General features: G+C 43.6%; 2 protein-coding genes across 3 annotated transcripts in view; both read left to right on the top strand.

Annotated features, from left to right (window-relative positions):
• The first annotated feature begins 24711 nt into the window (after nt 1-24711).
• Nucleotides 24712-57743, top strand: ENTPD1 (ectonucleoside triphosphate diphosphohydrolase 1). Of its 2 annotated transcripts, none has more exons than XM_075758189.1 (10): nt 24712-24866; nt 46730-46863; nt 47247-47364; nt 48609-48759; nt 49636-49795; nt 50427-50663; nt 51203-51463; nt 52491-52610; nt 52807-52944; nt 53099-57743. In XM_075758189.1, the coding sequence occupies exons 1-10, from the start codon at nt 24851-24853 to the stop codon at nt 53303-53305; spliced, it is 1542 nt and encodes a 513-aa protein (XP_075614304.1). In that variant the 5' UTR covers nt 24712-24850; the 3' UTR covers nt 53306-57743. The 2 variants fall into 2 exon arrangements, with proteins under 2 accessions (XP_075614304.1, XP_075614305.1); XM_075758190.1 differs by having other exon boundaries at nt 24734-24866; nt 50427-50657; nt 51197-51463.
• Nucleotides 57744-61246: 3503 nt separating this feature from the next.
• Nucleotides 61247-61260, top strand: part of CPN1 (carboxypeptidase N subunit 1) — an 11743-nt gene continuing 11729 nt past the window's right edge. The window contains exon 1 of the mRNA XM_075758186.1: nt 61247-61260. This exon is cut by the window's right edge and continues 759 nt beyond it. The gene's annotated coding sequence lies outside the window, so the exon portion shown is untranslated.

The following is a 61260-nucleotide window of genomic DNA, read 5'->3' as shown; positions in this document are numbered from 1 at the left end:
TTCAGAGCGCCTATGGTTCTCAGTTTATTTTCTGTTGGGTGCCTCTGTCCCCATGCACGGACCTGCCCTGTCCCCCTGAGAGCCAGCTCCTGCCAATTCCTTGCCCCCTTTGTGCTCCCTGCGGCAGTGGGACCGCTGAGGCACCAAACCCACCATCTACCCTTGAGCTAGTCCCAGAAAGGGATGGGCTCAATTATTAACCCAAAGCTTAAGTCTTTGAATAGAGCCATTCATTGACTGGGAAAATCAGCTGACTCTATCCTCAGGCTGGTAAAGGATAATGAAATTGTTTCAGAGAACAGCTTGCAGAAATGGCTCCTTGAACACAAAAAATCTGGATGCCCACGGTAAGAAATCATTTAACTCCTCTGTGCATTTAGCCCTCTGCATCGGTATTGGAGCCTATGTTGGGTAAGCTGGGGGGTTTAATAGACTTTCGTTACAGTTTGTAACCTCAGAGGTTTGTCGTAACATCCACAGCACTGATTAAACAGCATTGTAATCTGTAATGACTTTCAATAGCTGTAATGCCAAGAATAATAGAAGGCATAGTGAACTTCTGGTGTTCCAGGGATTCCTGGAGGTATGTCAAATTCTGATCAGCAGGCTGACTGAGATTTTAGGTGCTTGAACTGCTTGTCCGTTAACACATAACCCTTATAAATAAGCCAATAGTAGTATTAGCACTTAAATTGATACATAGTATACTTGGCAATGTGGTGTATCATAAACCAAAATGTCCCCATTTTTAATTTGATTATATTGACATTTAATGGACATTATTTTGGACATATTTATGTAAGTGCTTGGAATACTGACCAAACGTTCTGAATAAATGCAGTATTGCGTGCGGACCTGAAAATGAGACCAAATAATACAACTTTGTATCTAAGCTCAAAGCAAAAAGTGAGAAAATACCCACTCATCTATAGATATGATGTAAAATTTCCCATCTTAATGAGGTAACAGGTAATACCAATGTTGAGGACTTTTGAAATCTGGTAACTGGAGAGTATCAATTTGAAATTACTATAAACAATTCTATTTCATTATTCAGTATCCCAGTGAATGTAATGGAAAGGATGAAAATAACACCATAAAATGTGCTCCATTTTTAGAATTTTTTAGGGGAAAGAAACGTTTTGCATTACTGTAAATTATGTGGGAAGTAGAGGATGAGTCGATCAGTGCTCTAATACCTGGTAAGGTGTACTCTCAAATAGGAATGCTTGTCCATGAAAGTCTATGTTCTTATACGTACTACAAACAGCATGAATAGTTGCATTTTAAATTATTATAATAATTCTCAGTGACCTGAGGGCTACATACTCTGCAACCATTCCAGATTATGTGAGTGGAAAATAATGAAAATATAAAATGGTTCAAATTTAAGAGTTCCTATCTTCCCTTTTCATGTCTTGTTGCTCAGTCACACAACAAATTCTTTGACCATTACCTGTAGCAAGAGTCCCACTTACATGAAACACTATCATTTTTATGTAAGTATTTGTTGTCTTCATTTTGGTTTAGACCCATCTTGGGTTGCAATTTTTGTCTTCTTGATAAGCCTTTACTTGTCAAGTGAACATCTTATTTCACTGGCTGCTTTTTTCACTGAAGTTACTGAGGCTTGATGGGTTATTTTAATGTTCATCTGACCTCTTGTAGGCTTACTCATATGCTGAAATCAAAGCAGGTTCTTACTGAAATTTGGGCCTCCTACCCCACCTCTGTCTGGAGCGCTATGGCTGTCTTCCCTGGAGAGATGTTATAGGCAGCCAGGACGCATCTTGCACCGGAACATCTTCAGCTCAGATCATGATTTTCAGGCACTATGCTAACCTTTACTCTTCCCATGTAGTGACAAAGCACTCCAGGGTGAAACCTTCCCAGGAGCAAGGCACCATCATCTGAAACCACTGTTTCTTTAAAGGTTGTTTTGAGAAGCACATATTTTTGGTTGTATCACTTGTCAGTTGATTGATAACTGCAAGGCTGCGTTTGTCGTAGCTTTGTTAGCTCTTGCTATGCTATTGAATATGTCCAGGTGCTGGCTTTAATGAAGTACTTATGTTTCCATTATGCCTGGAATAAAGTCAATACTCAAGAATTAGATTAAATGAATGAGAAAGCTGAGGTGAAGGCGGTGGATTTGATTATCTTGGGTAATTGATTTTTTCATTCTATGATGCTGTCAATGTCTGACAGGCCAGGTGGATTAACTGATTCTGTCAAGAACAGGCAGGCTTGTGCTAGTCTTGCATTATATATAATTTTCCAGTTTATTGGTAGGACAGTGGAAATGTGTAAGCGTATGGCTGGGATGTCTCCTGCTATTTTGAAAGACTTAATTTCATAGGGGTTTTTTTACTGGCCTGAAATTCTTGCTCTTTCTCATGAGCATAATGTACCTGTTCAGCTATCAATAACAAAAAGCCTCCAACAAGTGCGCTACCAACACATCAAGAAGCACATTTCACAACCCCATTACCCCATGGAGCTGTACAGACCTTAACAATATGCATTGTGGGCTCTCTGGCCTGGCTGTTACCTGGGGTAAGATAAAAACACTGGAGCATAGTTAGCAAACCCCACTTGTGAGTGGGACCAGGAAAAGCCATGAGGCACCAGGCTCACTCTAACTGTCCAGCCAGACAAATTTGCTGACTTGCTGTTGTGCAGTCCTAGTGGTAAAACAGAATGGCTGGCAGCAGGTTGACTTGTCTTCCCCAAAGAGAAGCTGGAGTGGTTACCAGACCTTTCCTACACTTTCTCATTAAAGCGGTGGTGGTTAGAAAATTGCCACTTTCTACTGTCCATGCTCAGGCTACCTAAAGATGCCACCAAGGTCCATGAATGTAATCATCATCTTTTCATCTTCAACTCTGCATGAATTAACTGTAAGAATTAATATATCAAAGTTTCATTTCTTAAGCCCTACCTGCTATGTGATCTGAGCGAGACTAAAAGAATTGATGAGAGAATACTGAAACTCTACTTTGACAGAAAAGACTTTTTCCAGCCCATGTGGGATTGCACTGTGCTGTGAACACGTACCACATGGCTTCATCTGTTTATGGTTTAGTTTATTCCACTACACTCTATACCAATACATTACATGACATTAGAGAACCAAAGCTTAGGGAGACCTTGTGAAAAAAATATATAAAATTCTTTTGCTTGTAAAAGGAAATTACTTATTTTGCTTCTAACTTTGTTTTCAGCACTATATTTTTCACAAAAGTGTTCCTACTATTAATTTACTCTCAACACTTTTAAAAGCATACTGAGGAAACTAAAACAAATCTTCTTTCTATAGTTGGCTGTGTACTACCCCATAATCTGACTCCTACTTGTATTAAATGTAGACTTCAATGTAATATTTATTAAAGCTTAGTAGCTATGTATAAACACAAAAAGGATTCACCAATATTTCTTTTTAAAATTAGTTATGAACATGGAGAAAGTTTCTTGCAGGCACTTGTCAGGCTTTCACTTGCTGTAAAATTATGAAAGGAGAATAATAGCAAGGCATAATAACCTCTTAAATGTCACTTGAATGATGATATCTTAAATTAATCAAATTAAAATGTAATGTTCACTTAAGTCTCTTATGAATATACTGTGTATGAACCCCCATTATGTAGAAGTACTAACCCATAAGGAGTAGTCAGGCTGGTAGCTGGTGCAGTTAAACTTTGCACAAGCTCATTTTAAGTAGGTGATGGCAACATTATTTTTTGGTTGGGAATACCTCTTTGTAAGGCTGTCAGATTTAAAGCAAAATTTCCAGAAAAAAAAAATTTTTGTTTTGAGTAACTATGCACTCAAACTATCTGGCTTCTCCTAGGAGCTTCGCTAGGGGAAAATTGGAAATGTCTAGGAGAAGGTGGTCATGGGTGTTTTTCAGCAGCTGCCTCAGTAGTCCTTTGGAGGACAAGCAATCCATAGTTTGCAGTAAGCAGAGTGATACAGTCCAGGCAGAGTTAGAGGAACACAATGGTGGAAAAATCTCAGATGAGACTGGTCTTCAAGACAAAACATCATAAGACTTTTTTCATTTTTTACCACTGGTACATAATTTAAATCTCTGCATTGCTGGAGGTATTTAGAGTGATAGTTTCATATCCCTATAAAGAAATGGGCATCCTGACATTCTGGCCTTCCTCAGGCTGGCAGGTCATGTGCCTCAATGCCTGGGACTTTGAAATTGCAGATTATAGAGCTAGTTGGCAAGAGAATGGAACAAATACAGAATATTGGACTAGGTTTCCAGTCCTAAGACTGAATAGCCATGTTCTAAAAACTTCATGAGAGGCTGACAGATTGCTATCATAGCTTAACGTATCTGAACTTCAGGTCATGAAAGAGGATTTCCTCATGTTCCTATTTAAGTCAGGAATAAAACTTTCATCTGGGTAACAATGGACCTTATTTTCACAGAAAAATTGTTATCTACATTATTCTCAGGGCTAAAGAGTTTTAAATTGCAAAAAGACCATGTGAGAAGTGTGCAAATATGTCATTTTCCTCAAGAACACATCAGGCCTTGTTTTAATTCAAAAGATACAATATCTGTCTAATCTATTACACTAGAATAAAATAATTCCGAGGACAGAAAATGCCAAAGGCATTTTAAGAGTTCTAGATATACATGACATACAAAAATCTCCTAGTGAAAGTTAATGTAAGTCAACATCTACTGTGGTATTAAATGCCACATTGATTCAAAATCACACAGTAATTGATGAAATGGGAATGAATTCTCTTCAATGTCTCTTTTAATGAACTCAGCAAAGAATTCCGTTCAAGCCAACTGAACAGTCCTTGGGATGTGAAGTGCTGAGGCTCAGAGCCTCAAAATAACACTGTTTTTTAAGTTTGTGTGGCTTTAGTCTATTCCAAATGTTATTTTTTTAGCTTGGCTTTTGTTATTTTGTTTTTTGTTATTCTATAGCACTGTTTCTATCCTGCATTATTCTTCTCTTCTGCTCTTTAAGTGTATTATACTGAAGGCTTAGAATTTAGATTAGAAATCAACCTTTAATACTTCGTTACGCAATTATTCTTAATCTCCTTGTCTGATTTACATTACTCTATGATAAAGCTGAGTAATAATGTTGTATGCAGTCAATTTTACAATCTGATTCCCAGGCCATAGGAATACTATGGCTCTGCATTGAAGGGGGAGTTGGGCAAAGTGTTCTACCCTTGGGTCTGGGCTGACAGTAAACAGCTGAAAAAATAGGAATTGTCTGTAATATTTAACTTATGAGGAGCACGATTATGAAAACAGTTCCTGTATTTACAGCCATGAGCCAATCTCTGGTGTCTAAAAGGTGTCTCTGCAGATGCTTTTTCCTGTGACTGGGGTATCATCAGTTCTCCCTGGAGCTTGGGCTCTTTAAGGGCCAGATCAGGTTAAGTTCAGGAGTTTGCCTTTCTTCTGGGGAGAAGGTAGATGATCTGATCTACACGAAAAGATATCATCCGCTTTCCATGTTCATTTGCATGAAATTTTGGACAATTCAAATATATTTGAGATCTGACATAAATTAATAAATTATTTTAACAGTAATAAGTTGGAATCTTACAGGTTAATATGTCACCATATATATGTATATATACCATACATTTTATTTCCCTAAGCAACTAGATTGAAAAAACTCAAAGCTGCAGAATTAGTGATTTTTAACAGTGAAATAAAACAGTTCAGATTTTGTCCACTCTAATGACAGTATGATTACACAATGCCTAGTCTCTTGACAATGCAGAATGAAGTGTGATAATTTTAGTAGCTAATGTGCTGATGTTTTTGAAGAAATATCAGGTTTATTGCTGACATAAAAGAAAGCTTTTCAGGGATTTTGTTAAAAATGAAAAAAGTAGAAAATTATTTGTACAGCTAAAATTTGAGGCTAACTTTTTAACAGTTTTAGTTAATCAGTTCTGCAACAGATGTTCTTCTGTAGTTCAGTTACTTAACTATTAACTAAAAATATTTTGGGTAGCTGTGAACCTAGGAATTTTGCCTCGTGGAGGTGAAACAGAATATGCAATACTGTCTGCTTTCTGTAAATAAAAATTATAGTTCATCTACTGCCATCATGTAAAATAGCAAATTTTAAGGAAAACATCTTTTACATATAATATATGTGTATATATAACATACACTACATATATTTCAGGTTTACAGTATGGTACAAACATGAAATTGGAGGGGTTTGGCCTAACTTGCAATTGTAGTTTATTCTGTTCTGCCCATTTTCTTATGGGCTATTTTTCTGATTAATTTGTAAGAGAAATATGAAAAGAAAATGAAAATGTGAGTTTAGACAGATAATTGTAATATCATACTCTTAATCATAGATTATGCCTCTTGGATGCTGCTATGTATCTGCCTATGTCTTACTAAAAAGTCTCTAAAGTTCATTACAGAGCAAAGCAGACAAGCATGGAGAGGAAATCAAGTCTGTACAGGCACTGTTTTGTGTCCTGATGTTTAACAATTAATTAGAGGAGTATACAGACTGCAGGGAGGAAAAGGATCTGGGTGTGAAATAAGTGAAAGCTGTTACTTAACGTTCCTGAAATTGGAGATGTGGTACTTTACAAATATGGGCACCTACTTAAGGGGAGAAATCACAGCTGATTCCAACATGAATACTTTAATTAAAACATGTGCTCTGGTGTTCTGCTGAACTGATTCAAGAGTTATGTTAAAAGTAAAATTATATATAGTATTTAAAGCACAGAGGACAGTAATTTCTAAAGTGTACATTATGTCAGCAAATCTAGTGTAATATTTTAACATCAAATATATATTCTGCAACACTGGGTTTCCTGGATGTATGTGTTTCCCTATGTTTATACAATGGAAAAAGAAGAATCAGTCAGTTCTGACTTATTTTCAATCACTGTGTATCTATGAAAAAGACGTATCAAAGCTGTTTGTTAGTAATTAAGACAGACTACTTACCACTGTAGCTGTTCATCGGTTCATCAGATCTGCTGTTCCTGCTGAGGGTGGCAGTGTGGTACCATCCTCAAGCCCAGGGAAACCCTCCTCTGGTTCAGCAGCCTTTCTGATCTGGTAGGGCCGAGGTGTGCTTGTCCTGCAGTGCCCTAGCTGAGGAAGTGGGCTCGCACTGATTACGGACCAGTATAACAAGGCCTGATACAGGTGAGGTGCACACAGCACTCTCTGTAAATAACAATTTTTCAAAGTTAGTAATGAGAAAGATTGGCCAAGGCAAGTTGTGTGGGGATTATCATTACCAGGGATGGTAATTCCAACTCTAGGAAAAGGTCAAGTGTTTTAACTTCTAAGGAAAATGCCTTTCCTGAGGAGCTGGTGGATAAAAGGTTTTGTTGACTTGGTAGCCATGAAGAGTCTGAGGTCAGCATGCTGGCACATGTAAACAGCTCACATAATGTTTGTTTTATATAAACCACTGCCATGCCTTTGTTTAAAATGGTTGATATACTTGCAGGAGCAGGACAGATGGTGAGATACTGATGCAAAGCTGTTTAACTATGGGCTGTTGTTGAAAATATGTGGAGTAATGTAAAATTTGAATCTTTCTCTACAGTATTGACTACTGATGAGTTCAGTTTATAGCCAATGTTACATACAGGTGCAATGGCTTTTTTCAGCCAGTATTTCCTTGTAGCTGTGTTTACATATCCCTTGTCCAAACAGCCCTCTGTATTACATGAATAATTCTACTTGTTTGAACATTGATGGGTGTTCAGGTAGTTCAGAGTGGGATTTCTGTCTTTAAACACCATAGGAAACTGGCTTAGTTATGCAGTACAAGCAGTTAAAACGTTCTTTAGCTTAGAATGAAAAAAATTGAAATTAACGTTTCTGCCTGTATTAATGAAAAGACTCCCTAAACTATGGGGAAAATTAATTCCATCATTTAGATTTTAGTGAATATCACTTGAAATGAAACTACTAATTACAGAAGCTCCACCACAAAACTCATTTTAGAGAGTAATTTATTTCCAGGATAGCATCTCTATGATGTAATAAAATTGGAGTTTTTTTCTAATATATTCTTGTGAGAGTTCATATTGAATGAAACAGTGCATTTGCACTTTATTTTGAAGGGAATATGAGATAATGATTAATATTAGAAATTGGGAAATTAGTGTAACAAACTTGAGTAGGCAAAATACAAATATGAGTATTCAGGGCCTTGTATAAAGCATTTTTTTAGTGATTTAATGTAAGTGAAAATTCAAAGTAAGAGCTGCAGCCTGGAAATACACAAATAAATTCTACTTCTGCAAGGAAACATACTAATGAAAGCCAGGGGAGCTGTTTATTTGCTTAAATACTGCCAATTAAATGTTAATTAAATTTTAAGCAACTACTGTTAAACTTTACATATTTTCAAGTTACATAGATTTTTAAGATATTTGTCAAACTGGTCTAGATTTGTTACTCTGATAAAGATTTTTCTAAATATGAATTGAATTCAAACCCACAAGCAGTACATTAATTACTACTGTATGTGAAGGTAAACAGCATACTGGCATTAAAAACCCCTGGAAGTTGTATAGTAAAATGTTCAAAGGCCAAAGAGAACAGACCAGGAATAATGTTAAGGTTAAAAAAAAAGTAGTTGCATCTAATTAATATTTGTTTATATTGTTAGCTTTAAACCAGGTCTTTAGCAATATTTCTACATTTGTATGCAAGCAAAGTGTTGCAAGTGCCAATGCTGTTTATGCTGGCCAAGTTGTGGTTAAGCAGTGGAATTATTAATATACCACATGCAGTTAAGACACTGAAGATCTCAAAGCCTTCCCATTATGGTAGTGGTGTTGTGCCCAGTATCACCATACTGGGAGAGCTCTCTACTGGAGGCTGGAGGGTTGCTGGCACTTCAGGAACAAGATTAAAATTACTTGTTAGAGCAAATGTTTTGATAAAACTTTGTTATTTAAACTAACGTATTAGTGAAACAATTTAATTTTTAAGCCAAAAAAAATGGTTGAAAAATTAATTTATGTGGAGTAGTTATGATTATAACTGACATGCACAATGTCACCATGGCACTATACATCAGTGCATCAGTATTGATAGTCTTACATGAACATCTCTGGAGACTCTTACTTTAAATGAGCTATGTGTTATTGTATTCAATCTGTGATATTCGTATTCAGAATGTGAAAAAAGGACAACTAGGAACAGTTCTGTTCCTGCAGTATGATGTAAATGCACATAGTTCAGTTTTACTACTCTTTTATGGAGAACTAGTATCTTGGCATAGTGCACATCAAAGAAGTTTTGAATACATGAACTAAACAAATCTTGCAGCACACTGAGTGGTAAGTTAGTATTCAACTACCAACATGTTTTTAAATATCTCAAGATACCGTGTTTCACTCTATTTAGAAATGCTTTATTTAGAAAAGTGTTTGCTAGCCACCTCTCTCAAAGCCATAAGTCACCCCAGATATTTAAGTTTGGATAGGTCAGGAAGCAGTTTCACCTGCAACAGCTTTTTTTGTTTACTTTTACCACCATCTCCTTAAAGAAAACAGGATCATGTTTGCAGTAAAATTCTTGAGATATTTCTAATTTGTTTGCATCTGCAGCTGTATTTTCTTTATTTTCTGTTCATCTGCTCTGAGAAGGGGGGCGGGGGGAAGCATTTACTGCTTAGTTTCCTTACAAATCAGACAGGCTTTTAAGCTTAAAAGGTAACTATATTTTTGAGGTACTTGAGGATATTACAGTAAATAAGTAATTCCCAATGTGTGACAAAAGCAGTAAGCCTCTTAGGAACTGTCAAATGCAGATCTGAAATGTGATGATAATAGTGGGGAAATAAAAAGATTTTACAGGGTAAAGTAAATTTCATATAATCCATGCAGGTTGTTTTCCACAAGTAAATCAGAGAAGCTCAAGCAAGTTTGTGTTTTGGTTCCCTTTTTATTATACTGCTTAATTTCTACATTCAGAAAACAGAAGCCAAATATCACCCCTCCATTGGCCCATTTTAATATACATCAACTTGAAGCAATAAACTTCAGTGCAGGTTATTGGAGTGAACTAGACTGAAGCAGACCCAGAGCGTTTCCATAGCTCCCACGGGGTCAAATCTGACTTAAAATAAAAGAAATGCATGTAAAGGGACAAGAGTGCCATGTCATCCCTGATGCTGCTGTGTTGGTGCTTACTGTGGTGACCAGCACAGAATATATACTCTTGCTGCTTTGCCATGCAACTTACAGCAAGAGTATACCAGATTGTGCCATTGCATGCTCCCAAAGGAACTGTCCTATATAAATATTCTCTATATGTTTTAATGTGTAAGCACTAAGACAGACAAAATGTCTGGATATACCTCTCCCGTGTGTTTCTGACCATTTGCACTGCTCATGTGGACAGCCATAGGCAGCCCTCAGCCCTGGAGGGTTTTGCAGCATGGAGCTTCCCAAGGATGCGGACCGAATTGCTCCTGGGATGCTCCATGCTATGCCAAGTCTGGGACTATACCCACATCACACAAAAACAGTGAACAGCAACTGTCTATTAACCCATGGATGCTCATTGCCCAAAGATGCAGTCTGGCTGGAGTCACCCGTAGAGAGGGATATGGTGCTTGCAGTGGATGAGCTGTACAACACTTGCATGCCCTTACCACTATAGCCCATATGGGCATACTGCATAGCTGCACAACCGAGGGAGGTACAGGCAATCCTAGAAAGCACTCTGCTTTGCAGATGCTTCTCAACTACCACTCCACCTCCTCAGTTTGTAAAAGGCCTGATAGAGGCATGTGGCCATGTCGTGAGAAATCACAATATTCCACTGCACTGTCTGGGCAATGTTTTTTGTTGTATTTATCTTTTTCTACAGAGGAAATAAGAAAGGCAGGCCTATAGACATCCTGAATTAGGAGACTAAAGAAACAGGCAATCAAACAACAGGTTAATCCTGTTGGGGTTTGGGTTTTTTGTTTTTGTTAAGAATCTTGAGTATTACAGCAGGATTTTTTTTTAAATAAACTATCTCTTAATGAATTTCACAGCTTTTAAAAGTTTGTTTTAACAGTAATCTGGGTTCAGCCTCCTAGTGCCCAGTGGCCATGCAACAGCACAGTTAATGTGGTCAGTGTCCTATGTGGTGGCACTCAAGGAGGTGACTTGGCTGCCACTTGTTTTGAGTTTCCAACTCCAGCCTGAATGGCCAGTATTATATTACTCTTGTGCTGGACTTTGGCCAGAGTCCTGAATTGCTCTTGAACTCAGATTTTTTTGAATTGCAGTTGAGGGAGTAAGATCGGGACTCAGTGAGAAGTGCCTGGGGGACGGCGTTTGGCTGGCTGGCATTAGGGTTTTGTGGTGCAGGATTTCTTTTGTTGCCTGTCTTATCCTTGCTTCTTTTTATAGTCATGTTACAGTTCCTCAGAGGGTAAGGTAGGCTTACAGATTTCCTTATTGAAAGGGTAATTGAGGGAAGGACTCAAAGAAGATGTTTATTCAAGAGCTGCCTGGCTGATGGATTCATGAGGATGCTAAAGGTACAGAAGACCACCTGGAAAGGGATACTGAAATGAGATCAAGAAGATCAAAAAAGGGATTGTGAGCAGAACTGGGTGAGTCTGGAGAGGTGACATCCATTACCAGCGAGGGGACCTGTCCTCCCCTCCTATAAATTAATGGTAGGTAGGGTCAAGTTGCCTTTATTAAATCACACTTAAGGGATGGATCATAAATATCCAACTTCCACTAGAAAGAGGTGATGAAAATTACCTGGAAGAATTCCAGTAGAATTCTCATTTACTGAGAGACTTGTACAGATGTAGGCTTAAATAAATAATTTTAATATAAGAACTGCATTCCTGCATTTCGCCATTCCTGTGTCCCAGAGAGTCAGCTGGAAATAGGGTCAATCTGCAGAACTTTTGGATTCACACCTTGGGGCAAAAAAAGGATGAGGAAAAGATGAAAAACAGAAATCAACAGTTGTAATGGTCTCTTTCAAATAAAGAATTAATTACTAGTGAGGATAAGAATATTCTGTAGTTTAAATGAGTGCAGTTACTAGAACACTAACAATACTCTAAAAACTAAAGATAGTAAATGCTAGCTTTCTGCAGGTGGCCAATAAAATAACTTCATCAAAGTAGCTTTTAAATTATTTAATTACATATCTTGCTATATAAGAAATGCAGCCAAACAATACTTTCTGTAAATGAGTGCATTATGCAGTAGATCTTCAGCTTGCCATAGCTGTCCATTGCTGCTATCATTATTTTCAAAAGATAAGTATATTAAATGTGTGAAATGCTTGCAGTGATGATAGACTACTACATAATTATGCAATACTCTGGTATATACTGTAAATGCTGTCATATTTAACTTAGTCTTATAGACTACATCTGGAAACAATTTAAAGGAATGCTATTATTTTTTTCTAAAGTAAAACAAGTCTTCATGCTTTCAATGTAGTTTAAGAGCATTTCATTCAGAATTTTAGACATAAAAGCACACCAATTATAACAAATGCAAGATGCCCTAAATCCTCTCCAGAGAAAAGAAACAGATTAAAAACTCTAATGAAAAAGCTTGTTGTAAAAATATGAAAATATAAAGTATCTTCTAAGAGAAAATGTCTAAGAGGAAGCGAGAGAAGGGAGTAGTTAAAAGTGAAAGAGCAACCAATAGATGGGGGAAGGGTGCAAAGAAAAGTGGAACATTAAAAAAATTGAAGAAAAACCAATGCTGAGGCAGGAGCTGGAGGATGGCAGTGGGAACTATGTAAGAAAAGACTAACAGCTTGAGGTTGGCAGTGTTTGTGTTTGTACATGCTAATGTAGCCCCCTGTGAGTTATTCCAGGAGCTCTGTCAGTTTAAGTGAGAGGTTGCTTTGGGAAAATGCATTTTCCTATTTCATACTGCTAGGCAGGCCTGTGTCACAGTGGTAGGTAATGGTTTTCCCTGAATTCCAGGGAGTTCTTTGAAACAGAGTATAAAAAATAATAATAATGAAAAGCAGTCAGAAGCAGAATAGACTGGGACTAATCTGCCAGCACTCAGAGGAAAAAACCTTTTTCCCTGCCACAAAGAACCCTATTATTTCTATGTGAAGTATTTAACTTTGCTTTTAAACCAAGCTCTCTTAAAGTCTGTTTTCTTACGATAGTGAAGCATGTGCCACTTTCTGCGGTGGTGTACAGTGGCACAGCTCCAGGGAGGAGCTGACCTCTGCCTCTTCCAGGATTATTCAGTTTTTCTCAGCCTGCTTACATTGATTTCAGTGGAGCAGAGTACAACCTGCCCTTTGCAGTTGGGAAATCTCACCTTGTGAATTGATGTTACCGTAAGAAATGTGAGCATTTTGGGAAATGTTGGGTTTTAATGACTGATATCCGCATATGTACTTCTGGTAAATCTTATTAATGGATCTTCAGTGTATTTGTTTTCATGTAGGCTTTGTCACTAAGTGTTCAAACTCAAAATTTCGTTTGCTCTGAGTTAGGAAACTTGTGTGTGCATGGGTTTCTTGTCAGAGATAGCAGAAGTCAAGCAAGTATCACTATGCAGTGCATTTCTCTGGTAGGGCATCAAGTCAGGGACATCTACCCCAATGTTAGAAGAATTTCTCATTTCACTTAGCAGAAATTAAGCTGTTATTAATATATGAAAGCTGTTATTAACATATAACTACCTACACAGTACTTCCAATTATTTACTTTTTTTAGTCACACACTTGTTACACATTACCCAGTGAGGAGATGGAGAGAGCTGGCATGCTGCTCTATTTGCCCCAGCAGTTTGGCATATTCACAATAGAAGAAACCAAGAGAGGAGCATGAGGGGATTGTCAGTATACAAATATGTTTTAAGAGGACCGAATAATGTGGATTTTTCATGCCATAGCACTCTTGCCGAGACTACTTCTGCCTGTGACTACAGCCTGAGGACTTTAAGATATGAGGAGTGTACCAACAAACATGGGAACCTGGAGAAATTACTGTCTGCTTCAATTCGAGTTCAGGCTGTCGCTTGGAACTTCTGCTCTGAATATTGCAAATTAAATTTAAAACGGTAGATGGCTTCCTTGAAAGCGAGTGGGGAAAACTCCCGTTTTGTTGAGTCAAGCTCGGTTTGTAAAGATGGTATGCTTGAAGTTCCTGTACATCTTTGCATGTCTGTGTAATTTCTTTGGTCATATGGAGTATAAATCTGCAGGAAAAAAAAATGTTCCAGAATAATGCAGTTTAATAGTACTGTAGTTTAGCCCATAAGAGGATGAAACATCTGAAATCTCCGAAGTGTATTTTTACACAGTGATATTGATGCTTGGAGAATTTCCTAGATGCTAAAAATAAGAATTTCTACACTGTTTTCTATCTCCAAGGTTACTAAATCTTTTTAACCGAAGCATAATTAAGATTATACCTACAGGATATATTTTTAGCATGTTAGATTTTCTGCGAAGTAATGTTGTTCCAGTAGACACAGCTGAATTCAGAGGAAGTTTGCCAATGACACCAAGCTGTACAGTGCAGTTGACGTACTTGAGGGAAGGGATGTCATCCAGAGGGACCTTGACAGGCAAGAGACGTGGGCCCATGCAAACCTTATGAAGGTAGACAAGGCCAAGTTCAAGGTCCTGCACATGAGTTGGGGCAATCCCAAGCACAACTACAGGCTGGGCAGAGAATGGATTGAGAGCAGCCCTGAGGAGAAGGACTTGGGGGTGTTGGTGGACAAGAAGCTCAACATGACCTGGCAGTGTGCGCTTGCAGCCCAGAAAGCCAACCGTGTCCTGGGCTGCATCACAAGAAGTGTGATCAGCAGGTTGAGGGAGGTGATCCTGCCCCTCTACTCCACTCTTGTGAGACCCCACCTGGAGTACTGTGTCCAACTCTGGGGCCCCCAACATAAGAAGGACATGGAACTGTTGGAGTAAGTGCAGAGGAGGGCCACAAAGCTGATCAGAGGGCTGAAGCACCTCTCCTATGAAGACAGGCTGAGAGAGTTGGGGTTGTTCAGCCTGGAGAAGAGAAGGATCCAGGGAGACCTTCCAGTACCTGAAGGGGCCTGCAGGAAAGCTGGAGAGGGACTGTTTACAAGGGCATGGAGTGACAGGACAAGGGGTAATGGCCTTAAGCTGCAGGAGGGCAGATTTAGATTAGATATTAGAAAGAAATTCTTCCCTGTGAGGGTGGTGAGGCACTGGAACACATTGCCCAGAGAAGCTGTGGATGCCCCCTCCCTGGAAGTGTTCAAGGCCAGGTTGGATGAGGCTTTGGGCAACCTGGTCTAGTGGAGCGTGTCCCTGCCCATGGCAGGGGGCTGGAACTAGACGGTCTTTGAGGTCCCTTCCAACCCAAACCATTCTGTGATTCCATGAAGTCTGCTCCATATGAGAGTGAACAGTAGAAGTGAAATCAGAAACTTCTATAGCCAGTTGTTTCCTTTTGCAGCTTTTAGTAGTAGTCCCAAAATTTTGTGTAATGACCCACAGGTCTTTAAAAACCAGCTATCAATTTAGAGAAAGAAGCTCCATGTAAACCTTAGACATTTGAAATCTGAGTTAAAGTTGGAGATTTGATGTTCCCTAGCAAGTTTGAAATTAAATTTTTCCTTGAATTAAGTTTTTAGACTTTTTTCTTGCTTCAAAGGCTTTTTTAAGTAGTAGACTGAAAAGCATAAAATGAATGGAATTGATGTGTTTCTCAGTTCAGACAGTTTCACAGAAGGCTAAAAACATGATTTTTTTTCTGCGTGTTTTATTTTAATGTTTAACGATTTAATTTCATAAGGGCTAGGTCACGTGAAGGCCTGACGAAAGCCTCTGATCCAGGTAACAGAACTGCTATCCTAAAAGTATGACAGTAAGACTGTGGCATGTCAGATAATCATTCCGCAGAGATTTTAAATATCTGCTCACAGATGACTTTTGACTGCCAGCAGCTATCCATCCCTCGCAGGGCCTTGCTGGGTGCAGGGGCTTGGTCTGCAGCTGGCGAGGGCTGAGCCAGGAGGCGGCAGCTGATGTCCTGCCTCTCACTCCGCATCCCTCCCTGAGTGGGGCGGCTCTGGTCCTGCTCCAGCTGTGCCACCCTTCTCACCTGAGCATCACCCAGGACTTGTCTGCAAATGAGGACTGATTTCAGAGCCTGCTAATTTGTAACTAAGCTTGTTAAGGGACCTAATTTCTGAGTGCTGGAAAGCGGGTTGTGCAAGAGCATTTGAAATGTGATCATTTCCTTGGAAAAGAAACTCTTGTGCAGGAATTCGTGAAAAAGACAGTCAATTATATTTGCCTAGTCCTTCATGAATCTTTTCAGACCTAAATCTTTCCTTTTCCAACCTATCCACAGAATTTTCTACCCTTTAACTTCCTTTTTCCAAAGGATATTTGGGGGAAATACTGAAATAACTATTTCATATATACTGAAATAGCTGGAAAAACTGAAATAACTATTATAGAAAAGAGTTTATTAAACTCAATTAAATCAATTATCTGTTGGTGCTCTCATAGTCAAACAGGTTGAAGGTTTGAAGAGTTAATGATTTAATGACAGAATAAGAGATACTGAGATATTTCAGGGAAAAAAATACTTTTTCCATTTGAAAAGACTCAGCTATCTGATGTTGAGAGATGTAGAAAGGCTATTCCTAGAACCAAGACTGTTGGATAAGAATATACTTACACATTTAAGTAGGTGAAAACACTGTTGAGCCTATACAGGGAAAACACTGACAATACAAATGACAGTTTAACCTGGATGCCAAGTTGGAGACGTGTTCATGGAAAAAGTGGATGGAGGATGCTTTCTGAGTGCTGAATGATGAAACCATACTTGTTGGTATATAGAACAGCTCAAGGAGAAAAACGTAAATGTGATTTGAAATTATATAGGTGTATTTAGTAAGGGGGCAGATCTGTACCTTTATTACAGATACAGACTGGATAAGGAGCGCAATGTTGAAGTTAATCACTTGGAGTTGGTGGTGGAAAAGGGAAGTCCAGTGAGGGCAATATAAGGATTGGGAAACCATTTCTACGATGATGTTGATATACATGAATTTGTGGACCCCACACTGATTCTCCTTTGTTAATATATGCACAAATTCTGTATTTCATAAAATTACAAGTCAGTTTCCCAATTCAGGATTGAATGTGAAGCTTGATGCAGCTCAAAATAATCAAACTTAATCTTTTTCCCAAATTTATAAATCAATGCAAGTACAAAAAAAATACTGTTTTGCTTTAAACATGAATATTTACTTAATTATTTCTGCTAATTCAATGAGAATTTAAATAGGGTGAAGATGACTTATATAAAGCAAAAATACTAGAACCTGTGGAAGTAATAAAGGTCAATCACCAGTAAACTAAGATATGCTACTTCTTAAAATTCAGGATGACTTTGAAGTCTGTCCTTTTTTCTCCCCATTTTTGTCAGTCTATTGAAGTGCAAAACTAGAAAAGAGAACATGAAACCTCCCAGAGATTAAATAAAGATGACCACACCGAAATGCTTGCATCCAAAGTCATGCAAGGCATACATAAATTCACATGGAGAAAAATCTCATGGTGAGAATCTGAAAGCAAGTCTGAAAATATCCGAGAACTCACATCTCTATAGATAGTTCTCTGTGGTGCACATGGGCATGCATACACTCAGCGCAGGCATGTACTGAAATGAGGTGAGGTGTAGAGAGGGCAGCAGGCTTTTACAGTTGCAAAGATTTAGTGGTTTTGCTTTTGGTAAAGGGTAGTAAATAGTCCAACACAAAAGTGGTGCTTAATTATTTCCCAAAGCAAAGCCTACTTTCCGTAGCTCTGTTGGGAAGGGAGAGCATGTTATGCTTCTAGAACATAGCATAGCAAAGCAGGTGGGCTGAATTATCATGGGTATATTTATGGCTATGGTTAACAAACATATGCAAATTAGAGATGCTTGGGATTTTTAAGATATCTTCAGATAGTCCCTCTGGATGTATGCAGTCAGCTTCTCTTTTGCTAGTGACTGAGTGACATCTGATGGACAATGTGTCTATGTGCTGCCACCAGTTTTCCTCTGCGGATGCTCACTTATTAAAGAACAAATCGCTTAACAGAGGGTGAGTGGGTAGTGGGTAGTCAGGCTGAATTCAGACATTGAAAAAAGTATTTATATTAAAGTTATTCTTTTTCATTTTATGCATATTTTCCACATTCTGTCTACTTTTATCTTTTTGAAGAAATATTAAAATTGAATTACTTAATCTGATCTAAATACATACAGTTCTCTTTTGAAAGTAGCTGCTTTGGGGTGACTTCTATATTTATTTTTGTCTTAGCTACCAATGTGTTGCATGATAAATTAAGATTTAACAGGACAAAAATTAATTTTGGTCATAAAAAACATACAGAGGAGCTAGTAATAAAACTGTTTCCTTTCCTCAGTCTGCAGATACCAATTATTCAAGGCCTATATTCATGTTGCTAATTTATTTTTCCTATTTTTTTCTGTAACTTAGTAAGTTCAGGAGGTATTTTGAAGTTGTTCTTGTTAGACAGGGCAACTGGTACTATCTTCCCTTATCAATTAGTAGTATATACCTCTGACTTTTTTCTCATACTTTTCTTCTCTATTTTTTTCTTGTTATATCCTCTTAGAGTTTTGAGGTTATTTTTTCTGTGTCTGTCTTCATTATTTTTTTTCTTTCTTTTAGTGGAATTCCTTTTCATAAGCCTCACCTATTTCACTTTACAGCGCTCCTTTCTTTTCTGGTATTGGTGACCCCATAACATGAAAAGTGAGATTTAAGAGATAAAGGTGGCTGTTTGCTGCTGCTGAGGGCTCTGTCCTGTGTAGCCAGGGAGGGCTCCCTGCTCTGTGGGAGCACCAGAAAGTTGGGAGGTTTTGCTTTGGTAAGCCATTCTTAGGGATTGTCTACCACTACCATCAGGTAAAACAATAGGAAGATACTAAAAGATGCAAACCATAAGAATAAAAGATCAAAGGAATTGGAAATACTGCCAACACTAGTGTATTTGCTAAAACCCAATAATAATAGTTTTGCCTAGCTCTATTCCTAGTTGCTTGGAAGGAAAAACAAGAGCTCTGTTCCCAGCAGGGGAGTACCAATGTGCTGTATAAATATGATGACTAATGATCTGAGAAGTAGACATAGGGTAGGGCATTGCCTATTGTTTGGGTCTGTGATGGTTTTATTGAAATTACCAAGCAAATTGAAGAACCTCTCGAATTTGGTTTAAAATATTTACAGGTGACATGGGTGAAATATCAGCTGTGTGAAATAACCTGAGCAGAAAGAGCAACTGGTGTTTTGTTAACTAGGTACTTGGATAATGAACAATATGACATATTAATTTTTTAGGATATACTTTTTGTACACTAAATTGTAAAGCTTCTGAAGACTAGTTGTTTTTTCTTAGGATATTAACGGATCTTTGTGAAGTTAAATAAAGGTAGTGATAGAATCTTCAATGACATTTTGAGATAATAGCATTGAAAGTATGTTGAACCTATAGAATATGGTATCGCAAGCCTGTTATGGAGTTACACCTAACAGATAATTTGCTAATGAATACATAAACTAGGTTAGCATTTTAGGGTGTTAGAGAATGAGACTTTGGGTACTGCTCCTTTCAAATGGCATTTCAGTGCCTGTCATTCATGTTGCTTCTGTTATTCTGAGGCTGAGTGTGGGAATTTGCATGTTTTGCTGAAGTTTTGTGGATTTTTAACAATAAGGGTGTTAACTTGTTTCATTTATTTTGTAAAAATACAGTTTTTCTTCAATAACCATGACTGTTTAGAGGAACAGACCTAATAAATGAACTAGAAAACTGGTTCACCTCTACAAACAAAACCAGCAATTTTTTTTTGCCGATTTCAATGACCATCATTACTTCTGTGTTACTTTTGTAGCAATCACGCAAACCCAGTAAATAACTGATCAACAGTTTGGTTCAGATGTGTCATCTGAACACTATGGTCCCTATATCACAAAAATAAGAGATGGGCAAAGGCTATGAAACTTTAACATGGATGGAGAAGAAAAACCACCCACAGAAGGCGATGATGGAGTAGTGGTTGAGTAACAGACAAGCTAGCAGGTTATATCTGTTGCACTTCAAAACAAAATAGCATCAGAATCTCTGAGGAAATTACATTAAAGTGGAAGAGGAACCAGCAATACAGATATGGTCTGATGCAAGAAGCAACAAAGAAATGAAAGGGACTTATACTGTGGCTAACAATAGCAAAGATAGTAATGTTTACTGATGACTGAAAAAAAAAAAGGTGGAGAAGAAATGCAGTAAAAAGGTGTTATCTTAGAGATGATACACAGGTTTTGGGTGACAAGATCTGTGAATATTGCTATAGAGACAGCATAGTGGCATCCTCCGAGAAGACTGCTGCAAATATTTAAACCAAGACAAGGAACTAAGATGAAGCAAAGAAACTTAAGTCATTTTATAGATAATGCATTTCATAAGTTTAAGGAGCAATACTTGTTTGCAGCAAAATGAAGCTGAAGGTCATCTCATCTTTTTACCTAAACGCCAAAAGTAATTTTTCCTTTTTCAGAGAATTGCATCTTTAAAAATAATGCCCAGTACAGACAAATATTGTATAATTTTTTTCTTGTTTGTTTCTTCAAGAGTCATCCAAGAGGTTTTCTTTTTACAAAGGAAGTATTTTGGGGATCTAAATTAAGCCTTTAAACCTCAGCTATTGCAGAGGAACCTGGAGATGTTGGGAGGATTTGGTCTACTGTGTTGTGAAAACTGCCAAACCTGAGCTGATTGCAGTGTGGGATGAGAGGGCCAAGGAGCCAAAACCTGTAAAAAAAAAAAGTCTGGCATGATTAGTCCTTTTGGTTATTTGTCTTTTTCTAATGCCTGGCCCTTCTTCTCTACTTTCCTTTCCAAAATGAAGCTGTCCTAATTGCTTGGATCAACCTCCTTTTGTAGAGAATTCTGCTCCCTCTGGTCCCAGTAATTTAGCATGTTCACTGTCTTTCTGGAGACATTCACTGTCTATCATCTGTTGCAGAGATGCTGGGGGTGGAGGGCTGGGTACCTGCTGCCCCCCTTCCCAGGGCTGCTGGCTGGTAGGTGGTGACAGGAACCAGCACACTGGGACTAAATGTCTAGGGAAGCCTGAGGAATATTCAGCCTTTCTCTGCTAAGGCCAACGTTTACACACAAATTTTCTTGAAGCTGCCACTCCACTCTGTTGCTTAAACACATGGAGAGTGATATGTCGTCATCTAAATATACACCCCCAGGCCATGCCCCTAAGCAAACACAGACACAGATGACTTCGATGTTGTTCTTGAGATTGGTGATGGGATGGCCTGTTTCTGTTTAAAATATTTCAGATGTTTTCATACCAATTTTTTCTGTGGAAACAAGCTACTTATGTTTCTAATGCCTGTAGGTTCGTTCCCAGGCTGACTCTTTCCCTTCCCTTATCCTAAAGCCAAGAGGTTCTGGTCCTGGGTTCCAGTGTTATCACCTTGGTTCCTTCTGTCTCCCGTTTGCTGGAAATGGAGCTAGCGTGTCCCAGTGCTCACTTGCTCCTGCTCCTTTTTTGAGTTCCAAAGGCAGCATACTTTGTCTGCAAAACAGCAAATTCTAGATGTCTACAAAGTTTCATGTTTTTAGACACATGTAAACACATACACAACTTGTGTAAACTCAGAGGAGCAAGATGATTGAGACTAACATTTTACTATGGCTAGGAAGAAGATGGATATTTAAGATATAATTTGTTCCTTCAAAGTTGTACAGAATGCTTGTTGCTTTTGTCCGAGGACTAGTAAGAGTGGCACTACCCTGTTTTGCTATTCTTACCCCCTGCTCGATATGTGTGGAAACTACATCCTGAGCTCTTTGGTTTCCTCTTTCTTTATTTCTGTGTTTTCAAGCTTCCTCCTCACACTGTCTGGAGCCTTATCTGAGTACAAATGCCTGCCTCCAGGGCTGCTTTTTACCTTGTTTTGTTTTCTTATGGAAACGACTGTGACACAGAATCTGCTGTTGCCTTTTGCTGGTTTGTGGATTGCAGTCAGAGGTTTGCCCAAAGGCAGGAGGATCAGCAGGCAGAACCAACTGCTCTTCCAAATCTGTATCTAATCTTCTGTGGAAGAGGAAGTCTGCATCTTGTGTCACATGAGGCTGCAAAGTCCACCCTTTTCCTCCTTTGTCACAGCCAAAGGGGGAAAGTTTGTTTCATCTGCAAATAGCTGCAGAAGTGTGCAACATCATCCTCTGCTCCTGTAGCTGCAGGAGTATCATACATGTGTTTATCAGTCCATCACTTAAAGTAGATCATCCTCAACTCAGAAATCAGTTTGCTGCAGCTCTGTGAGGGACCTGGATGTTTTCAGGTGTAGAAAACTGTCTGTCACAGCTCACAGCAACCCTTCCCCACAGGGCCCTTACGCTCCAGGTAACAGCTTCCTCTTGTGTGTAAAGGCTGCTGTCTGGTCACTGACTAATGATGGCCCATGCTTCCCCATAAAGGCTTCATCTGTCTCAGTTTGAAGCTGAACTTCCCGAGGCAGAAAAAAACCTACCACTGGTAGACTTGTATAAAAGAGCTTATTGTAGTTTGCCAGGTACACACACAATTTTAAAGGATATTAAATAGGTCTGAGCATCCATAAGATATGTTAGACGTGGCTTGGAGTCATCTCTGTCTCTGAGCAGGGCCTGTAGATATCTTCCACTTGTTAAATTTGGAATCCTCAGCCCTTGGGTGAGCTCTTTGATAAGCTCAGCTGACTGAGCTGCTTGAGTTTCTGGCTGTTTAAGCACAGCCATCTGAAAATCAGTTCTGAATTCCAACTATATGTTTTTAAAAACTACCTTTCAGTGGGATTTAATTTAAGGTGTGACATTTTTGTATAACTGTGTTATTTCCTGTGACGACACTCTACCAGCAAGTATTCTTTGCAGAAGTCAGTGTGTGATTGGTACATAAGTGCTAGTACTTCTATCAGTCTTATTTGGTTTTTATTAAAAAAAAAGTCTAATAGTATTATTGATAAATCTGTGCAGTTGCTATTTATTACATTGAATACTCTCAAAGTTGTATTTATCAACTGAGCATTGTTATCAACTGCACTCTTATTTTCACAAGAATTGGTATCAAGGTGATCAACACAATTACTTCTGCCATGCTAAACCCTTTAAAAAATGTTGGTCTCTTATCACTGGAGGTAAGGTCAGCTCTCCCTTGCTTGGGCTGCCCAGGCCAATTGTCCTGAACAAGATGACAAACACTTACAGTCCACCTTCAGCTTTCTCTGCTGAAACACTACTCCCTGAGCCTTTGAACCAAAGCTGACAATAATTCACAAATAATTTAACTCACTAAAACTTTAATTACCTAGATTGTTTTATTTTGTAGATCCCTATTTTCCTGTTCCTAGAAAGATTATAAATAGGCATGTTGTCTTGTCAGATTGCAGTAATACAGGATAGGTCAATATCTGTTTGTGAAGGAGAAAGAGCTGGTCTTTGATGGGGTTGCAATGATGGAAAGGATTTGAAACCCTGTGTCCCGATGTGGTTCTCCAGGCCCTAGCATCAGGACCCTGCTCTTCCTGCCTCTCCTCAGGGCACGATCTCTGGATGTTGGTGGTGAGCACGGAGCTGGATAGTGTCCAGGGCAGCATGTCCACTTGTCTGGCTGCAAAGAGAAGCCCCAGGAACAAGAGGGTGAGCTGGTGAAAGTGATGCCTCTGAGAGCAGACTGGGCTTTGGCACAGACAGGGCATGGCAGCCGGCTGCAGGTGTGCTGGTGGTGGCCTGTGCTCCAGTGGCTTCACCCTCTGGGTGACCAGCGTGGAAGGCACGTGGTGAGGGGGAAGAGCCTCAGGGGCTGGGAAGCTGGTGGCCACCACTGAGAAAGAAGTGAACCAAACCAAAGCTGTTGGCAGCTTCCTTTGGAGTGGGAGGCTGATGGATCTGTAGGTGGGAGATGGGGGCGGGGGGGAGGCGCATGGTGCCTGGAAAGGGCCTGAATGTTGGAGGCTATACTGAAAAGTTGCTGAGACCCCTCCAACGTTGTCCTGTATTTCTTATTTGCATGGAGCCAGCCTGGGAGGTGCACAGGGGCTCAGCAGGGATGAAAGGTGGAAGGGAGGGTTCCCTTCAGGCCTTCTTGCCAAATAGTCAAAAATTGCCTCTTTCCTGAAGCTCCCCAGGAGATGCAGCTGGAGGTGCGAGCTCATTCTATGGGGCAGGTAAATGTACAAGATGACTTGTCAGCAGTTATTGCAAATTTATTTCCTTTCATGTTTTAGGGCTTTTTTTCTGTGGGTTGGACCTCATATGTGGAAAAACAATCATCTCTTCTCAGGACAGTTCTTATCTTTGTGTACCTCACTGGTGCAAAGGGTATCTGCTCAGTCTTACACAACTTAAAAATAATAACAAAATACTTTCTCTCCACAGCCAAGATGACATCTCCCCTCCGGAGTCTGCAATGCAATCCAGCTTCAGACCACGGCCCCAGCAGAGCCAGCGGTGGCTGCTCCCTCCGGTAGCCCCCCGGGTGCTCACCGCTGCCCCCGGCCGTGCGGGACCCTCCGACCCGGCGGAGGAGCCCAAGGCGCTAGTAACGCGGCAACTGAGGTAATCTGTGCTTTAAAGAATGCAGGAGTCTGCAAGTTCGATGGATTGAGTCATGGAGAGTTAACTAACCCCTCCCACAGCCATGGACCACTAAAGCGCCCATTTTCATGAGCACCTCTCACTAAGGCAGCTCAGAGCCGGCAGAGGCTGAGAGAGGAAGAGGGGGGGGAGAGAGGGAGGAAGGAGCGAGCACCGGCACTGATGGACGAGCCAAAGGGTAAGGACAGAAGCGAACCGCTGATCTCCAAAAGCAGCCCTGACCCCCCGGCGAGGGGGCACGGGGGAGGGGGAGGCAGGGATCGGCGGGGCACCCCCGGGGTGGCGGCATCCCGCGGCCGGCGCTCGGGGGAGGCTGTACATATTCATGAGGAGCTCCTTCAGATTTGCCAGTCAGGAGGGAGCTGCGGCTGCGGCATCCCCGGGCGGCGCGTCCCTCCCTCCGCGCCCGCGGAGCGCTGCCGGCGGTGGGCGAAGGCTCCGCGGCGGGGGCTCGCCTGGGTGGGTGCAGCCTTGCCGCAGTCCTCCCCCGGCTGACATCAGCTTCAAGCCTTTGGACTCCCGGCCGTTTCCGAAGGGACAATGTCAACTTGTGCCTGGGGTTCCCGGGAAGGGGGGATGCGGCTGCTCGGGGCGGGGGGGGAAGCTGGAGGCGGCCGCGGTCTGGCGGGTCCCCGGGCGGTGCAGCGGGGCGGGCGGGAGCGGAGGCTCCGCGCTGGCGTCTGGCAGAAGTTTGGCCGCGTCAGTGCGAGGGATTCCCCTCTTCGCCGCGCAGGGGGAAGAGCCGGCGGTGACTCTCCGGCTGCAGCCCGCAGGGCCGGTGCCGAGCTCCCACGGCGCCGGGAACAGCACTCACAAGGACAAATGCGGGAGGGGGGGGGACACGAGCAAAAACTCGTTGGGAGTATTGGCTATTAGGAAACCGCGGTGGGAAGCGATAGCTCTGAGTTTGGAAGAACCGCTGTGTGCTGCGTACGAGGGGCTCTCGGTGCGTGGGATCGGGGCCAGAAACCGGCTCGGGAGAGCGCAAGGGAGTGGGGGATTCCCTGCTTGGCACCCTGGCAAGGTCCTCTCGCCTTAACTGCGGTCCCGGGGATCGGGGGAGGCACTCGGCGTTCGCTGGAGATGCTTGTTGCACGATAATTTTTCTACGAGATATGTGCCTTGTACCGGGGTAGCCTTTTGTAATCAGCTGGCATGGTGCACGTAGCAGCACTAGTCACGCTAACGCTTGGCAGAAACATTTCCTAGTTTAGTATCAGCTTTTATCTGGGTGTCTTGCCCTCTGTTTACAGCAACTTCTGCAATACAGTCCATCTTTCTACACTGCTGACAGTTCTGGGCTCTGTGTGGGGCTTTTAAACACAAAGCAGGAACTCGGACAAATAGGCAAGAAGTGGTAAACTGGAAAAAGACCTGGGCAGAAACTTAGCCTTTAGATTGAGTAGGAAGCTTAGGGATAATAGTTTCCACTATTTTGATAGTTCTTGTTCAGTACCAGGTGGAAGTCTCTCATTTATCATTGTTATGACAAAAGGGAATCAAAATGTGATTTTTTTTTCCTTTAAATTAAATAAAATGGTAAACTAGAGCTCTCCAGGTTTTTAACTTCATGAAATGTGACAAATGGCATTTGATTGGAAGAAGCGTTTTCTCAGTCTGAGGTACATCAAAATTTAAAGCAAAGCCTGGCAGAAGGAGAAGGTTAGCTCATTAGTTTATGCAGTCATGTGTGAAGCTGGAAATTTAGAAATAATTTGCCTCTGCTGAGGAGGGAGATAAGAATAGCTTTCAAACCAGTCTTTAAAAAGTTACATACCAAAAATGAAATGTAATGCATGAACGGAGATGCCTTTTCTAGTGAGGTGGGGAATCACAGGGAAGAAACTTAGATGATGAAAACTGATTTAGCAAAGAGGACCAGAAGAGCTTTCTTTTAGAAAGTGGGATTTTAAAAGAGACAGAAGGAAACTGAAGAAAACTGACAGTGCTCGAGCTAATTGCAGAAGAGTTGGTGGTGTCAGAATAGGCCAACCTGCAGAAAACGCAAGTCGTCTTGCAAGGGCCTAATGCAAACTGGTGCAATGAATAGCAAGAAACCACATTTTGTGGGGGGGGAGAAGAAAACACAAGGCAGTGTTTTTGAAAATGTCTCTCGCAGTATCTCTTCCAGATGCATCAATCAATAGGTTCAACAGCGGGGAGTCCAGAACAGGCAGTAGCTATCAGCTAGTAGGAAAGTTTCCACCTTAAAATGAGGCACGAATGCACACAGAGGGCATGTCCTTTCATTGGAAAGGAATTATTAGGGAGTGTTTCAGTGAGAGATCTGTTTCCTGGGAGTCTTGTCCACAGGGACTGTAATAAACAGGTTACTCTTCAGTTTTAGGAAGTCTATATTTCAAATACTGATACTGTCAACTCTGCCTTGAAATTTGGATGAATATGCTCACATGGCAAAGGAAGAAATTCTGCTTGGGGTGCTACAGAGCAAGAGATTATATCAGTGATCAGTATGAATACCTTCTTGGGCAGAAGTCTGACACATTTTTCAGACTATATGTGGGGGGGCTTTGGTCTGGGGAAATCATGATACTGATCTCATGCAGACAGTAGTAAAAAGCAGCAAACCTTCTAAAATATACAGATGTTAACATAAAAGGTACTGAACTGACCGAGAGGTAGCAACTCTGGTTTGGAGCTCTCTATGAGTAGTTAATCACCACTGTTGGATGACTGCTCTCTATGGAACAGTGATTGCTCCAGCATGGAACAATCTGATGGAAAAAAGTAAGGGAATATGAATGAAGATTATGAATTTAAATAATATATACTGACCAGCACTCCAAAAACAAGAATGTGGATGACTTTTGCTAGTTCATTCAGGCAGTGAAGGCAGCAAAGAAGTTAAGTAAATTGAAAGGAAGTGGAAAAAGAAGAAATGAAGAACAACTGATAGAAAATACAGGCTGTGAATTGTGGAAGATTGCTTAGAGAAAGTGAAGATGTCGGGAGAAAATCTAGTTAGCAGGACGAAGCACAATTCAAAGGAGGCGTTCTGTGCGTCTTGGGAACAAAATAATGTATATGTAGCAATTGCATAATCGTTATGGAGGTGGAGAGGGTAAGCTTTTAATGATGATACAGAAAAAAAAACCCACAGAAATGTTGGTTAAATACTTCTCTAAATTTGGCGGGGAAAGTGAATTCTGACATGAAGGAATATTTCATGGAAGTATTATAACTAAGTAGCCCGTTTTGTAGATTAATGTATTTGGTGGTAATAACATTTTATAACATTTTGAAATTAAACATGTCAAATATTTACTGAGAAGATCTATGCTCAATGATGTTCATTTTCAACAAACTAGAGAGGAACACTAGGGATATCCCAGACAATGGGAAGGATGCTATTGTCAACCGAATATCCCAGCAGTATGATGGTCGGTAGCCTACAGAAGGATTGCCAATTTAGTTTGACATAAGTTCTGTCTAAATTACTGGAAAGATCTCCCCAGTAATCAAAATTTAATAGAAAGTTTGATCACTTTTTTTTTTGGTAGAGGGTAAGACTTATCAAAGTAGCTTTCAGAATAATGTTGTTGAAGAAATGGATAGCGCTGTCAAAATGGATAACAGGAATGAATGCACTGAAAAGGAAATTACTCATCCCAGATGGAAGCAAACCTGTGAGTTCATGTGGTCCCCGCAAGCGAGCATGTTAATCTGCATCCTAGAAGGGAGCTAGTCCACCTACAAGAGTCTGCAGCTAGAACTTTAAGGAATATTTTCCTTTTTTGTTTTGGAACTCAGCTAAAGAATGCATTTATAAGGGAGGGATGGGGGGGGTGTTTCAGGTACTGATAGACCTTTTTGTTTGTCCTTGCTTTCTTGAAGGCTTTTTTTATTTACAAAGTAAGTCAGCTGACTTAACAAAATAAATGTCAAACAAGCCTGGCATGATTCTCCTTTAGAAAAAAAAATGGCTGCATTTTGTCTCATACATGTTATCACTATTAACATCCTCTTCTTGATTTATTTCTTCAAATGAGGCTGGAGGCTCATTGAAGTTCTAGGGGGGAAAAAGTATTCTTAAAAATTGAGTGAATATTGATTAAATCTGGGCTGTAAGTTAAGGGACTTGTAAAGCCTGATTTTCCTGATGGTAAGGAACCACCTCACGAGAGGGGAACTGGAAGAACTAATCTCCCTGGTTGGTATTTGATAGCTACGGGGTGGATTATGAGTGTAGGACTGGGAAGGCAACTTGTTCTTTATCTGATCTGGTTTCCAACTAATTATTTGCACTTGTTTTATTTTTCAAAGATGGCAAATGTGATTGAAAACAGTAAATATGAATATCTCCTATGTTTAAACTTCTCCACAGCAATAAATGAATTTCTGATGTTCTGGTTACAAAAGTCTCCCTATGACTCTCCAGCAAAGAATGAACTACGGATTAAGACCTGGATAACAATAGACCTCAAAAATAGTTATCAAAGGAAATCATCATTAAACAGCTGTGTTTTCAGAGGTATTCTGCAAGAGGCCTGATGGCATTAGACATTTTTCAATAATGATCTAAAAAGTATAAAATCATTGCTGATTTACAGATGGAGTTTGTCAGTGCTAGGAGGACCAGTACAAATACCAATTAAGTCAGAGGAAAAAGTCTAAGGAAGCCAAGAGTGGTTGGAAACATAAAGAGCAAATAATAGGCTTCAAGCCAAGCTTGTAAAAGCACAGCTAATGTAACTTTGGGAGGAAAATTGGACATTCAAATCCTGAATAGACTAGAAAGATTTCCAGACAATGTTACCCGGAAAAAATATGCAGAGGTGTATGTATGTACGTGACAGCCATAACTCATAGTTTATTTGCTTTATAAAGCTTTTGTTGTTGTTTTGGGGAGAAAGTTGTCCTCTAGTCAACCTTATTGTGACCACTGCAACCTGTGTTTGCCTCGACTTGTGATTACCAGAAATATGTAAAAACCCTCGAGGAATTTCTTGAGGAGAAAGAATAAATTTAAGAGGGTGAACACCTGAAAAGGGAAGGGTTACAAAAGCTGTAATAATTGATAATCCTTTTGGCCTTTCCTAACTTGTATAACTGGCTTAGTATGATGCAAAAATATCAAGCTTGGTCACATTCCTTCTTTCCTAAGACACCTTTGCACCTTTAGCACCTGTGGGGTTGGGAGCAACTAGCAAACCCGACTTTGGGGTTGACAGCCCCTGGCTAGGTATTTTGTACCTGTTTACTAGCTCAGTGTTCAATGACAGTGTTTCACGGAGCTGGAGCTGGTTTGGAGTGGGTTGAGATAGGAGCTGAGTTCTCAGCTTGGAAATGATCTGTTCAAGGTGGCTAGGATGTGGTTGAGGACAGAAGTGTTTAGGCTGAACTTTGGGGTGAAGTGAATGATGCTGAGATGACTTTGGGGAGCCAACCCATAAGGGATTAGTATTGCTTGAGATTGATCAAACTTAAATCATAAAGTTTCAGATCATCTTCACAAAAGAAGCACCCCTGTTGGTTTTCTGAAAGATGAGTTAAATGGGACCATTTCTTAAAACCATAAGAAAATACAGTTTGTCAGCTAGATGTGAGAACTCTCAGCTCAGTGGAAACTTCCCTTCCCTGAGCAGAGCTGAAGTGTTTTATTGCGGGCGCTTCCATCAGCATTTCCTAGCTGCAGAGCTGTTGCCAGTATGCTTGCATGGGGAGCAGCAGAGCGTAAGGGTGCACTTCTACAGCCGGTGTAATTTGACATAAATCTGTGCTGCTGAAAGAGAGAGAAAAGGTGCCTGTCCTTGTCCCCAGTCTCGTTCTTTTTTTTCTGCAATAACTTTCAGCTTGTCTGGCTTGAAAGCCAACACCAGCCCAAGTGAGAGAACAGAAGGAGGTAAGGGTAAAAGTCACTTAAAGTTTTTTTGGGGGGGGCTTCACTGTAAGACAAGGAGAGACAAAAACAGCCCTGTGCTCTGAAACAGTACTGCATTAGCAGCACAAATTAAGAAATGAGTTAAGGGAAAAAGTGTGAGAGACCAGATGGAAGGGAACAGAGTCGGCTAAGTGCACACTGAACAAATTCATCTGCTCACGTCCTCTCATGCATTCACGCCCTGAAAAGTGGCTGGAAAGATCAGTTTCCCAGCCTGCTCTTTGGGCTCCTTGTCCCTCTGTCCCTTGTGCTGCACTGTCTGTTCTCATCTGAGGGCCATGCAGGCAGTGTAGCAGTCACTGCCGTCACTGCTCTGTCAGTGCTCAGCCACTACCAGCAATGCTACAACTCTGCCTGGTACAGTTCTTGTCTGAACCATTTTGGGCTCTTACTGGTCCCTTCCAGCTTGCAAAGAGCTTTCTGTGAGGATCTGCAGAGCTGCTTCACTGTCTGCCTTCACATTGCCTTTCAAATTCCCCTTGTAACATCAACATACTTTGCAGGCAGTGATTAAGCTTCTGGTATGAGGAGACACGTGCCCATCAGTTTGCTCCGCGCTGTCCCATGCTCCCTTGTGACCTTCATCCAGCTGTACGCTACAGCTTTTCTGACCAAAATGAAACTCCTACAGGGTGGCTGGATGGTTTACAGGCTGGGACTTGCACCTTTGAGCAAGCGTTTTTATTTTGCATAAGTAGAAGTTAAAGGCTCTCAGTTCAATTTCTATTCTCTCCTTTGTTTCTGATCCTCCTGAGAATCTTTGCCCTCATCATATGGGGTGGTGAATGCCAGATCGTTCCTGGGGAAAGAGAATGAAAACAAAATGGCCCTATTAGCAAAGGAATGAGAATTTGCTAGTTTTTTCATTAACTATCTTCAATTTCTCAGCCAAAGCTCAAACTATAACTGGCCTTTGAGCTCTGCGTGCTGCCTGGAAAAGCAGAGGACGTCAGCAGCTGAGGACGTAGAAACCACTTCAACCCCTCAACAGCGTTTTCACACTCTGCTCAGAGGGTTCCTGAGGCAGTGGTGTGGCGGGAACTGCTGGGGCAGTTGCTGTGGTTTTTACTGTTAACTAATAGTGACGCTGCAGCTGGGGCAGGGGAGGCAGCAGCCTCTGCACCTTCCTCCCTGGGCTCTAGCAAGAAGGGGGAAGAGTCCTCCAGAAGTGAGGGCTGGAGAGAATTTGGAGGACCTGCAGCACAGCTGATGAGGTGCAAACATTCATGGTGCATGGCAAAGCCCAGGGAGCAGGCACTCAGCGGGAGGGAAGATGGAGCTCCTACATGGAGTGAGGGTTGGGTGGTGGGGAGGACAGGTAACAGAATGGGATTTGTTCCTCTCCTGAAAACTGTCCTTACCTCCTACCTGCTCTTTGCCAGAATGGCAGGGGGCAGATCTTGCCAGGGAGAACATCTGGTCTTGGCCAAGATCAGCCCTTAGCTGCTGGCTCCAGCTGCTTTGTGGGAAACACAGTGGAAATTTGCAATTTTGCCTTGAATTGAATATGCCCAATAAGTTGATCTACAGCTTCTGTATATTTAGTCTTGCTTTCCTGAAATAGTACAGGAAGCTTACTGTTTTTCAGCTTTGAGATTGCAGTAAACATGAAACCAGCTGAAGCTGAAAAGAACTTTATTCTGGTAAAGCTAGTGGTCAGGTTCTTGTTTACAAGACTTAGAAATACTGTTGTGGCAAAAAGCATGAAAGTCATAAAGAAAGGAAGAAAAGAATGTTCCAGCAGTAGTGTTTAGGGTTTATTCTGTCATTAACCAGAGAGAATTAACACCTTATTTTGAAATTAATTGGTTGCAAGTTTAAAGATGAGTTTAAGCAAGTAGTTTTAACACATGAAGTGTGGTTAAGCTGTATCTACCCTGCCTGATGAAAAGGACAGTCATACCACCGCTCTTTTCCACACTGTGGTCGTGATTGTGTCAGCCTGACGAGAGAACTTAACCCATCTGAAGAGCAGGCTGGTAAAAATATATATATTTTTTTATAAATTAGAAAAAAGAATCTGCACTGGGAAACTAAGCCTTTGCACTTCATTTTAGAAATAGTGTTTTACAACAGAACCTGACCCCATGCTCTGAAGTCCTTGTTAAAGACAGTAATTTTACAGTTGCTTTTTTGGTTACAAAGCATGTCTCAGCTCCAGAGGCCAGTAATTTCTCTACCAATTTAAGGACCTTTCAATGTTGTTGCCACTTGGTGTCTGAGTGAATGCTAACTGGATCCCATAAACCTTGCTGGGAATAGATGCCCTTCTGTAAATAGGGATCTTGGAGAGCCTCTTCTGCCTGTTTACTTCTCAGGAGATTGCAACTTTAAACTTACATTGTAATCTACTGCAAACCACATCTCTGGATTTTTTTTGTTGTGGTGTAGTGGTTAGTCTTTAGATTTACTAGCATTACATAGAGATTATATATAACACAGCAGGACTGCAGTTAGGTAGTCCCTAATGCCTTTATAAAGTAGTAAGCTCCTCTTAATTCTACTGGTTTCTCCTACCTCTGCCACTGAAGTCAGACTGTAGGAAGGAAACACAGGGAATGCCTTCTTTCCTGCTACGGGGCTCTGCTGCCTGTGCTTCTCTTTCAACATGTTTCTCCTAACCTAAATGACAATTTTGATATATCCCCCCCCCCCCCCCATTTTTAAAGTTGTAGCAGAACTACATAGATCTTGTAGTATGAGTCATGTGTGTACTTTACTAGACCAATAATCTCCAAGTTGCTATTAGTCTGGCAGAACATGAGAGAATATATCAAAATGGCAGGAAGATAAATTTAAGAGTAGGTGTAGCTGAAATATGCTGCTCCTTCCCTGGGAACTCTGCCTCTCCAGCACATCCCATGTCCTGCCTCGTTCATGAGTTTCCCACACAAATGGATGCGATTGTCCAGGGGACAGAGCATCAGGCTGGGTTTTTGCTGCTCTCTTGTGCTTTTTCATCATCTGGGAAAATGGGGCTAATGGTGCTGACATCTGTAAACTGCTTGGCTGTATATGGGTGGAAAGCACTGTGACAAATTTAAGTGTTTAAATGTTACAATTTGTTATTAGGGAAAGACTGAGGTTCAACAAACTGAAAAGTATCATGGTTGGTTCTAGCATTACCTGTTTGGTATTAGCTCCCCACATGTTCTGGGCAGACAGCACTGCTGAGAGCTGGAGTCAGCTGTGAAAGCCACGGAGTCAAGGGGAGCCTGGGAATAGTGGGACAGATAGACACCAAGCAAGGCCAGGATGTCTCGGTGCTGAGAGAAGGCTGGACTCATAAGGCTGTGACAAAAGCATGAGAAAATGTGCACGCACAAAAGCCTCCTTGTGAGTCTTGTGGCTCTGCTATGGGATAATTGCAGTTATCCTGTCTCACCAGGGGCTTTATGGGGGAAACTGAGGTTATTGCCAGCTTCCTTGTGGGCTTGGGAATAGGAACACCATCAGGTCTGCACTACACTGGTGACAGTGGTCTTGCCTCATACTGTCACAGGGAGCTATTCTGCATGTGACAGGCTGAAAGTAGCTCTAACATTGCCATGAGATCTTGGGTGTAAACTGTTTAAAATCCTTTGTGGTGAGTCTGGTAGTGACACCCAGGGACAGGCTGTGTTGTTGCTCTCTTGGATTTCAGCATCCTCTAATTTCCAGCAGACTGCTGCTGGTGCTGTGTTTGTGCATGCTGCGCCACGAGCTCTGTGCAGGAAACCCGACCGCATCTGAGCATGCAGGAGCAGACCCCACATCAGTGCTAAAATCTGCTTTCTTTGCTGTTATTAGAGTTGCCCATAACCTAACCAAGCCAAGGGAGACCTTTTCACAGCCACGATGATGGTCTGTGAAACAAAGGTCCTGGCACATGGTGCATAAGACAGGCATGCAGCTGCAGAAGTAGAAATACTGCAACTGGCCTGAAGAAAACACAAATGGAAGTGTGTGTGTGTGTATGAGAGGACTAGAAGAAGCAATAGAGCAAGGGTTAAAAGAATGGCCTGTACTGATAACCAAGGATGTGACCGACTGCAGTAAAACTGGGTAAACACTGACAAATGTGGTGTTTGCGACAAGCCCAGCAGCCTACCCCCGATAAGCCTCAACACTGACGGCTCATCAGCAGAAGGCATGGGTGCTGATAAAGCCTCTGTGCAGATGAGTCCATAGGGGGAAAAACTGTGCTCCAATAATACAAGGATGACAGCAAAGTCATAGCACATCCCGTGTGCAAGTCATCCTCCTCTTCCCCCAGCAGGAAGGCAGACTGTGGGAGCTAAGGTACCCAAAATGGGGGGGAGAGGGGGAAAGGGACTAAGCAGCCACCTCTCCTAGGGCTCTCTGAGGATGAGGTAGGTAAGCAAGATTTTGAGGCAAAGGGATCACATAGAGGTAACTGCTAGCTCCTAAAGATGGCAAAAGACTTACTCAAAAAGTTGTAGCTTGCCACTGAGGAGGAACTCAAGAGATGCAGCGAGGTCTTGGCACTGGCACCCTTGGTCCCATCTCACACAGGATCCTGCCAGAGCGAGCTCGGTGCATGTGAGTATGGGTCAGTGAGCGTGGGTGAGAAAATGTGTGACTGAAACAATTTTTTGAAACACGTATTATTTTCCTGTTCCATAAGGTCTATCAGAGCTACATTAAAAACTATTCTTAAATGAGAAAGATGTGAAACCTTTGTTTATAACTGGTAAGCTCAGCAGAGTTTAAGAAGTTTTTATTTTGGTGTGATCAGTGCTACAAAAATGTAATCGGGTCCAAACTGAGACGAGAGGCTCTGAGGGCTGAAAATTACTGGGCAAAAATATCAGACAAAGCAGGAGGGCAAGGAAAGTTGTCAGATGCTGTCGGTGATGGAAAGAGTAAAACTGAAACTGTTCACTAGTCTTTTGCCTTCACTGTTCCCACCCAAAGTTGACTTTCTGTGTGTAAAGGGTGAGCGGGTCGTGGCCCAGGAGGAGACCCACTGAGTCATCTGAATGAGAGTGGTGTGGGAGCCCAGCCAGTTTATAAATGGATTTTAGAGCTAGGGCTCCCACATCTGCTCTGAGGAGACAGCCCCACAGTTTCTCTTTGCAGAGTTACCGTACACCTCCTATTTCTCTTTCAGCCTGCTAGCCCTCGCTTCCACGCTTCACATCTCTTTGTGAGGCCCCGTCTCTTTGGGATCAAGTCCTGCTTTCAATTAGAGTTATTGTTCTGATGAATATCTGAAGTTTGTGTTATTTTTCTTATGTTTGTTGTTTTCCAAGTTTTATTATTTCCTGTGTAGGATGGTGGTTTCCATAGATACTTTGGACATTATTTATTTGTCCTCCCTGGATGCGCAGTTCCTCCCAATGAATTACAGTGCAATTTGTCACTTCTGCTTGAGGCCTTTGCTCCTTCATCCGTATCAGTGCTATACTGACCATTTTAATGCTGTTGTTCTAACATGTCTCATCATCTTGATATGTTGCCTTGTGCTCTTACACAGCTTTCAATTCACATGATAGAACTCCTATCCCAGCCAATTTTAATTTTAAAAAATGGTACATTGCATGTCTATTTTAGGATTTTGCACTGATAATTGTTGGAAACTTTAGCTCAGCTTTTCTCTGCTATGGGTAACTGTTAAACAGAACAGTGTTTTGTTATTTTTGTTCTCCCTCCCCCCTTGAGAAATGTTATCAAAGGAAAAAGTCTGGCAAAGTATTCGGGATTTGTATGGTCCTGTCCGAGAGCTCAGCTGGCACTGACTGAGACAGCTCTCGCATGAGTTTTTTCTCTTTATCCTGTTTCTACCTGGTCCCAGAGGAAAACATATGTCCTGGATTGCAGAGGTAGATGCTAACGTGAGTCACTGTTTGGTATTTAGAAAGCTGACTGCTATCAGTCTTCCCAAATTCTAGCAGAAACCAAGAAAAATCTGGATGCCCCATAAGTTAGCACTTCTTCAGGGCTATTCTGCTCTTATCGTGCTATTCAGCGCACAAGTGGGGCTGTTCTGCTGATTCAGCATTGCAAGAAGTGATGCCAGGGCAGCTCCAGGCCACACTTAAGGAATTGCATTAGTCACAACTTTTCTCTTCAGTTGATTTACAAATTGATTTGTTTTCTTTCTTGCTCCTTTGTCCCAGAGGTGTTAATAAATAACCTTTTCAATGTCCCTGCTCCTGCAGGAGACATGAGGAAAGCAGCCTGTGCTCCTGTGAACTTGCTGGGAGTGCTGCAGCTGCGCATATGAAGACATACAAATTGAAGGCCAAACTACTGTTGATTATAAATGAGTTTTCTTTCCTGTGCCTAATTCCCCCTGGGATTCACTGCATGTACCAGTAATAAGTAACCCGAACTTTGGAGATTAACATCCCGTGCCAACCCATTCATCCAGCAAAACTCCTTTGCTGTTTTGTTCCACATTTGCACGAGGCTCCAGTCCTTCCAAGGTGCTCTTCTGACCATGAAAATTTAGATTCATATTTAACTTTTACTTTCCGTTACCTTTGCAGCCTCTAAAAAAGTATTTCTTCTTACACTTGGGCGCTTTGCTGAGGCTCGTGCCCTGCAACAGGCTTTGGTCCCATGTTCTTCCCATTGGTTGTCCTGAAAAATACCACAGGGTAATTTGTTTCCTGCTATTTGAAATGGAAATTGAAGCAGTGTGAGGAACAGAGCATGATATTCATGCCAAATATCATGAGCTGAATTCTCCTCATGGTTTGTGGGAATCCTAGTTATTAAAGCTGACCTCTGAGAAGTCAGTATATTTTTCCGAAAAGCCTAGACAGTGGATGCACTCCTCAGCAGGAGACAGAAACTAACCCAGCTGTTCCCTATCCTGTGCTCTGCAATGAGGAAGGAAGATACCAGTGCTGACAGCCGGAGGTAAGGGGGCAAATCTGGAAGTGTTTAACTAGAGCGATCTTTTTATGCATGCAGGCTTAACCTTGGCTTACTGAAAGGCAGCGGGGCTGCTGCCCTGCCTGGATAGCAAGGGGCCTTTCGCTTCATCTGCTAGAACTAGTTGCAATGGGAAGGTCCCTACAGTTTTCCCTGCTGCAAGTGAGTACTATGCATGTTAAGGGTATAAAAACTCACTAGGTATCTTGCAGGTCTGAGATATGCCAATCTAAAAGAACAAACACCTGTGCTGGAAATCACACTTGCAAGGGGTGGCAAAATCCAGGTGTAGGCAATATCCCATGTGCAGATGAGCACAGCAGCAATGGGGCTGCTGGGGAACTTGCACCGTCTGTCCCTTCGCATATGGGGCTTCATACAGGGGCTTTGCCAGTGGCTCTGCTGATGCTGCACCAGCCTGGAACAGTGTTGGTGCTTCTGCAGTTGGTCTCCAATGGTTTTCAGTCCTGAGTGGGAAGTGAAACTTCAGGAGAAAATCTGGTTGCTTTGCTGTGCAGAAATACTCGGGAAGCTCAGGTTCCCGATGGCTGCAGCAGCGCTGGCGGCCGCTTTATTTGCTCATATGTGGCACTTTGGGCAGTCGAGTTGTTTTTTTGGAAGCTGGGGAAGTGAGCCCCTGAAAGCGGTAGTGTTGCTCAATGCAATCACAGGAATCTGTGATTCAAAGAAAAATATCCTTGAGACGTGGCGAGGGGCTTGGTGGCCTCTTCGAGGAAAGAGCGGTTGTCAGTGGAGAGGAAAGGGCATATGGGGAAACTGGTGGCTTACTGGGAGGGCATATTTTGGCACCGCTGTAAGCACCCAGGCACAGAGCTGCGGTGTGGCGAGGGGTTTGGACGTGTTTTCTCTGTGGTCATTTTCCCTGCTAGAACCTCCTGTTGGGAGTAGCAGTATTTACAGTGCTCAGGATTTTGTATTTTCCAGGAAGTTTCTGATCTTGCTGTGACCCTATGTGGGCTTTGAAGCGGGGGAACGGTTGTTCTGGAGGCTGCTTCCTTTCTCACACATCACCAATCTTCCTATTAAAGCAGTGGCCCTGCTGTCTTTAACAGCAACAATAATAATTAAATAGCTGTACACAATAGCTGCCTGGGGCTGAACGGGGAACAAGCGATCAGAGCAGGTAAAGGTTAGTGCCTGTTGTCAGCCAGGATGCCGGAGGCAGAGAAAGGCATTGACTGTCCATGTAGAGATGAGGAAAGCTGATATGATGGTGAATTTTAGTGAATGACATGGTAATTCCTCAAAACCAAGGGTGACCATTTCGTAATCTGCAATGCATTACTTCCAGCACAGGAGAAATATATATTGGTCCCAATCTTGATAAAGAAACATTGCTATGAGAGTTATGGATTATTATACGAGTAATGTAAAGTCAACAAATAACGCCTAGTAGCTCTTAAAATAAGTTATTTCCCATATTTAAAAATACTTGAACTGAATCAGCAGAGTATTTAAAATAGCTGAATAGGAATGTGAACCAGAAGCAGTCTGTTCACTTCTTATTCTATTCCCCCAAAGCCTTAATCCAACAGTTGACAGTTATGATAATTGGAAAATAACAGCTCTGAAAGATGCATGTTTAGGGGGGAAAAAAAGGAAGCTACAATTAATACAAATTTAAAGTTGGAAAGTGTAGAAGATGGTCAAAAGCATAAGGAAATGAGTATGGCCAGAGATTTAAGAGGAGCAAAGAAGAATGTAAGGATATTGAGCACAAAAGGAAGCTTAGCAGCACCGTTAGCCCATTGCAAGTCAGCATATTAGAACTATCAATAATAACAAAACTGAAAGATGTCAGTGCTTGATGCTTCTTTTTTTTTTCCTGAAAGAAAAACAAATGTCTTCACTGATGTGATAGCCAAGTATATTCAAGCAGTAGCTTAGGTGATGAGCTTCGGGGGGCAGGAAACCATCTTGAACTCACTGGATATTTTCTGATGAAACTTCAAGCTTTGTGGGTAATGGCAATAAATCTTTCCAGTTAAAATTTGGTTTTGCTGGGCTGATAGCAAATGAATACCAGAAGTTGCCTGGTAGGAGACTGATGTAACTGATAACAGTTGTTTCTTCTGATTTGAAAACCTCTTTGATGTGCGAGTCCTAAAGAAATGAGCACAAATAGGGTACAGATTTATAAGCCCAGTAAACATCAAATAAATGTGAAAATTAACTGTCTAAAGGTCACTGCGCCAGTGGTATCCTGCCACTTGTTGGTTGTATTTGAGAATATTGAGTTTCTTGGTCTGACTGCTGGGATGTAATCCAAAAGAATACCTTCCCGTAGAGAGACTATTTAATGAACAGGCATCAGGAAAGCTTTGGTGGGGATGGTGTGTAGTAACAGGGAGAGGGGCTATGGCGCGGGGATGGGTGCAGTGCAAGTGCCTTGCAGAGCAGCCGGGGAGGCTGAGCAGAGCACCCCGCGTTGCCAGGTGCTGTGGGAAGGTCTCCTGAGGGGGAATCTGCTTTGTGCGCAGGGTGAATGGGGGATTTGTTGGTGGGGCAGCCCAAGTCGTAGGGGATCCTGCCCAGAACCCCCTGGACATCACCCCTCCAGCAGTAAACCCGTGCCGCAGGGCCAATGTAAGCAGGGCCGTGGGACTGCCCCGAGCACAAAGCCCCTCTGTGCCGCTTCCGACTGTGCGGGTGGCTGTGGAGAGGGAGAGAAGGGGCCTGTGTGCTGCCCGCTCCTTTGTGTCTGGCTGTCTCTGCTGCTGCTCAGCTTTTACAGGCCCTAGCACCCACCAGCTCTCCAGGATTGCTGTGTGCTTTTTTTTTTCCCCAGGAAAACAGGGCTCCTCTAATGTGTCCTGTGCACTTTCCCAGGGTCATATCCCAGTTACAGCTCTAAAGGGAACAAAAGGATGAGGTGCTCCCACCCCAAGTGAGGTTTTACATATGGATAGCATATAGCACGGTGGTTGCCATGGCTGAATTAGGTCTAGATACAGCCTGAAGCTTTGTTGAGGAAAGGAGAGAACAGATTTATTCAAATGCAGCTGTATCCCATGAGGAGAGCATATGCATTGCATTGGCCTTTGCCAACGGCATGGCTTATGCTCTGCTTATGCACCCTCTTTTTGCTAACTCCCTGGCTTCTGAACTGAGGAAACAGAGCTGGGAGAAAGTCCAGAAGCCAACCCTGTTCTGAGGCAGGATCAGTTACAACAGCGCTGGCAAATAGAGACTCCATTTGTCTGAAGACAGTTAACGTGTCTCCCTTGCTCTTCTCCTTTTAAACTAAACAATACAATTCCTTCAATCTTTCCTCATAGGTCAAGTTTTTAGACTTCTGATCCTCCTTCTTGTTCTCTTCTGGAGTTTCTCCAAGTGGTCTGCATCTTTCTTGAAAGGCAGTGTCCAAAATTGGGCATAGAACTTCATAGGAGGCTTTACCAGTGTTAGATGGAGGGAAGGATTACTGCAAACCGCTATAGCTGCAAGAATGTTTTCTCTGGAAGTGCTACTTAACCAATTGCTCACCATGCTGTCTTTGGGCAGTGGCTATTTTCTAAATATCATATTTGTTCTTGTCCTTACTAAAGTGAGTTGGATGTTTTCCCTAGGCTCTCCCCTATTTATCAAATTCATTTTGAATTCCAGTCCTATGTGTCAGTGTGCTTTTGCTCCCAACTTGGTATTATCACAGATATAATAGGCACACTCTTTAGTCCATCTTCCAGCTCACTAACATACACGTGTGTGCACATGGCACAACTGGTTCAAGCGCTCTGCCTGGCTGCGTAGCCTACATCCATATGAGTTTCCTAGGGTTTGAGACTTGTAGGGCTGTGTGATTGCAAAGTATCAAATGTCTCTGAAAGACAGCATCCAAAAAAAACATATTACATTGTTTGGATTATCAGTTTCACTGACATTTCAGTGTTTGTACTTCAGCACTTATAAGTATTTTATCTGGAAAAATATAATCCAGTAAATGTGTATTTATAACTGTATATAACACCACAAGGAGGGCCAGAGATCAATCAGTATTTAGACCGTGATCTTTGCCATATGAATAATTAAAACTTGGAGCAGAGCCTCCCACACTGTTCCACATAACAGCTGTAAAAAGTGATGTAAAATCCTGATCTGGAGCTTGAATTCTGATTTCAACATGTTCAGTATCTTGCCCTGATATTTTGAAATAAACCCTCTTAAAGCAATTCACTTACTGTATATGCATTTGTGTGTATATTCTAAGACAAATCTGAGCCTATCGCCAGCCTAAGAAAAGACTTTTCCAATATGTTGGCCTGAAACAGGTGGTTTACATTACTTTGCAGCAAAATCTTCTAGATAACTTTGACAAGAGCATGTTCGAATGAAAAAGGCAGATGAAGAATGAGTAAGAAGTCAGATGGGGACAGAAAAAATTTCAGAAAAGGGCTGATAAATGAAGCAGTGTGGCTCTTCTGAGTGTTTATGAACAGATGCTTGGTTGTGGTGAGTCTGAAGACAGGAGTGCCTTTCAGTTAAGTGTGCCTCAAAACCTGATGTAAGTTCAGCAACCTCACCAAGCGTGCAATTCAGCCTGATAACATCATGACTACTGAAATGACATTTTCCCTGAGCAGGAGGATAATGTGCGTGTCCCCTTGTCCACCCTGAAGAGCAGCAGCACCGACTGCTCCCATCCCCTTTCCCTGCCATCGCTGCTGGCAGAACTTCATAGACATGAATTCCCGCAGTTAGTAAATGTGCACAGGCACCATTGCCAGAGACACTGTCTACTGAGCTCTCTGCTGACCTAGATGATGTTTGTCTGCAAGCACCTGCCCTGAGGGATGCTCCTTCTGCCTAAGCTGCCCACCCTGTGCTGCTGAGCTAGTCACAGGTGCTGAATGCATTCAGGCTGCTGAGGGATTCAGGCACCCTTCAGCCATGGGCTCCTGTGCTATGTGAGCAGGCAGGCAAGTTGTTGCTCCTTGCTTTAAAAATGCAGTGACATCCGACTCATTTCAGTCTGTATTTCTCCTATTTCTCAGTCTTCAGGTATACCTGTGTCCCTTTGGGTCATAATTCAGTGGCTTCTCAGCACTGCGCTGTGTCTCTGATATGTTTAGGTTCAGGATCTCTGTAGACTGTGTTTCCATTTGCTGGGCTATGCGATTGCACAAGCACCCAGCAGCTCTCCCCTGAAGCCTGGATGTGTGTTTAGGAAACCAGTTATTGGAGAGACTCCCCACAGACCGCAGCAACAGCGTGGGTGATCAGCAGCAGAGGTAGCTGCCAGCTGATGGGCAGGATTTGTAAGACACCGTCTTATTCTCTGTCATCGCTCTGAGCCTCGTGGGCAGCAGGCAGTGTATCTTGGAACTCCCTTTGCTTACAGCGTGAGGCACAGCTAACTTAATTAAATGTGATCAAATGCAGAGTTGCTGGGGTTGCATAGGAGAGGTGCTGGTTGCCTGATTTCTTTTAACATTTGTTGCTAAGTCTTGTTTGGTGAGAAGGGAGCTGGGAGGTGGGCAGCCTTGGCTGTGAGTGACATCTCCTGGCGTGCAGAGCTGCCAGTAACTTAGCGTGATTTCAGCTGGAGGAGCAGCTTCCTATTTGCCTTGAGGCTCTGGAAGACACTGGGGATGATCCTGTTTCCTTGCATTCACACAGAGCTGCCTCCCACGCTAGTGCGGTCCTTCCTGGGTTATTCACTGAGAACAACAGGGTTTCTGCAGCAAAACTGCTGTTAGCTGGAGTGGCTGCCAACGTCACTCTCAGTTGATAGCTAGCTCAGTGGCAGAAAAGATATTAGATCTGTTTATGTTCTGGAACCTGCACCAATTGCTGGATGGAGTCAGTGGTAGCCCCTACAAAAAAAAAAAAAACAAAGAGACCAAAATTAGAAACAGACAGTGATGCCTGAGCAGCTGGGCTGTGCTCCAACATCTGGAGAGTGCTTAATGCCCCTGCAGGCAGGCAAGGCTCCAGTACCAGCCAGCTCTGAGCTATGCCTACTTATGGCCTTACATGATGTTTTTATCACCACTCACAGTGGGCAGAAATCTGTGTCTGGGTTCTGGCTAGGCACAGAGATCATGCCTGCTTCATCTTTAGCTGAGGAAAACTGCTAGTAGAAGAAAAGTCCTGGTGCCTGGCAATCAGAGGTGCTAGAGGGTCAAGTACTGCCCCACTTGGGGGAGACCGAGTGTTTGCCTGGCATTCAGCAACATGAATGTGGAGTGCAAAGGAGCAGGAGGAGTCTAGGGAATAAGTTAATTCTTTAGCCGCTGCAGGACCTGCAATTATGTCTAGAGCTGATGGAGGTAACCAAGTGTACAGAAAAAGGATCTTTATCTGGATTTGTAATGTTGTGGGTTTGTTTTTTTAAATAATCAAGTATTCAAGCCTATACTCTTTGAGTACTGTTTGGAAGGTGTTTGCTTTGGTAGGCTACCTTCTGGATTATGCTTATCATTTTGTACTTTTTCTTGTATGAAATGTTTCCACAAAATGCTGCTTGGTAGCATTAAAGTTCACACAGACGGATGCTCTGGTGTGGGATACAGCAATGAAATCACATATTTAGAACCCCTAGAGTCCTGAAAAGCGCTCATGATACTGAGCTGAAATTTAGTAGGCAAAAATCATGTTCAGGGTTAAGGAAACAAAATGCCTTGGAAAAAAATGACTAATCTCAGGTTGCAGGTAGGATGCAGACAATTATCATTATGCCTCTGCCTACAGACAAGGTATTTCTACAGCTGTTTATTGGAGTGGTCCATTACAGTGAGAAAATTCTTGCTTTGCTGCTAATGCTGCTACTTTCAGTGTGGCTGCTGAAAAGATACAGCAGACGGACAATACCCATCACAACAGGAAGTTTGAAACTCTTAGAAATGATGCAAAGTCACCCACCCTTCGTTCCTATGACAGTAAATACCCAACAAAGCTGTTAGTGGCTGCCTCTAGGCGAGATCTCAGAGTAAGGGTGGCAATAATTACATGGATGTGCTGTGCAACTGTCAGCAGCAGTTTCAGTTTTCAAGCGTGCTAGCTTCATATCTATACTGTGCAGCTAATTTTACATTACAGCATCTGTTTGTATTCATTTTTCTAGTGTTAAAATAATTTTTGTTCAATGGACATGCTCAGTGTTGTCCTAACCTGAGCCAACTTCTCTCCAATAAGAAGAAAAGTCTCCCAGCTGTCATGTTCTGTTGGTTCTAATCACTTCAAGCCATGAATTCTGGGGCCTTTTTGAATAAAGCTGTATGAAATGCATTCTTACCTCCTGCTGTCTGGTATGTGCACTAGGCTATTTTTTTAAGCTGCATTCTTGGCGATATTGGCAAGCATGGTGTGCATCTAACAGACACTCCTAAAATGCAAGCATAACAAGCTTCCAAATTTCACAGTTAGCCTCAGCAGATTTACACATGAGTGGGAAGAGAGGGAGCACAGAGTTGCAGGTCAGCATTAGGTTTCCAATGAACCTGCCTGCAGGGAGATCTTCAAAACAAATTCTCTTGGCACTTTTAGGTTCCCTTTTCTCTAGACAGGTGGGAAGACATCCTTTGTCTACAGTTAGAGATTTCCGGAGGTGCTTTGATTCTTTTCACTTGGGCCAACTTCTGAAAACAACTCTGGGATTTTGGGTCATTTGTAAGGTTGGGTAACATTTTGTATAGTTCTGGCATCTGGGACTACCTTTCATGTGAAACCAGAGTGGTTGGAAGATGACCCTGTTCAGAACTTGAATGCTTTTCATATTTGCATGCGTGATGTGGGGTGCCAGGATGGATTTGGAGCATTGACCCAGTATCACCTGAGGGCTGGAGAATGGCCTCTGGAACTCAAGTTCTGGCATGCAGATGCAGAGCAGGTTCAGTCACCTTACTTTCTTGGAGCATGAAGATAGTTGATCTGGTTGCCTGCACAGAGGTATTGTCACCCTGGATGACCGATAAAGTACTTCTAAACATCTAGAGTATTTGTGTATAAGGAGAAGAGAAATTAGGACCCATGTGAGCAGTCCAACAATCAGTGGATTTGAGTATGGAGCATCAGTATAGGTAGGAATAGATTTCATGTCGCAGTGGGAGCAGGTATGAGCCCTAGAGTGCCAAAGCTAGTTGTTAGTTGTAACTGTTGACTTTACAGCTAGGTTATAATCTGGAAAATACTTTTGCTGATTTTCTTTCAAGAGCTTTGTGTTGGAAGATGGTATTTTATTGAACAATACCAAAATTGGCTGAGCCTAAGTTGTGAAGTGAAATTTCTACTATATGAAGGAGAATCCAAAGCACGAAAATATCAACAGCATCATGCTAGCCAGTAACACACACCGGTATACGTATATCAGTTCTGAAAGCTCAAATACCATATTGGTTGTGAATTACTTCCGTCAACCATAAATGGCTTTTTTTACAGAATCCTACTGCTAACCATGTATTTCAAGCCACAAAAATGTTTGTTAGGTAGGTCATACCAAATATATCAGTAACAGTTAAGGTATCAAACTGGCACAAGTTTTGCAAAGCGTGTCATTTTTAACCATGTTATGCTAATTCTGTAAATACAGACTATTCATAATTTTCTGGTCTTGTGAGAAGTGGCATCAAAAATCTCCATAGAGTTCCTAAATACCCTGTGGCGTGCAGATCATATTTTCTGTATACCATTGCCAAGGTGCAGGACAGCATTGTGTGAACTGACTGTCACATACTGAACTGTTAGTGTTAGACTTCCTATATGCATTACCAGTGATGAGGATGATGTAAACTGTTATAAACGTTGTAAAAACCTGAAGCACAAAGTATACTAGGACAAAATGTCGCAGGGGTTAAAGCTTTGAGTTGCATAGGGTTATGCTGTTTATATACTAGCAGTCTGCTCTTTGAGTGTCTCCGTGATTATTAAGCCAAATGCAGAGCTATAGTAGAAGACAGTGTTTGCCTCATACAGATGTTGTTGCACAGCTGCTCAGTTACCTGCAGGTATCTTAAGGACAGACGAACCATAAGCTGCATCTTGAAGTCCTCCTTCATCACCACTTGGCACAGGGCAGCCCATGGAGATGTGGCACAGTCCACAAGAGCAAATCTGCAGGACACCAGGGCTGAGCTCTGCCTCAGAAATCCCCCATGAGGACGTGGAGCAGGAGATGGGAGCAGGGATGGGCAAAGGCAGATGCTACAGGGAGGAAAGGGACTGCAGGAATGTGCCTGAAGACCTTTGGGTGAGGTAAGATGGGCTACCAGGATAACAACATCCTTTATCTGCTCTAGTCACAGGTACCAAACCAAAGATGTCCTGGACAAGGAAGATTCTACTCATCCTGGGATTCCTCTCTGCTTTGGCTGTAATTGCTTTAATTGCTGTAGCAGTGACCCAAAACAAGCCACTTCCGAAGAATATTAAGGTATTATAGGCTGGGGTTCTTATAGGAAAGCAAGCCAAGCTGGGGGGGTGGGTTAGACACACATGGTGCTCCAGGACACATTGCTGCCCTTGTCTTTAGCCAGACAAGGGCCTTCACACACCTCAAGTACCATCTTTTAAATCTTTGTGGTGAAACCAGATATGGCTTCACAGGGGATCATCTCTTAAGTAGTCCCAGTTTTGCCGCTTCTCTCTCCTCTTGTATCCCTTTGATGGAAACTGCATCAAATCGCTACTGAGGAGGGCAATCATACAGCATGTTCCCACAACTGCCAGTTTCTGGTCCCCCCACGTGTGGACACCAGCGCACGCTGTGTCTGTTTCGGCGCCTCAGGTGCAATGACAACTCTGTTTTGCCCACAGTATGGGATTGTGCTGGATGCGGGGTCATCCCACACCAACCTGTATGTGTATGAGTGGCCAGCAGAGAAGGAGAATGACACCGGGGTGGTGCAGCAGGTGGAGGTGTGTAAAGTCAAAGGTAAGAGGAGAAAAGGGAGCTGTGGAAGGGGCACAAGGGAAGAAGAGAGAATGCAACCAAAGGGTGGGGGAGGAGAAACCCGGAGGAAGAGGCCAATAGTGAAAACAGTGTTATATCTGTGAGCTAATGTATATCCCACCACTTCCCACTGGGAGCTGTATGTGCCTGACCTTCCTGGGAGGAAAGGTGGATCCACTTTTCCCTTTATTTTTAGGATGCTTGGAAGTGAGTGCTTTTTGGAAAGAACTACACCGAAGAACGTACTTAGATAAATAAAAACGTCTTCATGTAGCCTTGCTGAAGTGCTGATGAACGTCAGGCAGCAAGAGGGGAGGGCATGGTTTGCTCTTTTTCAAGGCCCCTGTGCCAGCTAGGCACTGCGCTTGCAGGCCAAGGTTACTCAAGTTATGCATGTCCTGGTATATTTTTTATTCTGTTTAATTGCTGTGTAGCTATTGTATGATTTAGGAAGGCATAAATAAATTCTAAGGATGCACATGACAAGGAACAGAGTAGACCATTGTGGATCGCTGTGCTCTGGGGAGGAGGAGGAGGTGTTTTCAGAGCCTGCCTGGGGTCTTGTCAGGACCATCTGCAGCGCAGGGGAGAGCCATGCTGTTATCAAGCTGCTGCAATAGCTGCTCGGTGCTGCAGCATGCCACGCCACGAGCAGCACACTGAACGTATGGCAACCTGGAGCAAACGCAGAGTGGGATTCGCTGCTGCCCATGCAGGCACTGGTCCTGGGGCAGTCCATTCACTGGGAGACACATGGTAGGGAGGGACAATGAATATTTCTTTGGGTTAGCATGGAAGGGGATGGCTGCAAAACAGTGCTGTAGCGTGCATGTACAATATACCAACAAGTGACATCATCTTCCCCCAGAGAACCCAGCATAGTAAAGGGTCAGGGATTTTCAGGTGCAGATCCACAGTATACCCAGGCAGAGCCAGAGATGAGTCTGCAGATGTCCAGGACCTACTAAGCAAACAATGTGCCTTACTGCAGCCCTCATCGTGAGTTCACAGCCTGCTTCCCAGAGAACGGGTAGCAGGTGTTGGGCGCTGTGGCCACCCCTGCATGCATCAGGCTTAGTGCTGTAGGATTTCTAAAAGTCAGAAATGGGGTGGTTGAATCTGATGTCTCTTCCTGTGATAGTGATACGGTTTAACACGACTGCTCACGACAGCACTCTGAGGTTATGCTTGGAGTTCGAGCAGTGAAGTGTCCTCATTTCTTGCAGGCCCTGGGATCTCAGGTTACTCCCATGCCACGGAGAAGGCAGGTCCCTCTCTGACACAGTGCCTACAACAAGCAGAAGAGGTGATTCCCTCAAAGCAGCACCAAGAGACACCCGTCTACCTCGGAGCAACTGCCGGCATGCGGCTTCTCAGGTACTGCAGGGCTTGTCCCCTTCTCCTGCAGCACTGTGCCTGGGACCACCATAGATGCTCAGTAGGGACCTCTTGAGAAAAGTCCTTGGAAATGCTGCCAGCTCAGACTTTGCCCAGATACCCTCTTTTGCCACTGGCCTCTAAACCCCAAGTCTCCCTGGGCTGTTCCCCTGCTTGCCCAGCAGGTCTGTTTCCACTCACTCCTACCTTCCATCATCTCCAGCACCCACACATAGTGCAGAGACACCAGGAGGGTAGCAGTGCCCAAGCTGATGCTCAGGGGATGCTCAGACATCCCCCACAGTCTGGTATTAGGCCTGACGAGGATATTTTGAGCCCAATCATGTTGTGACTCTCCACATACTTTGACTCAGCCTGAGATCATCAAAGCTGAAATAACTTTATAATCGTATCCTCGTTTAGTTCCAATTTGTGGTTTTCATGGGGATGCTCCAGACCTCTTGCCTGGCTGGGATAGGGAGCTGATCTTATGTATGTATTGCCTGGGAAACCTCCCTGGGGATACCAGAGGGCATGGATTTCTTCTATAATGGTGATGGCAAAGAGTGAGAGGGATCTCCATGGTGCAATCTCTACCAGAGCACGTGGTCCAGGAGAGCAAGAGAGCTCTGGTCTCTGCTCCAGGTACCACTCTCAGCTGCAGGGTTTGTGAGTGTCAGAGCTGGAGGCAGCTGTGCTGTCAAGGTGTGACAGAGAGGGATGTGGCCAGTTGGAGCTGGATGTACCCATATCAATGACTGTTCTGTTACAATTAACACTTGGTGGGGAGCTGCAGCCTGGCTACTCAGAATAAAGCCTGTAGGCTGCAGAGAACTGTCAGCCAGAGTCACTCCATCCTTTCTTCCATTCATCCAGCTTGGAGAATAAAAGTGCAGCTGACAAAGTCTTGTCCTCAGTAGAGAAGACACTACGCTCAGCTCCCTTCAACTTCCAGGGTGCCAGAATCATCAGTGGTCAGGAAGAAGGAGCCTATGGATGGATCACCATTAACTACCTGCTGGGCAATTTCAAGCAGGTACTGTATCAAGTCCATATTTGAATCACCAGCTTGCAGCACTCTGTAAATCATGCCTTGCAGGAGGGTGTCACAGGCAGTATCTTCCCTTGTAAGCCATTTACCAGAGATCAGGAAGCTGTACATCTTGCCTCAGCAATTACTGTGAGTATGTCCTAATACCAATAAGTATCAGGATGTACCACTGTAGTCAGGCTTAAAGCATTGAAATAAAACGCTGGCATCTTTGATTAACTTTGCTTGAGTACAGCATCCTCCTCACTTCCTGATCTAAAATATTTCTGTGCCTGTAAAACTTGACAATGATTCTTTATTATTGAGCTTACAAATCATTTGGGACTTGAAACAGTAAGTTGACTGGTTTTTTGCATAACAATTTTATTGGATTTCATATTCTTAGTCCTCCTGCAAATACTCAGATATAATCCATCTTCTCCTTTTCCAAGCCTGCATCTTGTGTCTTGTTCCAGCTCTCATCTCATGCCCCTCTCCAGGTCTTCCTGCCTTTCCTGTGTTCTGTGCCTCTGCTTCTGTCCTCATAAGTCTTTCTCTTCTTTTTTGCTCCCAAATAGATCTTCTCCATACCTGATGTATCTGGTTTACTTTGGGTTTTTTTGTTTGTTTGTTAAAGTCTGGCTGGACAAAACTTCTACATTCCCTGAAATCCATAAGTGAGACATCAGGAGCACTAGACCTCGGAGGAGCATCAACACAGATTACCTTTGTACCAAATGAACTCTCTTCTGGGTCCCCAGACAACCTGCTCTACTTCCGTCTCTATGGCAAGACTTACCAAGTATACACACACAGCTTTCTCTGCTATGGGAAGGACCAGGCTCTGCAACAGAAACTGGCCAGCGACCTACAGGCAAGTACATCGGTCTGTAATTTCAGGTGGAGATCCTGGACCCTCCCAGTTTTGACATACTGGTGCTGTAAAAGTTGCAGTCCCAGCTAAATGTCTCATCCCTTAGTCTGGGTTTGGCAAATGGCATTATCCTCCATAAAGACTGGGCAGATGCCCAAAGAGATGAGAGTCAACATTTTCAAAAGTACTACCAATTTGAGGTGCCTTGATTCTTGGGCATGGGATAGCAGGAGTACTGTGCTTGACTGAAGTACTTGGGGGAGGTGATGTTTCACCATCTCTGAGAATCCCAAATCAACAGCAGCTTCACAAAATGTGGATGAAAGTAACTTGCCCAGGGTCCTCCAGGGAGGCTGTGGCAGTACCCACATATCCCGAATCACAGCCAATTCCTTAAACCATCCTCTTCACTTTGACCTGATGTGTGTATCTTGGTGTGATGTACTGTGACAAGTGCCTTGTGGCCACCCTTCCTTGTGACCCTTTCCCAGAGCGCTACTTGAGTGAAGTGTAACAGCTTGGGTTGATTTTACTTTCAGACTGTGGACAACAGCAGCCTCCTTGATCCATGCTTTCACAAGGGGTATCAGAGGACTATAAATATAAGTGACCTCTTCAAAACTCCTTGTACATCAGCCAAGAAAAAGGAATTCCCTTTCAGCCAGCTGTACTTACAGGGAGGGGGTGATTATCAAATGTGCCGAAGAAACATCCAGAAACTCTTTAACAAAACCAGTTGTCCTTACTCCAGTTGCTCCTTCAATGGCATATACCTACCTCCGTTACAAGGGGATTTTGGGGTAAGTCTTCACATTCTTCAACTCTCTATAACCCAGAATATCAGAAGGGCAGAAACTCAGAGTAATGCTAGAGTGTGTTCTCCGTGGCTGGGGCAGGATTCATTTACAAGATGGCTTTTTGGACACATAACTACAAAAGTGGTGCTGCACTTCTGTGTAAGAGCTACCCCAGTAAATGCTAGTCTACTGCGCTGTTCCCGTTCTAACCCATCTCCTTGAGGTGCTCCATTTACTGATTCATTTTTCAAGCAGTCCTTCCTGATGGCAAGCACCAGAGGCAGGAGCACCTGCTGCAGGCCATGCATGATACACTGCTCCAGCAAACCTTGTCTCCTGAAGTCAATGGTGGTACAAGATCTGAAATTCATCCAGAAAAGTGTGAGCACTACTGTCAGCTCACCTGACAGCTTCCCAGATGTGATAAGGAGACAGTGCACACTCTGAACACACATCATGTGTGACACCACACTAAACATCAGTCCTAGAGCTGGAAGACTTCAGTGGCTGTGAGGCTTTCTGGGAAAACTGTTAATACTCCCTTGCCCTGTTCATAAACTACCCCCTACCTATCAGCTATTGGCTGTGGTCAGAAAGGGGTTTTCTGCACTTTGGATTGTACGCTGGGGCTCTGTACGCTCCTTTCAGACCATCACCTCTGCTGTTTGTGTCAATATTGGCTGCACACTCATCTCATTCTATTGCCAAAATGAGATCACGGTTGTGATGGCAAGCAGTGTTCACCATGTGCCACTCTGGCACCAGGGCATAGAGGCGAGGGATTTACTGAAGTTCTTCAGGATACTGTGGTCAATGAAGTTCCTACCTCCATCTTCCTTTTGGGGTCCTTAGCTCTCATCAGCTCTTGGTGGCAGAGTGACATCACTCTTGAAAATATACCTGCTTTTGTGCGTGTGATGTTGCTTCTTATATTTCTCTATCTGTAAATAAAGCCATTTTCTTTTGTAGGATTTCCACTGTCCTGCTCATGCTGAGGGCCAGTCAGGTTAACATATTCTTTCTCTTTCAGGCTTTTTCTGCTTTCTACTTTGTGATGAACTTTCTGAACCTGACCAGTGAACAAAGACCCGCTGCCCTGGACAAAGTGGCCAGCGCCATTCAGAGCTTCTGTGCCCGGCCTTGGCATGAGGTGAGCAGTGCTTGTGGCAGTGGGCTGGGGCCGCCAGGTGGCAAGAGCTGCTGATATTTTTCTGTAGGATAAATCGTTGAGGGTAACTTCCAAGGCAAGAGGGGCAAGATCCCCCCAGCACCTGCAGTGGATGCTCAGGCGCAAGCTGGGGCAGCAGAAATCTGTGTTTAAGACTGGTGACTTCTTCCCTCCCTAGGTGAAGACAGCATATCACCAAATAAAAGAAAAGTACCTGAGCGAATATTGCTTTTCTGGAGCCTATATTGTCTCTCTCCTGGAAACTGGCTACGAATTCACTGAAGAGAACTGGCAAACGATCCACTTCCTTGGAAAGGTGTGTTTCGTGGTGGGGAGGGCTCTACCCCAGCAGGTAGCTGTAACCTCTGCTGCACAGCCTGGCCCTTTTTCCCCGGGGTGCCACTGCCCCAGCAATGCTGCAAGCAGCCCCTGCACCTCCCAGCACTGATTCTGCTCCTCTCCCGTTTCAGATCGGCAGCAGCGATGCGGGCTGGACCCTGGGCTACATGCTGAACCTGACCAACATGATCCCCGCAGAGGAGCCCGCTCTGCCCCCTCTTTCCCACGGCAGCTACGTGGGGCTGATGGTGCTGTGCTCCCTCGTGCTGGCGTCCGTGATCCTGTTTGCCTGGCTTCTCTTCCACAAGCCCAAGTGCCTGCAGAAGGGGATTGTTTAGGAAAAACCTTGGGGGGAGAGGGGCCATGTCACCCTGTCTGTTCAGGGCTAGGAGACCCCGGCACAGCAGAGCCCCTCTCACCTCTCACTGAAGCTACTGACTGTGTAGAACAAGGGCATTTATTTCTTCTGACTCACACTTGCACTGACAGACGTTGGGACATCAGGCTTGCCACCTCTCTCTGCCAAGGACAGACAAGCAGGTGTCCCCTCCTTGAATGGGTCGTACTTTCATTCAATGAAATTTTGCTGCTTGTTGGTCTTTGCCTTGTGCACAGCATTATAAAGAGAAAAGCGGCAGCAATCTTTGGGAGCCGGTGCTCCTGCAAGGGTAATCTCAGGGCCACACATCCCACTGAGCTCTTGGGAGCGATCACACACAGGGTGATCCTGCTACTCCTCTGCTGAAGCTGTTCCCGAGAGCCCTTCCCGCAGGGAAACTGCACCAGCACACCTTCGCTCGCCTCCCCACACCCTGAGCCCTCGCAGCCATACAGCTGGGTATGGCCACCTGCACCTGGCTGGTCCCCGAAGGCTGGCCAGGCTCCCAAATGCCACTCTGGAACAAGAAGGGATAAGGATGAAGAAACTGAGCGTGCTGGTGGTCATCACCCCTTAGCTGGGCAATGGTGGCTGTCTGCTCCTTTCACAAGTGGCAAGAAGCTTCTTTCCCACGTCTTCCTGATGATGTTGCTGGACCAAAGCTGGCTCGCTGTTATGCTGAGCCTTTCCCATGTCCCTAGGGTACATCAAGACACGAGTTCCCAGCCAAGCATTGCTGATTTTTGTAGGAACAGCTCATATTGGCCAAGGATCCTTGACCAGTAGCGAGTGCTTATGCCTACAGAGACTCTGGTGTGATTAGCGTGCCTACAGGTATACACCCACTAAAGCAATCCAGTGTCACTGTGCTGATCACACAGCAGCCTCTAATCTAGGGAAAATGTTGATTAGGTCATGTTCCTTTATAAATAGACAGCTGGCAGCAGTTAACGAGCATGAGAATGCACAGATTGAACCACTCTTTCCACCAGCAAAATCAGTGAAAATTTGCCTTTCCTTCCCTTGTGGCTTAGGCTTATTCCATGACCATAAGACCCAGGGCTTGTGAGTGCACATACTGAAGCCCATCTTCTAGCACACAACTAGGGTGATGCCACTGATCAGGTTTACGAATCGCTTTCTTCCATTTTCCATTCCCTGGTCCAAAAAAGGAGAGGTAAGTCAGAAACCAATTTTTATAAAACACTTGGAAACCACTGGTGCCTGTCTACCTCCCATGAAATCTCAGAAATCTCTTCTCCTAATGACCTGTAAGCACTGGAGGCCAAAAGAAAGCAGATGTTGTGGAGAGAAGGGCATGGCAAACACACACCTTCACCTGTTTTCCCAAGTAAAGCCGTAGAAGGTGTGGAGGGGATCAGGATGTGCAAGCCCAAAAAAGCCTTCTCCTTTAGGCAAGCACAGACATGGAGCTCGGGGCTTTCATTGTCTCCCAGCCTGTCCCTCTGCACAGTGCAGGCTGGACAATGTGCCCCAGTTATTTCTACTTCATGTCTGGAAGTAGGAGCATTGAAGGACCTAAAGGTAAGGGAAGAATCTACCCTGTCTTGTGGTAAGATCTTTGGGCAGTTCATTGTTCTTCCAAAAATCTGTGTCTTATTTTTTGCTCTGCATTAGCTGGCTTCAGTTTCTGTTGGATCTTGTTCTGCCCATTTCAGAAAAACTGAGTAACTCTATATCAAAATCCCTTTTTCCTTGTTGGTGCTTGCAAGTCATCATTGTATCATATTAAATAGTTTGATCTTCAATCTGCAAAGCACTCTGTGCTGACCTCACTTGTAGCTTTTGACTCCACTTGACTAACTTTGAAAATTTTTACATCTTTCTGAAACTTGGACACCAAAATTTTCAGCAGTGAGTGGTAGTAGATTCCCTAATAACATATATAAAAATAACACCCTTTGGTTTTGATCTATACTTTATGTTCCCCGTTTGTATATCTCAGGGCCAGGTCAGCTCACTTAAAGAGAAATTTTGGGGTTTTTTTGGCCAGTTGGAATATTGCAACTTGGCCTTTTTTTCCAGTCATTGTATTCCAGAATGGCCACTGTCTCACACTGTTCATCAGTGTCTCTTAACATGAGCCACTTTGCCTTCCATGTGGCTCCACTGAAACACATACCATTCAAAGAATATTCCCCCAAGCCAGTGATCCAGGTCAACCCACAAATGACTGTTTGTCCATTCACCAGTTTTTGTTTTATCTGCAAATACAATGAGATGTTGAAATTAATCTAGAGATGGAGTCTTCCTTCTGTTATTTTCAGCAAAGATAGGTAGATGAGAGATTAACAGTAGTTCTTGGTCACAGCTGGCAGGTATGCAGGAGGAGCATGTGATCAGAGCTGCATTGGGTCCCCAGTCAGCCCCACTTGCAGCACACCCTGTCCTGTGCCACCTTCCTTGCATACAGAGTCTTTGTAGCAAAGCAGGTGCCCTGGAGAAGCTCCCTATGTGAGCTGGTGCACCCTTCCTCCCCACGAACAGTGTGGAAACCTGCAGAATGATAATTCCTCTCCTGAGACCTCAGGAATCTGACAGCTGCCTAGTTGTTCCCGCGATGCAGGAACTGGCAGATCCATTGGGACATTTCAGAAATTGATGCAGAAACCACGTGTGGAAGTTGGTGTGGAGAGAAAGCCTGTGCCAGTCTGCTCTTCTGGTCCCTGCTAAGGGTTTATGCCAAAGGAAAAGGTCAAATACAGAACCTGGGAGAAGAGCTTTAGCAATGTTTTGTATCTTTATTGCAAGTCCCACAGTGTTAATATTGTTAGCTCTTGATTCTAGAGTCAGGTGATCAGCTGGTATCTTCGCTTACTCCCTCCTGCCTGCCTTCTCTTGTTTGGTTTGGGTTATGGGGTTTTTTTAAAAACATGTCAATGTAACTTGAGTGCAACCTAAAGGCCCCAAACTGAGATAAATACAAAATGTTACATTATTTTTAAACCTTATGACTTTTAGACTGTGTATATGAGCCAATCTCTCCAGAACTAGAATTTCTAAGGTGACACCAGATATGCCATTTAAAAATCACTTGAGCAGGCTGAGGGTACAAGAATTGGTTGACTGAAGGCATTCTATCAGGGTGAAACCCTTGCATATCACTGGCTGTATTTGAACCTTCCCAGAAAAGCGTATGATTTTTTTTTCCCCATTTTGCCTGCTATTGCAAGACTTTATCTATGGAGGCTACTCAAAATCTTTCGTCAAAGAGTTCAAGTTTAATGAACATTAATTTCTTTGCTTCTGTGCTGTATCTGACCCAGCTGTATTCAGCTCAATTTCATGTTCCAGAGTCACCCAACGCATACATGAAGACCATTAATGATAGTGGGTGGAATTTCCAAATATGTCAGTATAATATGGTATCACTTTTCTTGTTAATGCAGTTGATCTGCCTCACTGATAATTATCTGTGCCTTATTTCTGATTTGATAGCTTCTGGCTTTAATTTCCAGCTACTGGCTTCTGTACAGTTTTGCTCTTATGGGTTAAAGCATCTTTTAACACCACATGTACTTGTCTTGCAAATATTTATTCACTGATCAGCTCTGCTGGGCTGCCAAGACTCCAGACCTTGGTGTCTCCCATTTTGCCACAGGAAGCCCTGAGATGTGCTGCAGCAAGATGGGATGAGTGTCTCTGGTTTGGGTTCAAATGTTCAGTGGTCCATTTTTGGGAAGGTTCCTTGCAGGGGGATTTGATAGCTTTGTAGGGTGCGGGAGCAGTCTGGTCTCTCTGAGACTGATGACTTCTACGAGCTCTCTCGTGTTCACCCCGGTGTCAGGTCTGAGAATAAAACTATCAGCGAGGCTGAGATTTTCGGGGGTCAGAAAAGAAAGCCTGGGTGCCTGCAGCACACTCGCCTCTTGCAGAAAACCACCCGTCCCCACCACAGGCTCTAAGTGCCCTTCACTGTCTTCCCCGATACAGCCACCTCTCCTCTGTGCATGGGCTACAGCTGATTTCTCTGGCCCCACAGCAAACCACAGTGGAGCCTCCACTCGGAAGAAAGCTCTCGGAAGTGGGGCCATCACCTCTGTGGTGAGAGGCTGATTGCAGTGTTGGTGCTGGCCGGGGCTCCTCAGCTTCTCCAAGAGCAGCTCTCAGCTGGATGCGTGCCCCCTTCTCATCTGTCCCAGTTCTTCCCATGCTCTGTGCCAGGGGGGACTTGCAGGCTCTGCGGGGCTGATGGCTGTGTCATGGGGCTCAACAGCCTGTTCAGGAGGGGCTGGGGGACGCACACCGAGGACAACAGTCCCTGCCACCTGGGCCACACGCTTTCTTTTTGCAGCTCAGCCCTGAAGAAATGGATCTTTGTTTTGATGCACGCACAAATCTCTGTATCCTTATCTCAATAAAGACTTCTGAACTGATGCCAGAAAAGTTTTCACACTGTTTTCCAGAAGGTGAGAACTCGCCAATAGTGGAATGGAGCTTCTGGCACTAAACATGGAAAAGTCCTGAGATGGGATTTCCTCTCTTGCCAGTTCCCTGCTGTTCTCCTGGATTGCATCTGAAGTTCCCGGTGGATGGGCAGCATCCTTTCCTGGCAAGGAAAGGCACTGTGGTCCTTCCCAGGCTCTGGGCACCTCACACGGGTGGCCTCACTCCTGGGAAAGCTGCTAGTACCCAAAGCCCATCTTCCCTTGCTTTAGCTTCCCCCTGACCTGCCCCAAGCAGCTTGTTCTGCCCTACTGTGCACTGGACGGCTGCAGTCCTCTGGCCTCGTTTTCCCTCTCCCTCCCCCAGTCAGCACCGCTGGCATCGTGCTGGCACTTCAACTCCCCCAAAACAGGTGAAGGACGGGGGCCTGTGCCCCTCATTCGTGGGGCCGTGCGGCTGCGTGCCTCTGCGTGCAGCCACAGCTGTAGCTCCGCCAAGGCAAACATACTTGTCACGGCTCATCATTTTTCTTTCCGCGCACACTCTCTCTAGTTTGCTCGTTCTTATGGCTCTTAGCTTGAACTTTCCTCAATTTTTCCAGTCTTCCTCTGGTAACAATGCAGCCAGAATTAAAACAAATGCACCAGGTGGAGTCTTTCCACAGCCGGCTCTGGAGGGATCGGCTCCTTGCTGCCTGTGACCCTCAGCCGTGGAACGATGTGGGGGACGGGGCTCACATTCGCATTCTTCTCACTCTCACCACTGTGGCACAGCATGTTCCTGCTCGCCCTCTTTCTCCTACTGCCTCAAGGTCTCTCCATCTTTGAACAGATGGGGGGGGGGGGGTGTATGTGTGTGGATGATCCATCCCAGATGCATTAGCTGCATTTTCCAAATTAAGTCTTTGTGTATTTCCTGTACTGTTTCTAAGAGCTAATGTCCTATATTGTTTGTTTCAGCTTTCATGAGTGCTTTTTAACATGTCTGAACTTATTATTGGCTTAAAGTTTCATTAGCATGTTGTTTTCCTAGAATGTAATAAGGGCTGCGCCAGGTCAGATCAAACAGGCAGTGCGTTGGTTCTTGTCTCCAGCTGCACGATGAGCAAGAATTTAGATGGACAGTTAGGGAAAGGGCATGATCCTTCTCTTCTAGCCATCAGGGGTGTAGGAAATTTATGATCAAGTGATTGCTTCTGGATCTGAACAATTAATAGCTGTGGATGCCCCAGTTCTCTATGAATTTATCCTATCCTCTTTTGCACTCATTTAACTTTCAGCTCTGACAAGGTAATTTCATTGCGCCTTGGGTGCAAACCTATTTCCTTTTGTTTGATTTAAACCTGCAGCCTGATAAGAGGCTGCCTCCATCCCTGTGCTACAGATAACGCTGACTAATTCTCCAGACCTAGCAGTGCGTGAGATGCGTTCTCCGCCCACCCCAGATTTTGCTCATGGCTCCTTTTTAGGAGCTAACAATCTGGCATTTCAGTTTTTTCCTGTTGTTTCTCACATCAGTGTAGCTTGTCTCCATAGGAAAGTGAGTGCTTTTCTCATGCGTCCCTTGGCAGTACTGCAGCTCCAACTCTCCCACTGCTGTCGCAGGCCACTGGAAACAGCCTGGGAAGGGAAAGGGGAGGGGGGGAGACAGACCAAACATGGGGTTTGTGCTATTTTACTATAGCCCTGCCTAGCGCGCTCTGGCTGCCAAGTAACACTGGCTAACACTGGAAACCTGCCCACCTCCTTCACATCGCCTTGGTTGCTGAAAGCTGGGGAGAAAGCAGCTCCACGGAAACCCAGCAGCCCTGGGAGCGGGGATGTGAAGGAGGCGAGGGCATTTCCCACCGCTGCTTGAGCCACCAGCTCCGCAAAATACCACCAGATGTGGCTGCTGTAGAGATACAAGCTGCCCTGCTATACCCATGCTTGCCGTGCCCTGCCACTGCCTCAGCTACTTTTCCTCAGTTTCCTGCAAGTGCTGGGAGAAGCTGGTACCTCCAGCACAATTTCTTGTTACCTGATTAAAGATGGGTCAATGCCATTCCTGCTCCTGAATGTGTGTTGCTCTCAGACTGACAAGCGGGGATGTGGTGGGATGAAGCTTAACTGGGAGAAGGTATTAATGTGGTTACTGCTATCTTTATATAGCTATAACATTCTTTTTTTTTCTTGCTATGTCTTCAAAAGATATTTGTTCAAAACCAGGACTTCTACAACCATTTTTTTTTAAAGGGTCATAACTGAGATGAGGATGCTGTGCAGATGGGGCAGGAGACCAAGAAGGCACAGGGACGAGGAGAGAAAGGACCAGTATGGTGGGGCTGGAGCAGAAGAAAGTTGGAAGTGGGAAAGTCTGAGTAAGCCAAGCCAGGAGCAGTCAGGCAGCGTGCTTTGCCCATCAGCCTGCAGTGTTTGTGTTGGAGGCTACCAACAGGGGCTCCTTGGTTTTACCACTGCTCTTCCTGGGAAACTGAGGCAGAAAGGCAGCTGGCAACCCAGGTGGATGTGGAGGACAGGCAGGAAAGCAGTGGTGCTGGGCAGCACTGGTAGAGGATGCTTTGCTGGGGGAAGAGGCAGCTAGAGCACCCCTTGTCACAGGGGTTAGAGTAATGCAGTGTGGATGCATCTCAAGGCTGAAGGGAAGGCAGATGTTTAGCATGGCTCTGAGAATCCCAAGAAGCCCGTTGCTGATGGCAGGAGGAGCTCCTTTCCAGGGGGGCCAGGACAGAGCAGTATGGGACACTCGCATTAGCAAAGGGAGCCTTTCTCCTGGCATGTCCAGACGGAATGGTAAATCTTTCTGCTGTTTATACTCACGTTTGGGCTGTGTGTCAGAGATGCGCGAATAAAGATCTCTGTCAGAGCCACTAAGCTGCTGGAATTTTAGCCCCATGGGGTAAGGCTGCAAAAGAAGGCTGCTTCCCACAACTGCCCCCATCCGTGGACAGAGCACAGGCACCTTGAGGTGACTGCTGCCCGCTGGAGCAAGGGTGCATGTGGCAGAGGGGTGGAGAGAACCAGCTCCAGAAATGGCCTGTAGCTCTATTAACAGACAGCAGGGCACCTTCATCTGCCTTTAGGCTGCTGAGCTCTCTGCTGCTGCCCAGTTGCCCGGTGCCCGTCGGAGATCATTATCGTGCCCATTTCCAGTGCACAGCAGGAAGATACGAGACCTCTGAGCAGAGTTCTCCTTGCTGCTACCTGCTAAGCAGGCAAGTCCTCTATCGGACCCCACGCTGCCCCGTCCTCTACCTGCGACCTCCTAGCTGGGCTGCTTGGGTAGGCAGCTGTGGGGAGGGCGATGCGATCCCTATCTCAGTTTATCCCGGGAGCAGCGGGACTGCCGGGTGAGCAGGGGCCGGGCAGAGGGGCCGGCAGGCCCGCAGAGCTTGCGGCGACGTCTCCCTCTGCTTCCCCAGGAGATGGGGCAGGAGAGCAGGCGCGGCTCCGAGCTGGCGGCCGGGCCCCGGGGGAGAGCGGCGGGAGCTGCCCGCGCCGGGCGGGC

Source organism: Balearica regulorum, chromosome 7, assembly GCF_011004875.1.
Source record: "Balearica regulorum gibbericeps isolate bBalReg1 chromosome 7, bBalReg1.pri, whole genome shotgun sequence".
Taxonomy (NCBI): domain Eukaryota; kingdom Metazoa; phylum Chordata; class Aves; order Gruiformes; family Gruidae; genus Balearica; species Balearica regulorum.
This window is presented reverse-complemented; position numbering and strand designations above follow the sequence as displayed.

Coding starts and splice junctions, on each gene's coding strand:
- ENTPD1 (XM_075758189.1), top strand. Junction 46,864..47,246: donor CACTTCCGAAGAATATTAAG/GTATTATAGGCT, acceptor TTTTGCCCACAG/TATGGGATTGTGCTGGATGC. Junction 51,464..52,490: donor CGTTACAAGGGGATTTTGGG/GTAAGTCTTCAC, acceptor TTTCTCTTTCAG/GCTTTTTCTGCTTTCTACTT.